The sequence below is a fragment of the Dermochelys coriacea genome, chromosome 2 (genome assembly GCF_009764565.3).
Source record: "Dermochelys coriacea isolate rDerCor1 chromosome 2, rDerCor1.pri.v4, whole genome shotgun sequence".
Taxonomy (NCBI): Eukaryota; Metazoa; Chordata; order Testudines; family Dermochelyidae; genus Dermochelys; species Dermochelys coriacea.
This window is the reverse complement of record NC_050069.1, coordinates 130,021,580-130,093,668: the sequence shown is the minus strand read 5'-3', so window position 1 is coordinate 130,093,668 and position 72,089 is coordinate 130,021,580. Positions and strand designations below refer to the sequence as shown.

Genomic DNA, 72,089 nt, shown 5'->3' with positions numbered 1-72,089 from the left:
TCCCAAGACTAAACATGCTCAGATATTTTTTTAACCTTTCCTCATAGATCAGGTTTTCTAAACCTTTTACTATTTTTGTAGCTCTCATGTGGACTCTCTCCAATTTTGTCCATATCTTTCTCAAAGTGTGGCACCATGAACTGGACACAGTACTTCCGCTGATGCCGTACTAGTGCAGAGTAGAGTGTCTTACATACAGTACTTCTGTTAGTACACCCCAGATTAATATTAGCTTTTATTTTCAACTGTATCACACTTTCGATTTCTATTCAGTTTGTGATCCACTATAATATCGAGAGCCTTTGGTGCAGAATTACTGGGTAGCCAGTTATTCCCCATTTCTGTTTGTGCATTTGATGTTTTTCCTGAAGTGTAGGACTTTGCATTTGTCTTTATTGAATTGTACCTTGTTGATTTCAGACCAATTCTCCAATTTCTCAAGGTTATTTTGAATTCTAATCTTGTCCTCCAAAGTGCTGGCAATCCCTGCCATCTTGGTGTCATCCACAAATGTTATAAGCATACTCTCCATTCCATTATCCAAGTAATTAATGGAAATATTGAATAGTACCACCTCCAGGACAGACCCCTGCAGAACCCCAGTTTGACTGTGAACCATTGATAACTACTCTATGAGTACAGTCTGTCAACCAGTTTTGCACCCACCTCATAATAATTTCACCTAGACCACATTTCCCTAGTTTGTTTACGATGTAGGTAGTCTAACATTGCGTTTCAGAGTAGCAGCCGTGTTAGTCTGTATTCGCAAAAAGAAAAGCAGTACTTGTGGCTCCTTAGAGACTAACAAATTTATTAGAGCATAAGCTTTCGTGAGCTACAGCTCACTTCATCGGATGCATTTGGTGGAAAAAAACATTGCGTTGGCTCTCTTTGTAGCATTCATGAATGATGTTACTCATCATGTTTCAAGCTCTTTCTTCCTTTGTATCTAACTTGTATTGAATATGCCACATTTTGGTTACATATCTCCACACACATGCTTGTTTCTGAGACTGAAAAACATCTTCTACTACCCTTATTACCCACCATATCACATCACCCAGTGACTCACTATCTCCTCCATCATGTCAACTAACTCTCCTATTTCCATTTTATTTGGGGCCAGTCTGCGCCCTGCCCCTAGACCAATGTGCAAGAGCCTCACCAACCTTTGCACCACTACACAGAACCCAGCCCCAATGCAGTTCATGAGCTTCCCAGAGTTGCAAGGACTGCTCTTTCCAGAACCACTAGTGGGGATAGCCACTTCAAAGTAAGTGAGGCCTCATCTTTCTTTCTCTCGGCAAGTGGAGCTGAGAAGATGCTGCACCCTCTAAGATGGGGAAATCTGAGAGACATAATATGCCTCAGTGGCAGAATATGCATTTTCATGTAAGTGATGCACAAATTCTTCCCTGATAAACTACTCCAGTATCTTCCCTCAGAAAGAATTCAGTTATTGGTCTACAATTACCAGTCTCTCCTTTGCAAGCTTTTTCAAAAATTGGCACATCATCTGCTTTCCACCAATCCTCAGATATCCTGACTGTATCAAACATCACATCAAATACAGTTGCTGATGGCTTCTTAAAGAGGACCCACAAAAAGGTGCATTACTTTCTCCACCTGTATCATGGAGACAATATTTACCTACATTTCAGGCAGTCAAAGTCAAAGCTGCACATTTAACCTGCATGTCACATTCTTTAAAAAATGATTATTACAATTTGACACAGACTTGCACAGAAATATATCAGTCCATCATACTGCCTGCTCCACATGTGATTAAACACTGAATCACTAAAATGGGTTGGGGGGGAGGGATAGCTCAGTGGTTTGAGCATCGGCCTGCTAAACCTAGGGTTGTGAGTCCAATCCTTGAGGGGGCCATTTAGGGATCAGGGCAAAAATTAGGGATTGGCCCTGCTTTGAGCAGGGGGTTGGTCTAGATAATCTCCTGAGATCCCTTCCAACCTTATATTCTATGATTCTATGATGAAATCTCTCAGCTGGACCAGGAAAGAATCAATCTTAGGACCAGAGACAGACCTGGAAAGAGACATTTGAACTACTGCTACTCACTGATCCCAACCAGGAGTGGAGTTTGGTGGATGGTGAGATGATGCAGTCAAGGGACTATAATCTGGGGGGAATCCTCACGGGCAAGGGGGAAGGGAATTAGGTAGACTACTGCCAAAGTTACCTGAAAGAGGGGGTGGTGGTATTTTATTCTTTATATGCATGCACATTCTGTTGCTTTGTTTTCCCAGGTTTATAACTATTTTTCTGTTCTCCTAATTAAGATTTCCTTGGTTATACATACTTTTGGCATGGTTGTGGTTGGGGATGTTCTGCCTAATAAGGGCACCCAAGGATGGTGCATTTATTTTTCCCAGATTTCTGGGTTGAGGCTTTTGCTGATTTCATTATTTGTCGGGAGAGATCCTATAGCTATTGAACCTGGCCCTTTTTACTGCCATTAGCTAGCTGTCAGAAGGGTTACATGTTACATGTAGAAAGACAGGAGGGGTCACCTTTCTTCTCCATGGCAGTTGTGGCAGTATGTGGCAGGAGCATAGTTTCTTCCACAGATGCAGAAGTGGAAGTGCAAGAAACAGCAACCAAGTCAGTATATAGAATATAAGGAGTGGCTGGGCCTGAGCTATCTAGTCTGAGTTATCATTGCCCACAAGAAGGTTCCTTTGCATGTGCGGACTCATAGTGGCAGAAGATATGCAAAATAGCATTGTGGTAATGGGTTATGGACTGAGCAACTGCACTGTATACACAGAGGTGCAGGATGCATCTGTTTTTGCTGAGCCCTCTATCTACCATAGTCAAAGAAAGTGCACAAGTATCAATGAACAACACCACATCTGGTTTGTAGCTGAGTTCTGACCTTGTACTATGATGAGTGATGCTTCTTTGCTATGGCTTGTTGCTAGTATGTAGTGATCAACTTGTCCCCTTTGATACAGTCTTACCTTCCATGGCTGTTGTGTGCTCTTGTTATCTCTTCACCTCTTGCACTTGTTCTGATCACTGTGTTAAGGAGGATTAGCTGCACACAGCACCCCTCCTATTATTTGCACTGCAGTTGCACTCATTGTATGAGATACTGCACATCTGTATAGGAAGATACACTCAGTGGCCCCAAGAGCTTAAACTCTTAAAGAAAAATATCTCTGTGCAGATAGGGAGAGTGGAACCTTTGCAATCTGTACTCGGTTATTCTAAGGAAAAACATAAAAGATTTGGCCGTCCAGAAATGCACAGAAGAATATTAAGCCAGTGTCACAAGATTTATGTCACTATATAAGTGACTGTAAAAATAGCATTATGGAATTAACTTGGCACGTGGTAGCTCAGTGATTTCCAGATCATACTTTTTCCCTCCTCATTCTCAGCCAACTCACTTCAAACTCAAGTATAATTGGGTTCTTTTATTCTTATATCACCATAAATAATGATGGCCTGTGAACATATTGTCTTCAGATTATGTCCTCAGAGGCATCTCTGTAAACCTTTTACCTTGAGTGGATTTATACAGTGATGTCTGGAACTGAATAAACAATTCTATTGATGATGCAGAAGGAGGCCTAGAATGCAGGTCACTCTCTCTTAGCTGTGTCAGCTCTGAAGGTCTAAGGGATTAAAAATAATAAGAGTTTATTTTTGTTACTAAAGCCAGAAAATACAGCTCTGAATACACACACAGAGCAGGTCTTTTGATTGAGACAGTGCCGTTTTTATAGTCATTTTACAAAATAGAAATAGCATTTTAAATCACAGTGGGTCAAAGAAAATAAAACGTACCGGCATGGCTTAAAGGTCAAAATATTAGTCTAAAGTGAGCATCCTGCCTCTTCATTATTTTTTGTCACAACATGAACGTTCTCCTAAATGTAATTTAAACATTTACGTGTTTTATTTATTTAAATATTTTGTGTTGGCTGATAAAATATGCATCATTTTACCTGAGAAGAGAGAACAACTCTATACATTTTGAGGCAGCTTTTTAAAAGCAGTGTACCCTAGGAAAAGAATAGTTCAGAAAAAAGCTATTATATTGTGTGACTTAAATACATACATATGTGACTATATATATTTAGTCACCCATTTAAGCAGTTCCTTCTCAAACCTTTCAATTCTCATATTAATGATATATTCAATACAATGATCTATTCAATTCAATTATATATTCAATTCTCGTATTAATGACACAATAATATAATTTCACAGCTTATATGAAATTATTCTTATGTACAAAATTTTAACCCTTCATTTTGTTAATCTGATAAAGTTTTACAGTATTGTTCACACCTCTATCATTACTTCTCTTTGTATTCCCATATACCTTTTCTATACTGATCCTGGGCTAGATGCTACCAAGAAGTGGGTGAATAGCTTTACTTACATGAGTAGCTTCACTGAGTTTGGTGGGACTACTCAGTGCAGTAATAATTGTTTGCAATATTGGGTCTTCAGAATGCTGTACTGGTCAATGAGCTGCACTTCATTGGGCAATCCGCTGCCTACTACTATCTGCCTGTGTTTCAGTAAGGCATTTGAAACAGCTCCACATAAGAAATTATTATTCTAATTGGAGAAGGTGGGGATTTATATGAGAATTGAAAGGTGGAGAAGGAACTACTTAAATGGGTGACTGCAACAGGTCATGCTGAATGATGAACTGCCAGGCTGGAGAGAGGTTACTAGTGGAGTTCCTCAGGGATCAGCCTTGTGACCAGTCTTATTTAACATTTTCATTAATTTCCTTGGTACAAAATGTGCGAATGTGCTAATAAAATTTGCGGATGACATAAAATTGGGAGGTTTTGCCCGTACAGAGGAGGACTAGAATATCATATAAGAAAATTTGGGTGACTTTCAAAACTGGAGTTATTGAAATGGGATGAAATTTAATAGAGCAAAATGCAAGATCATGCACTTAGGGACTAAAAAGTTAATCTTTTTTGCGATAAACTGGAGATGTATCAGTTGGAACTGACAGAGGAGGAAAAAGACCTGTGTGTATTGTTCAATCACAAGATGACTATGAGCTGCCCATGTGATGTGGCTGTGAAAAAGTCTAATACGATCCTAGGATGCATCAAGAGAGGTATTTCCAGAAGAGATATGAAAGTGTTATTACCATTATGTAAAAGCAGTCTTGAAACCTTAACTGCAACACTGTGTGCAATTCTTGTCTCCCATATTTAAGGAAGATGATTTCAAACTGGAACATGTGCAGAGAAGGGCTACTAGGATGATCAGAGGAATGGAAAACCTGCCTTATTACAATGGACTTATGGAGCTTGGCTTGTTTAGCTTCAAATAATGAAGGCTGAGAGGAGATAGACTACTCTCTATAAATACATACTAGGAATAAATACCAGGGAATGAGAGGAGTTATTTAAGTTAGGGACCACTTTTTGCATAAGAACAAATGGATATAAACTGGTCATCAGCAAGTTTAGGCTTGAAATTTGATGAGTTTCTAACCATCAGAGGAGTGAAGTCCTGGAGCAGTCTTCCAAGAGGAGCAACAGGGGCAAAAACTTAACTTGTTTCAAGACTCTGATAAATTTATGGAGGGGATGGTATGTTGAGATTGCCTACAATGTCATATGACTCCTCTGTGACCTCTACTAGCAAATAACTTCAATGACCAGAGATGGGAATCTGAAAGGGGAGGGCTCTGAGTTACTACAGATAATTCTTTCTCAGGTGTCTAGCTGGTGGGTCTCACCCACATGCTCAGGGTCCAGCAGATTGCCATATCTGGGGACAGGAAGGCATTTTCCTCCAGGTCAGATTGGCAGAGATCCCATGAAGAGTGGGGGTTGCCTTCCTGTGCAGCATGGGGCACTGATTACTCATTGGTTTAAACTAGGGGAAATTGTGGATTCTCTGTATGGTGAAGTCTTTAAATCAAGATTTGAAGACTTCAGAGGTTAGGGGTCTATTACAGGTGTGGGTCAGTGAGGTTCTGTGGCCTACAATGTGTATGAGGTCAGACTAGATGATCGTGATGATCATTCTGGCCTTAAAATCTATGAGTCTATATGATGACTTGAAATTCTGGGAAATTTCCCCATACCAGAAGTATCAGCATAGATTGTTTTCATGTATTACTTAAAAATAATATGTATTACAAGGAAAAACTCTCCAATACCTGTGAGAAAACCAACCAATTTTGATTTCATGAGAGCTGGTTGAATTATAAAGGGACGCATATAGTCAGTGAATTTCTCAATATTTTTCAAATACATTGACATTTTAACAGTATTTGCTAAAAATTAGTTTATCTTTAAAAAATGGAAGGGAATTTTAAATCCATCCAAGACGTTGTAAGCTTTTAATGCCTATGATCAGGGCACATAAACCATAAGTGAATGTGGTATGTTGACAAAGGCCTAAATCCTGAGGTCCACTGAAGTCACTGGATGATATTAGCAATTCAGAATATATTTGAAAAATATATATATCGAAGGGCACAGAGTTTGCACTAGCTGATACTAGTGCAGCATGTGGATTTCGACCCTGTTCTATGTTTCCATTTACCTTAAATATATGCTAATCAAGCTATTTTTTGTCCATGTAGGATTCACTGTAATCTGGGTCATGTATAATTTTATGAGTTATTAAAAGTAAATATCAAAGATTAATGTCTTTCATCCCAGGATCCCAAAGGATCTCTGGAGTCTGCTCTTGCAATTTAAGTGAAAGGTTGAAGGGACAGGTGAAACTTTGGCTAAGGAAAATGGGGCAGACACCTACTTTTACAAAAACTGCTTTTTGTTGTTAAAAAAAACTTGTGAATACTCATGAATATACCAGTATTTCACATTTATCAAATATTATATTCACATATTTTGTTACTTGTCCAGACGACCCAGTTTTAACAGAGTATCAATGAAGTTCTTCCTTGAATGAAATCCAAGCAAAAAAGGAAAAACAACTTAAGAAGTGCAAAAGTCGCTCCCACTACTAAGAATGTGTTGAGAATTGATTAGATGGGAAAGGGAAACAGGTCAAGTTCCTTTATTAAAAACATGTAGATTTTTATATATGATATAACAATAGTTGGCAATCTTTGGAACACAGCCCATCAGGATAATCTGCTGGCAGGCCACGAGACATTTTGTTTACGTTGACCGTCCGCAGGCATGGCCCTCCGCATCTCCCAGTGGCTGCGGTTCACCATCCCTGGCCAATGAGAACTGTGGGAAGCGGCACGGGCCGCAGGGACGTACTGGCCACCACTTCCCAGGTGAATGTGAGAAACTGAAGTGCCAAGTTGAGAAGGATAGTGCATGATGTGAGTATTAGTGTAGAATGTTAATGTCCTGGCTGGGGGTTTTGGAAGTGACAGAATTGTTGTACTAGAACTGCTTATAGGTGTGAGTACTGTATGCACAATGTGGAAGCAGCCAGGAGAACGAGATTTTAAAAGAATCTTATGGAAAGCCTGACAAGTATGTTTTGTTCTTGGTGAAAGGATTATTTTTTATGGAAAATTACAACTCCTCCCAAAAGCTTCTCCAGCTTTTCCCAGGAATATTAAAGAAGTTGGGTATATTCCAAGATGCAGAGTTTTGGACATGATTGAAGTGAGTAATAATATGAAAGCCCAAGTTAATACTTCAAGATACAACTAATGAACTTACAATTACTAAATTTAAGAAAAGCATTTGATTCCTTCGGTTTAGTGTCATGTGTGGTTAACTTTAAATTTGGTATTTTGGGGTGCAGTCGCCATGACTTTGAGGACAATAGTAGTCAGTTGACTAACAGGACCAACTGCCACAGCAAGCAAAATTACTAAGCAAAAGCAACTCAAAATGAGAACCAAGTGTCACTTCAGCTTTACTCAAGGTTCTTCATTCTTCCCTTTCCTTTCTTCCTTTATGTTTCTTTCCCTCAGTAGCCTTAAGGCACATGGAGTACTACAACAACTTATTTGAGTAGCTATTTGTACTAATATTCTATTAACATAAATGTGCCACAGTTACAAGGTCTCCCTGATGAGTTGCAGAGCAGAATATGATGAAATGGAGCTGAAAACAGCCAAGCACTTCTTTCAGCTATGCTCAGGAGCAATACAGGTTTCTCCCTACCCCCTTAGACTTGTTTTTTCCCCCCTTCTCCCATTCTAGTTCCTTGTAACTTTATTTAATATACAGTACAGATAGAGAGAATCAGCTACAATGATTTCAGATAGAATGTTTGTCATTTATGATTGAATAATAGAACTCATTTGTATAGAGATTAAGAAATTAGACAATGAAAAATGCTATTATCTATGCATTAGAAAAACTTTGCACATTATATAATTTAGAAATTAGCTACTTGATTTAATTACCATAAAGTATTGTTTTATTGAGTCTCTACTTTATGAAGCTTTAAATGTCTAGAAAAAGAACAATCAGATAGTATTTATGCCTTTAAATCTGGCTTTTTTCCCAGTCTATTACTTGTAAATACATATTTTTTTTAAATCTTGCATTTCTCTATTATAGGATTCATATAGTTTTAAAGCCAATGTTAATTTGCACATTACACTTGATGTCTACTGAACTGACAATACTGTATGTTTATCTCCTGAGTAAACAGATTAATTAGCTTCCAATGGGGTCTATTTAGCAGTGACTGTCTACATGGTCTGTTTTATCTTTTGCACTGAAGAAAGCCATGGAAGGTAGGGATTTTCACATTTCTCTCAATGTTTTTAACTTTGTTTACTGGCATCTTTGAAAATAATAATTCATAGTATTCAAATAGTACTTTCAATATCCAAAGCACTTTGCAAATATTAAGTAAAAACTCCCCAGTGATATAGGTCAGTAAATATCCACATTTTTTACAAGACACTCTGGAACAGAGGCTCCAACTTAGGGTTTGGTCTCATCTCCTTATGTCTCGATTCAAATCAATCACCTCTGCCTCTGAATCAATTTTAAATTTAGCAATATTGTGGGTCTTGAAATTAGTTGCTGTTTGCTGCAGGTCCCAGGAAATGGGCAACATTCATCCTTGCTTGGGCTAGCTCCCTGCTTAGTTTGCTTTGGCAGACATACTCCCAGGGTCCTTTTAACTTACATTTCTATTGGCTTGACAGACTTTATCTGTTTGGAGTGTTCTTCCTTGCCACACTTGTCACATTATTTTTTGCCCTGGGTACTCAGCCCTCTTGAGGCATTTTAATTTTTTAATGAAGCTTTTTTTTTCTTTTACCTGGCAAATAGTTTTGCTTCTAACTCTTGCACTGTGCTTCAACTTTCTTGATGTGTCCCTTGCATTTTTGTTAGCTCAATCTGCCTTGCCATTTGCACACTCTTTACCATAGTTATCTCGGACATGAGCTGTAATCTTTTTTCTGAAAGTTATTTGTTTAAAATCCTGACAGCTAGACAATATTGTTGCCGGCACAGAGTGCCCAAGGCAAGCAACAGCTGGATTCGTTGCCCGGTGTGCGTTGCCCAATAACCACAACGGGGTGGAGAAGTAGAAAAGTTTATTTGAAGCTTCAAGCGGTACAGGGAGACAACAATCTCAAATCCTGCACACCAGTGCAAGCAGTTACACATATTTTTATACATTCTTTCTTTATCATACTTATCCAATAGCAAGCTGCCCTGGGTACCCATATAGCCAATCCGGTATACCAGCCAGGTCCCCTTTTCTCTCTTATCATCTATTTCACCATATATGGAGTTGTTTTTTCAGCATTAGCTAACATTTCTGTCCTGTTGGGCCTATTCTTGCTTCAGCCAGTTTGCACCTGCAACAAATTGTTGCAGACTCCTCAGCATGACTGCTGTGAGTATCTCCAGGCAGAAAAGGGAAGGGGGGGTCACCTGGGCCTAGAGCGAGGGGGCTTCATCGACACTCGTGGTCTTCCATCCCCTTGACTTATGTAGTGGCCATGCCCGGTGTCCCCAACAATATCATGTCTGTCTTTTCTGTCACAATTACCTGCTTGATCGTCTACAGCTCTTTTTTTTTTTTTAAAGGCTTCTGTGCATTCTCTAGGCCTCTGAACTTGATAAAAGCACATGCACATTCATGTGTTACATTTCTCTTTAAATGAATATTTGGCTACTGAATGAATTGCCGTATACTGGAGCTACATTTGACCAATCACTTTCCCTTATTGTAGAAGACAATTTAATTTTGTTTACATTTGAAATAGTTTAGTGTAGACAGAGCTATATCAGCCAGTATCCTTACTGGGCTATTTTAGACACACAAATGAGGTAGATATTACAGCCAATTTAAATAAATTATTCACCCCACTGTCTACAAGGTAATATGGGAGAATGATGTAAGAAATTATTAAATATATTTATTTCCCAGGAAAGGATAAAGAAACTCAGGGTCAGGCACAGAACAGGTAAAAAATGGAAATTGGTGTTACTGAAAATTGGCAGTATAACTAGGGATATTGTTTCCAGGAACCCTGAAAGAAGCGGCAAAGAAATGAGGGATTAAACTGGAATAGGGATTAAACTGGAAACACTTTTTAGAAGCAGGATAAAGGAATACTTTAGGAGACACGGTTATCAAGATATCAGTAACATGCATTTACAAAAGGAAAAATATGGCCAAGGGTGAATTTTGTCTGAGTTACCGTGTGTAAAAGATCCAATCTAGGATGATGGTGGTTGTGTGGTGTATGTGGGCAAGGAGATAACTCTGGCATAAATTACAAGGAGTCAGAGAAAATGTCCTTTTTTATTATTTTATCTTTATACACAACAGAATAGCATTATTGATCGTGCTAAGGTCTACGTCTCCATCACAATGGATTCTTTAGCCTGCTTGCAGCTTGAGGCAGAACCTGACCTGTCATCATTAGCAGCTGGGGATGCTGTGCCTCTTGAAGTTTCCTCCAGTTTTCTCTGCCTCCCTGGTGGCCTTAGGCTCAGCCAAGCCTCCCTGTTGTAGAGTTTATCTGAGGGGAAACTCCAAACTTAATTTCTAATGTTTAGATTAATTCAGCTCAATAACATGTCTGTCTAATTCCCAGCCATGTCCCAGGACTGCTTTTGATTCAGGAGGAGAATGACCCTGCAGCTCTACTTCCTGTTTGGAGGCATTGCCACAGCTGGTGCACATGCAGACTTCAGAAACAGAGCCAGACCATGAAAAGTCAGAGGCAAAAGAGAAGGATCTATGTCACCTGCTGCACCGCTTAGAGAGTGTTTTATAGGGGGAGCTGTATTGAGCCCAATAACTTGTATATTTGACTAAAGTATAACTTATGTTTGGCTAAAGAATATCTTCCAGAAAAGCGATTTGACTGGCTTCAGCTTCCAGCCGTGGGTTCTTGAACACTTTAGTACCAGGTATTTTCTCGCTCTGAAGGTACTTATAGGTTGTAATCAGTCACCTCTCAATCTTCTTTTTGATAAACTTAATAGATTGAGATCTTGATCTTTCTTAATATGAGACTTTTTTGCAGGCCTTGAATAATTTTTGTGACTCTTTTCTACACTCTGTACATTTTTAACATCCTTGTTAAAATCTTGACACCAGAACTGTACTCAATGTCATTGTCATCAATGCTGTATACAGAGATAAAACTACCTCCCTACTCCTACTCATTGCTCCTTTACTATACATCCAAGGATTCCATTGACCCTCTTTGCTAGAGCTGAATGAATACGTGCTTTTTTTGGGTGGTGAGGGGTTTGCTGGCCAAATTGAAAATAAAAAAATATTTTTGGACTGACTTAAAACAAAAACATCTTGGTTTTCTATGTGAAACAAAAATCTGAAAAAAATGGTTTTGGATCAAATGAAAACACTTTGACCCCCAATGAATTATTTCATTTTGATTTCAGGTGTTCTTGAATATTAAATTAAATAGTCACTGGGTCAGAAAGGGTATGCAAATATATCTATATGCTGGTGATTAGGGGCTCTCACATGTAATGTGGGACACCCAAATTCAAATCCCTTCTCCACATCAGGCAGAGTGGGAACTTGACCCTGCATCTCCTACATTCCCGATTAAAATTTCAGTCATGTGGATTGTCCTACCAGCCACATGATTGCCATCTCATTTTTCTGAAGAATGAAAATTTCAAATTCCTCTTGTTTATTACCCAGACTCCTAGCATTGGTATATAAGCAATTGAAAATATTCTTCACTTCACATCATTGCCAATATCAGTTCAATTTGTTTGTGACATAATGATTTTGAATTTATGCTGCATTTGCCTGCTTAGCACACTCCTCTTGCGCTGTTAGCTTAATTCCCTCCTGGCTCCTCCAGCTAGTCTCCAACCCACAAGATTAGCACTCCTTCACCTATGAGATACAGGTCATCCTGTTCATACGGACCCCTCTTCCATTTCAGTGTGGTTCAATGTGGCACAGAACTTTCAGCTTCAAACCAGTTATAAACACAACAGTTCACCTCCATTATTTTCTGCCTTCTTGTACTTGAAGGATTGGAAGGATCTCCAAGAAGAACACTTGGATTTTCTTCTTCTTCAGTTTCTTTCAAAGATCCTTGACATTTTCTATAATCTGTATAATTCCACATGATGCAATGTCGTTGGAACTAATGTGTATCATCACCAGTAGAGACTTCCCAGAAAACTTGATATTTCCATCCATCATGTATTTTTGTTGCAGGGACACTGTCCTGTTGTGAAGGAAGAGAGACAAAAAGCCCTGCCTCTTTCAGGACAGAGAAATCAGTAGCCACTTGAAATATTTTTGGAGCTTCAAATTTAGCAAAAACTAGATTTCTGGAGGTTAATATGAAAGGTGGAGTCTCCAAACAGCAAACTGGTAAAAAAATGAACAAACAGCACTCTCCTCCTCACAAGCAGGTGGGAGCAGAGAACTGGACTTCTCACCAGCTGTGGGCTCTAAATCTCACTGGTAGGAGCTCCCCACTTTTCAGTTTTGTATCTACCTAGGGCTAATAAGTGTCTAGTGAATATTCAGGTCTTGTAGAGGTAGAACACATCTCTTCCACAGTCCCCTTTTCCTCCAAGAAAGGAGGAAGAAAATAAATGATCATACTTTCTTGATAAGTAAAGACTAAATCAATAAAGAACAACCTGGAAATAATTGTTAATCAAATGTATGATGAGTTGTAGCTGTATTGGTCCCAGGATATTAGAGAGACCTGGTGGGTAAGGTACTATCTTTTATTGAACCAATTTCTGTTGGTGAGAGAGACAAGCTTTTGCACTTACACTGAGCTCTTCCTCAGGACCTGGTTCAATAAAAGATATTACTTCATCCACCTTATCTCTCAAATGTATGATGATGCATTTATTCCTAGAACTTACTCCTATTTATAGATAGTGGGAGTTTTGACTTGAGCTTCTGTGAGAGCAGGATCACGGTCTTATTCTAATTTTCAAGAGGCAAATTATGAATCATCCAAAGATTCTAATTCATAGTACATAAGGAGTTTAACTTATTTCCCTGTATCTCAATGTAATTAAACAGTTTGGGTCCTCACGATTCACTTACATTGGCACTGTAAAATTTATAAATAGTTCTATCTTCATATGACTGGGAATTTTACGGTACCCTGAAAGAAGTCTGCAAAACACTAGAAGAAATATTTGGCCATAAAAATCACACTAGGCCCTGTGGCATTTTTTATAGTTCCCTAAAAAAAGAATTTTGAAAATGCATAGGAAATGGTTCACAACTGCTTCTTTCATAGCAAAACAGAAAGTTTGCAGGCATTAGAAATACAGAAACACCCTGCTATAAAAAATGAGTCACTACTATGACAGATACTATAATTTATGAAAATCTATAGGCATTGAAGAAATCCAAATATTTTGAAAAGATTTTCAAATCTTGGACCTGATTGTAAGTTATACTGCGGTGGCTTAAAATGGCCTTAACTTGGGCAGAAATGTCCCCCTGAGAATACGCATGGCACAGAGAACCTCCTTGAGATATTGAGCTGTCATAAAGGCCATGCATTAGTCCTGTTCCCAGGAGTCATGAGAAGGAATGCATAAATTAGATTTTCACCAAAGGCTGGGCACCTTTCCCCAGCCTCTTTCAAGTGGAGGAACAGATTAATTGAGAATGAGGTCCCTTTTCTTGATTGCTAATTCAGAGATAGACTGTCCACTCTTTGCCTAGATTTGTGAGGATTTATTCACCCAAATATTTCCAAAATAATTTCCTGTAGCTTTCCCTTGTTCTTTCCCCCAGCATCTTCATCTTATGTTATACTGATAATCATCTGTTTCTCACTGTGAAAAATCTCTTTGCTTGCACAAATTAACAATTCCCATAAATTGTCTCTGCTGGTGCCTGACAGGCTCCTGGGGCTGTGACTGTATGCTGCTCTTTCTCTGATCTGAAGCCATTTCTGGGATGTGGTAGTATCCTGTCCCATTTAATGCTTAGGGGGATCAAATAGGGTATATTGCCATGGAAAAGCTGCCAGTTCTATCTGGAAGCTGGGATATGTGAGGAGGTAAGCTTGTGTCACAGTTCTCGAGTTAGTTGCAGCCCTGACCCCCTCTGGTCCTCAAGGACATTCTATGTAGACCTCAGGTCTGTAACCATTATTTTTCCAGGACAGATTCCTGCTAATCTTTCTCTCTGGGCCTTAGGCTGCAGAATCCTGTAATTTATGGTTAATATCTCAGCGGGTCTGACTTTAGTTAGCAACTGCAGTCTTGTTCTTTCAAGGACAATGATAGGGTTATTCTGTGACCAGTCAGCACTCATAAAACAGTGTACTATCTATTCAGAACAAAAATATTTCAAAGAAAACATATCTTAAAAACAACAAGCAGCTTACACACATGGCTGGTTCATCAAGTAGCTACTGATCTTCCACATGGGCTTCACAAATTAGTCTATGCTGTTCCCCTGGAGGCAAAACTTCAAAACACTTCTTACCTGCATTGCTCCAGTAATGGGGATTTGAATTCATTAGTTCCCAGTGACTTTAGTTACTGAAGGAACCATCCTTTAGCTCACCCATTGAGCAAGGAATACAATCACTAGCAAGCGTACAAAATACATATAACAATAATCTTTCCATATTCCAGCTTTCCAAAAAACTGCATCAGTCACTCTTGCCTTGAAGTAGTTTTGAACATGGTCATGTCTCACGCCTGATACAGTCAGTTATGTGTTTTTGAATAAGGAAAGAATAAGTCTGGTTAGAAATGTTATGGCAAATGGTGGGGTTTTTTTCAATGAGATATCGGGTATTTAACAAAAAACATTTTTTATTTTTTTTTTGTTGGAGAACCGAAACTCAAAAATTAGGGTCTTTTGTTTGTTTTTGATGAAAATTTGGCATTTTTTTCAGGAAAAACAAATCCCTCTATCTTTAGAAAAAAGGATTATAAAAATATAGGAAATTACTGATATATATTAAGAGATAATGTAAAGAGCAGCAATATCAATTTCCCGAAAGGTATTTATTCTGGGAAGAGGCAACAGATACCATGACCCCATTTATCTTAAAAGAGTCAGACACTTCAGGAAAGTGCCTTTGAAGTGGCTTATGCACGATACAAATAAAGTACTTTATTCAGTTTTCAGAGTAGCAGCCGTGTTAATCTGTATTCGCAAAAAGAAAAGGAGTACCGGTGGCACCTTAGAGACTAACAAATTTATTAGAGCATAAGCTTTCGTGAGCTACAGCTCACTTCATCGGATGCATTTGGTGGAAAAAACAGAGGAGAGATTTATATACACACACACAGAGAACATGAAACAATGGGTTTATCATACACACTGTAAGGAGAGTGATCACTTAAGATAAGCCATCACCAGCAGCAGGGGGTGGAAAGGAGGAAAAACTTTCATGGTGACAAGCAAGGTAGGCTAATTCCAGCAGTTAACAAGAATATCAGAGGAACAGTGGGGGGTGGGGTGGGAGGGAGAGGGAGACTCTCTGGTCACTCGATCAGAGATCTTAGAGTGGCTATCCTTCAACAAAAAAGCTTCAAAAACAGACTCCAAGGAGAGACTGCTGAATTGGAATTAATTTGCAAACTGGATACAATTAACTTAGGCTTGAATAGAGACTGGGAATGGATGAGTCATTACACAAAGTAAAACTATTTCCCCATGGTATTTCTCCCTCCCACCCCACCCCCCACTGTTCCTCTGATATTCTTGTTAACTGCTGGAATTAGCCTACCTTGCTTGTCACCATGAAAAGTTTTCCTCCTTTCCACCCCCTGCTGCTGGTGATGGCTTATCTTAAGTGATCACTCTCCTTACAGTGTGTATGATAAACCCATTGTTTCATGTTCTCTGTGTGTGTGTATATAAATCTCTCCTCTGTTTTTTCCACCAAATGCATCCGATGAAGTGAGCTGTAGCTCACGAAAGCTTATGCTCTAATAAATTTGTTAGTCTCTAAGGTGCCACCGGTACTCCTTTTCTTTTTACTTTATTCAGTGACACTCATAGAACATGAAATGACATTACAAGGGAGGTTCTTTCTTCTGGAATCATTGTTTGGAAACTGTCCTGAAAATAATGTAACAAATCTTGAAGTCCTTATTCAAATAAAATTCAAATTGCCTTCATATAGAGATTTTGTCAGACTAAGGACTTTAGGATTTAGCCTACTAAACAATAACCTATTAATTTATATATAGGTTCCAGTTACAGGCCACTTATTGACACTGTCTTCAGTTAATAAATGCAAGCAATTTTGATATGCTATTTGCTGCATAAGCTACCATTTTAGTGGAGAACTCAATGCTGGGGACACATAAGTGGACTTAAAAGTAAGTTTGACAGCTACTGAATGGCACTGATCAGGAATGACACCAGTAGTACCTTGCCCCGAGTAAATGTCAAAAAGAGATCAATGATGGATGTGATAAGAGAATGATGGAGAGATAAGGTATGTATTCTGACTTTTCCAGAAATGACAGTGTATTGCATGCATGTATTACATGCACAGGCATATCCCTAAAATACCTATAGACATTTAAACTTGTTTTTTTTCTCCATATTATTTTATAGAACATGCACACACAAAGCAATCACACAGGTTTGCAGACAGGCAATACACATTGGCTGGTGTGATGAATTGGGGAATATGTCCATGTTCACCTTATGAATTCTGGTTAATTTCATGAAATTGCTGTTATTATTGAATGTGTCAATGAGTAGTGACACCTTAATGACTGTGCTCTGGCAGGGCAACAGCAATGCTAGATGCCTGAACTGGAAAAAAAAATAGTTTGACCAAGGGGATGGGGGAATGGAAAGTGAATAATCCCTAAACAGGAAAACAGAGGTGGCATGTTAGTGCCAGCCTTTGAAAACCACAGAGGCTGACTGAGAGAGGAACAAAGGCAGACCTTTGGAGGGTCAGGGGACTACTTTGACTGAGTGATCAGCCAAGGTCCAAGGCATCTGACTGGAGAGCGGAGAGGGAAGACTCTGTGGTCCAGAGCAGGAAGTGGTGAAGAGAGAGGTCCAAAGGATTGCTAACTGTTTCAATTTTATTGTCTCTCTAATGATTTTTGAGGTGGATTTTTAGCTGTCTCATGAAAACATGCTGACTGGTGTTAATTCACAATTTTTCTCTTGTTCATAATGTTCACCATCTCCTATGACTGTCAATGGGGATGAAGCCATCAAGATGGCTGCCATTTCCCTATAGATTATCTGCATGTGGGAGTGAGGCTGCCCTTTGTAAAGTTGGCTGCCACCTCCCACTGTTGGCAAGGAGATTGAAGTCAGCCCATGAGTAAAATGGCTTATGGCTGCCACTCTGTGGTTCAGGGGTTGGACAGGAAACAGGAACTGTGAGGAGTAGTAGAAACAAAACACTGTGAAAGGTGAATGGGGAGGCAAAGGAGAACAGGAGATAGATTTAGGAGGATATGGAGGCTGAAGGGAGGCTGAGGGGGAAATAGAGGACAGTGATGGAGGTGGGGGGGATCAGATGGCAAATTTCCCAGCCTGGAGGTAGTGGTGGGTAAGGGGAGTCCCCTCCAAGCAGCCAGGGGAATGCAGTGTTGCCAACGCTCATCGATTAATAGTGAGTCACAGGATTTTGGCACCTACTTCTCCTCCGATCCTCTGATTTTCAGGGCTGGGCACATAGAAAGAACTCTGAGAGCCTTTTGGCTGAGGAACAGACCTGCCCTGCCACTGAGTCCTGACTCAATGTATGGGTCTATTGCAGAGGGAGAATCCTGGGACAGTGGGAGGCAGGGAAGGGGGAGTTGGGGAAGTGGTGCTGCTAGGTCCCAGGTAGAGGAGTCCCCTGGGGTAGCAGGAGATAAAGAAGTGTTGCTGCTAGTTCAAGACAGTAATAGAGAATGGATGGTGGTTCCCCTATATCAGATGTGAGGAGCGGGTAAGTGGAGTCACCCTCTGAGCAGCCAGGGAGAGGTGTGTATTTTTTTGTGCATTAGAGGTTGACTTTTCAAACTGAAATTATCACACACACATTGGCAGAGGGGTCAAGGGCAGTAAAACATTTAAAAGACAGACTGAAAAATATGATGTGATTGAAAAAAAATCTCATGATTGTTGGGGGTCTGACTTATTATTGGCAATACTGGGTCCAGAAACAGAGACTTGGAATCCTGCAGGGACACTCTCCCAAATCCCAAAGAATGCTCAAGAGAGGTGAGGAAACTGAGGCAGAGAGTAGCATACAGGTGTTTCATTGTTTTGCCTAGATCTGTATAAATCTTCTGCTATCTTAAGGCAAAGAGTGATTGACTATGTAACCTTTGAAAAGTCTGTGTTATATGTGTCAAGTATCACATGCCCCTGGAGAAATGGGCTGTAAATCAGAGTTCCCTCAAGGTTGGAATTCTGGGAAAAGGTGTGATAAGCAACTGGGGAGTTTGAAGTAGTTAGTACTTGTCCGGAGGGCCTAAGGCTGCTGGACCATGAGGTCACACTTCCTTGAAGGGGTAACACAGTCTGTGCCTGGGAAGTGTGCTACAGAGGCCAAAGACCCCCATTTTTCCAGGCATAGATCAAAAGCCATATGAAAATATGTAATTCTTTGTGGCTAAAGTAACCACTTCCCCCCCCCCCCCCATAGAGCTACTAATTATACTTTACTTTTTGGTGTGAACTGAAGTAACTGCAACAGTGAAAAATGCATATCTACAGCAGCTTTAATAGTTACAGCTTTAAGAAATGGTGGCAGGAATAACTAAATTATGTGGCTTCAAAATGTGGTGACAAGCATTAGCAGTGCCTGTGACACCCCTCTGAGACTGGTGAGTAGTACTTCCCTACACCCAAGCTGGAGAAACCGAGGTTTAGTGTAACCTTCTCAAGGCAAAAAGAAAAGGAGTACTTGTGGCACCTTAGAGACTAACAAATTTATTAGAGCATAAGCTTTCGTGAGCTACAGCTCACTTCATCGGATACATTTGGTGGAAAATACAGAGGGGAGATTTATATACACACACAGAAAACATGAAACAATGGATTTTATCATACACACTGTAAGGAGAGTGATCACTTAAGATGAGCCATCACCAGCGCGGGGGGGGGGGGAGGAAGGAGGAAAACCTTTCATGGTGACAAGCAAGGTAGGCTATTTCCAGCAGTTAACAAGAACAATTGAAAAGGAGTACTTGTGGCACCTTAGAGACCAACAAATCCACCAGAGCACAAGCTTATAAGCTTTCGTGAGCTACAGCTCAGAAGTGAGCTGTAGCTCACGAAAGCCTACGCTCTAACAAATCTGCTAGTCTCCAAGGCACCACAAGCACTCCCCCTCTCCCCGCGAATACAGACCAACACGGCCACTACTCTGAAAAAAGAACAATTGAGGAACAGTGGGGGGTGGGGTGGGGGGGAGAAATTACATGGGGAAAGTTTTACTGTGTGTAAGTTTCAGAGTAGCAGCCGTGCCAGTCTGCACTCGCAAAAAGAAAAGGAGCACCTGTGGCACCCCAGAGACCAACAAATCCACCAAAGCATAAGCTTTCGTGAGCTACAGCTCACTTCATCGGATGCATTTGGTGGAAAAAACAGAGGAGAGATTTATATACACACACACAGAGAACATGAAACAATGGGTTTATCATACACACTGTGAGGAGAGTGATCACTTAAGATAAGCCATCACCAGCAGCAGGGGGGGAAAGGAGGAAAACCCTTCATAGTGACAAGCAGGGTAGGCTAATTCCAGCAGTTAACAAGAATATCAGAGGAACAGTGGGGGGTGGGGTGGGAGGGAGAAATACCATGGGGAAATAGTTTTACTTTGTGTAATGACTCATCCATTCCCAGTATCTATTCAAGCCTAAGTTAATTGTATCCAGTTTGCAAATTAATTCCAATTCAGCAGTGTCTCGTTGGAGTCTGTTTTTGAAGCTTTTTTGTTGAAGTATAGCCACTCTTAGGTCTGTGATCGAGTGACCAGAGAGATTGAAGTGTTCTCCAACTGGTTTTTGAACCAACCTTCCACACAAACTTCCTCGTGGCTGGACTTTACAAAAACTAGACAAGCCATTTACAAAACACACTTTGCTTCTCTACAAAAGAAAAAGGACACTAAGCTATCTAAACTATTATATGCCACAAGGGGCCACAACAATGGTTCCCGTAACCCACCCAGCAATATTGTTAATCTATCCAACTATACTCTTAGCCCAGCAGAAGAATCTGTCCTATCTCGGGGCCTCTCCTTTTGCCCCTCCACCCCCACGAACATGATACAGTTCTGTGGTGACCTAGAATCCTATTTTCGACGTCTCAGACTCAAGGAATATTTCCAACACACCTCTGACCAACATATTAACGCACAGAGACCTTCCTGCCAACACTACAAAAAGAAGGATTCTGGGTGGACTCCTCCTGAAGGTCGAAACAGCAGCCTGGATTTCTACATAGACTGCTTCCGCCAACGTGCACGAGCTGAAATTGTGGAAAAGCAGCATCGCTTACCCCATAACCTCAGCCATGCAGAACACAGTGCCATCCACAGCCTCAGAAACAACTCTGACATCATAATCAAAAAGGCTGACAAAGGAGGTGCTGTCGTCATCATGAATAGGTCGGAGTATGGACAAGAGGCTACTAGGCAGCTCTCCAACACCACTTTCTACAAGCCATTACCCTCTGATCCCACTGAGAGTTACCAAAAGAAACTACAGCATTTGCTCAAGAAACTCCCTGAAAAAACACAAGAACAAATCCGCACAGACACACCCCTGGAGCCCCGACCTAGGGTATTCTATCTGCTACCCAAGATCCATCAACCTGGAAATCCTGGATGCCCCATCATCTCAGGCATTGGCACCCTGACAGCAGGATTGTCTGGCTATGTAGACTCCCTCCTCAGGCCCTTCGTTACCAGCACTCCCAGCTATCTTCGAGACACCACTGACTTCCTGAGGAAACTACAGTCCATTGGTGATCTACCTAAAAACACCATCCTGGCCACTATGGATGTAGAAGCCCTCTACACCAACATTCCACACAAAGATGGACTACAAGCTGTCAGGAACAGTATCCCCGATACTGTCACAGCTAACCTGGTGGCTGAACTTTGTGACTTTGTCCTGACCCATAACTATTTCACATTTGGTGACAATGTATACCTTCAAATCAGCGGCACTGCGATGGGTACCCGCATGGCCCCACAGTATGCCAACATTTTTATGGCTGACTTAGAACAACGCTTCCTCAGCTCTCGTCCCCTAATGCCCCTACTCTACTTGCGCTACATTGATGACATCTTCATCATCTGGACCCATGGAAAAGAAGCTCTTGAGGAATTCCACCATGATTTCAACAATTTACATCCCACCATCAACCTCAGCCTGGACCAGTCCACACAAGAGATCCACTTCCTGGACACTATGGTGCTAATAAGCGATGGTCACATAAACACCACCCTATATCGGAAACCTACTGACCGCTATTCCTACCTACATGCCTCTAGCTTTCATCCAGATCATACCACTCGATCCATTGTCTACAGCCAAGCGCTACGATATAACCGCATTTGCTCCAACCCCTCAGACAGAGAGAAACACCTACAAGATCTCTATCATGCATTCCTACAATTAGAATACCCACCTGCTGAAGTGAAGAAACAGACTGACAGAGCCAGAAGAGTACCCAGAAGTCACCTACTACAGGACAGGCCCAACAAAGAAAACAACAGAACGCCACTAGCCATCACCTTCAGCCCCCAACTAAAACCTCTCCAACGCATCATCAAGGATCTACAACCTATCCTGAAGGACGACCCATCACTCTCACAGATCTTGGGAGACAGACCAGTCCTTGCTTACAGACAGCCCCCCAATCTGAAGCAAATACTCACCAGCAACCACACACCACACAACAGAACCACTAACCCAGGAATCTATCCTTGCAGCAAAGCCCGTTGCCAACTCTGTCCACATATCTATTCAAGGGATACCATCATAGGGCCTAATCACATCAGCCACACTATCAGAGGCTCGTTCACCTGCGCATCTACCAATGTGATATATGCCATCATGTGCCAGCAATGCCCCTCTGCCATGTACATTGGCCAAACTGGACTGTCTCTACGTAAAAGAATGAATGGACACAAATCAGACGTCAAGAATTATAACATTCAAAAACCAGTTGGAGAACACTTCAATCTCTCTGGTCACTCGATCACAGACCTAAGAGTGGCTATACTTCAACAAAAAAGCTTCAAAAACAGACTCCAAGGAGAGACTGCTGAATTGGAATTAATTTGCAAATTGGATACAATTAACTTAGGCTTGAATAGAGACTGGGAATGGATGAGTCATTACACAAAGTAAAACTATTTCCCCATGGTATTTCTCCCTCCCACCCCACCCCCCACTGTTCCTCTGATATTCTTGTTAACTGCTGGAATTAGCCTACCTTGCTTGTCACCATGAAAGGTTTTCCTCCTTTCCCCCCCTGCTGCTGGTGATGGCTTATCTTAAGTGATCACTCTCCTTACAGTGTGTATGATAAACCCATTGTTTCATGTTCTCTGTGTGTGTGTATATAAATCTCTCCTCTGTTTTTTCCACCAAATGCATCCGATGAAGTGAGCTGTAGCTCACGAAAGCTTATGCTCTGGTGGATTTGTTGGTCTCTGGGGTGCCACAGGTACTCCTTTTCTTTTTGCAAGTGCGGACTGGCACGGCTGCTACTCTGAAACCTACACAAAGTAAAACTTTTCCCATGTAATTTCTCCCCCCCACGCCACCCCCCACTGTTCCTCAATTGTTCTTTTTTCAGAGTAGCCGCCATGTTGGTCTGTATTCGCGGGGAGAGGGGGAGTGCTTGTGGTGCCTTGGAGACTAGCAGATTTGTTAGAGCATAGGCTTTCGTGAGCTACAGCTCACTTCTGAGCTGTAGCTCACGAAAGCTTATAAGCTTGTGCTCTGGTGGATTTGTTGGTCTCTAAGGTGAAAAGTACTCCTTTTCAATTGTTCTTGTTAACTGCTGGAAATAGCCTACCTTGCTTGTCACCATGAAAGGTTTTCCTCCTTTCCCCCCCCCCCCGCTGCTGGTGATGGCTCATCTTAAGTGATCACTCTCCTTACAGTGTGTATGATAAAATTCATTGTTTCATGTTTTCTGTGTGTGTATATAAATCTCCCCTCTGTATTTTCCACCAAATGCATCCGATGAAGTGAGCTGTAGCTCACGAAAGCTTATGCTCTAATAAATTTGTTAGTCTCTAAGGTGCCACAAGTACTCCTTTTCTTTTTGCGAATACAGACTAACACGGCTGCTACTCTGAAACTTCTCAAGGCACTCATTGCGATCTTTGAATATCAGTATTTAGGCCTCTATACCATCCAGTTCATTAAAACAGACCAATGTAGAGATGAACATTACGATGGGGCTGTAGTACAGAGAAAAAAACAAAACCATTGAACAGAGTTAACAAGTAGATGTTGTTGAGTTTCTCGTCACTTTACAGCAACTAGCTCTGTATGTCATACCGGAAGATTCAAATTAGCTGAGTTTCTCTAAACAAACCTTGTGTTCAAAGGAATAACAGCTGAAATTTACCAAAGGTCACTGCTACTCACTTTTAGCCATCTTGATATGTGAGTGAAAAAGTGCCATCAAATGCTAATCAAAACTGCTGTCAACTGAAACCATGAATGCCAGGGGAAAACACACTTAGCTTTTACTTTAGCATAATATGCCTGTGGATTCTGTAAGTAACAAATATAGACAGTTAGTAGTAATGGGAATTCTGATGACATTAGTAACTGCCATTAGTATAAAACTTCAGGTAATTAGAGGTTGTGGGTGGCCCCACAGCAGCCAAATTTCACTTAATAAAAGTGTTGGTATTGTAGTTGAGCTGTGGAATACAGAGGAGGAAAGTGCACTTGCCTCTGGTGTCCTAGAGGTTGTTCATCATTTAGATTACTCAAGAGGTTGGTTAAACTCATTATTTGCCCTCTGAAATTCTTCAAAAAGCTATTGGCTCATGGAGAATTCAACACCACCACCCCAACTCCTTGTTGATAACAAAATCATTCAGAATGCAAAGCTTCAAGATTTAAAATTTGATATTTACCAAGAAAATTTTATGGATGAAGTAGACTTTAATAAAGCCTCCTAAACATTCTCACAGGTGGCTATAATCAACTTTCTTTTATGATGGCCTTGGGAGAAAATACTTCATTAATGAAAAGCTATGATCTGTGTGTTTTACATTGCTTTAAGGATGTGCTGTTAAGATTGGTTGTCTTCCACGTAAAGAGTTTGGTATCAGGTTCCTGATTTATGGAGACAATATATTAGTGCTGGTCTGGTGTCCAGAGACTTTCTTGCATTTTGTTGGAACTGCCTTATGTACCTCTTCACTTCTCTGGGCTTTATCATGAATTTTTAAGAGCCTTACTAAACTTCTTCACAAAAATGGTATGTTTGTGAGTGAAAGGGAAAGAGTAGAGGGGAGAGGGTTGCAGTAAGGTAGCTTCCTATCTTTATGATAATAATTTACCACAATTAAAATATTTTAACATATATTTTTCATCCAACTTAATGCCTTCTGTTAGGATTCATTGAGAATTTCAAATTTGTGGTATTTTTTTCATATAGCAATTTATTCTTTCCCATAATGTTCTGCTTTAATGACCTTGTGGGAAGGATCTTCTGTTGAACCACACTGTTACCAGGTATTAGAACACTGCATAAAGTTGCTGAAGTTCTACTGACTCTTGAGGAAGATGCAGCTCGTTAAGTCCACCCTGGATAATATGTGAGGTGAGAGTGGCTCTCTAAAAAGTAGGAACTAGGACAGATGAGGCTGTGGAGGGCAACTCTAGGGACACCCAGGCTCAAGGAGTAAGATTAAATTGAGGTTTCTGTTAAATGGCTGTTTTGAGGTATAAGCAAAAAAACATTATAGAGTGTGCATTAATAAGTCATTTCTTCACATTTTGCATTCTGAGGTTCAAAGATAAAAATAATCCAGGTTTTTTTTTAAACAATAAAAACAACTTTCTAGAAGGGGGTGGTTGTGCAAAGTATCTTTTCATTAGAGAAACTCATTCCTGGTAGAAGAATAAAAAATAATATATAAGGAGCTATAAACATCTCTTTATTATTTTAAATATAATTGTTACAGGAACTTAAAAATGTATCCCCACTTTTTTTTAAAAAAAGAGATTCCATTGGGTTAGATACTCATTCTCTTTTCTCCTGTAGCCAGTGCTACCAAATACCTTTCAGGAGCAGTTTGTGACCCTATTGGGAGGGAAGGGCCACAAACTTTGCAGCAAGATCAGGCAAGTTCATGGTGAACAGGAGAATCGTCTTCAAGGGGTAGCTTAAAATTTTTCCTTGTTTAATAAAATCTCCTCCTCCTTTCTTTTGTCTTCTGCTACCTTCCATTTTCCATGCCCCTCTACTGCCCTGCCCCCTCCACCTCCACTCTCCAGCCTCTCCTTCTCCTAAATGCTTAAAAAAAAATGATATGGAATCCTTAAACTTAAGCTGATCCAATTTATGATCTAGTGGGCCTCCAAAGCACCACAACAGATGGAGGGATTTATCTTTTCTTTGGTGCATGAGGTCTCAGATGTGTTTTACAGATAGTAGGTATATAGTTGTGATATCATCACAGGGGCCCAGTCCTTCAGTCAGAACACAGTCTTTGACAATGAGTGACTCCAGCCAGAGTTAAAAGTATTTATTTAACCATGACCAATAAAGAGATGCTGCAATTTGGGCACAAATCCTACCTCAGCAGTGTCTATTAATCCAGAGGACCCTGCAGGAGTTGTTGTTGTGAAAGAGGGAAAAGTCAAGCTCTAAAATGAGAAGAAAGTAGAACCAGCTCAGACAAGGGTGTGGCTTGAAGATAGGATGATATGGATAAGGATAGATATTTTGGTGAGGGGCAAAAGAGGCAGAGTGTGGGAAAAGGGCATTTCAAAACTATGTAGAAGATATTCTCCTTTCACTTTGTGTTGAGGGCTCTATATGAATTTTGTCATATCTCTGAGTTCTATATAAGTTCCTTTATCAGATTTGGGGGGTTTGGTTTATAACATCAAATAGAGTTCACAGTGCAAATAATAGTGCAGAACACTCTATAAGTTTTTGTTTTTGTTTTTAAATCCCACACTAAATTCAGTTATACAGAAAATAACAACTTACCTTATTGTAAAGGATAACTTTTAAAAAGTTCAGAAGTTTGGTTTTGAAAAGCTATAGGTAATCAGAATAGTATCTGAATACTCTGCATGTGATACTTTCCTTCCTGCTATCCCCACCTCCCAGGTCTTATCAAAGATATAATGGGTTGATATGAGCCCCTACTAATCTTCCTGAGACCTCCAAATACTTTATCAGTTCACTTGGGGTCCTGAAAAAGTATTCCAGACCCATTCTTTCCTCTCTTCACCCTCAGCTCCTGTATGTTTGCAGGATTCAGAATTTGTTGAGGTCCAGACTGATGTTGCATGTAGGCTTTTTCTAGGATCTTGTCTGTGAAAACTGTCTGACCATAGATGCTTCAGAGCAAGCCAGATATTAAATCAGCAAGAGCAGACTAAGTTCCCAGAAGAAATATTGCTGAATCCTTTTAATTTGGTCCCACTAGGATCTTCAAAGTGAGCCGAACCTGAGATGAATTACAAAGGAGGAGGGGTGTTAAGAGCTGAGGGAACTTGTCAGTTGTAGCAACCTGTTATGCAGACCTATTTGAAAAAAATGTCATGAAAATATATTTCAAAACTATGATGGATTAGTGTATGTCTGCATATGTTTATATCAGTTTACAAACTCATTATGTTTTCTGAACACCATTTTGATTGTAAATTGCACTTTGCCCTTCATCTTTGTCTTTAGCCTCCATATTAGACTGGGATATTCAGGAAAATGACTCTTGCTCTGCATTAACCGTATGCTAGTGGGCACACAGAGGGCTAATCTATACAAGGAGTGCTAGAACAGCACATCTGCACTGGGGAGAAGTTCTCCCACCAGCATAGCACTGTCCACACTACTACTTCTGTTGGTATAACTTTTGTGGCTCAGAGGTGTGAATAAGCTGTCCATACTGGTCCTTAGGTCAGTGTAACTTACACTGCTCAGGGGGATGGCTTATTCACACCTCTGAGCAACATAACTTATACCGACTTAAGCTGTAGTGTGTACATAGCCTAAGCCGATAGGAGAGCTTTCTCTCACTGGCATACAGTGTCTTCACATGCTACAGCTAGCTAAATGTGTATGTTTGTACATAGCCTATGCGCTCTATTGCTTCTAGTGTAGACTAGCCCTTGGTATGCCCATTAGCAGAGGGTTCATGCAGAACAAGAGTTATTTTCCTGGAAGGTCTTCCATTCAAATGGAAGCACTCTAAAACAATAAGTTGGCTGCAGCCTAGGAGAGCCATTTCCCTCCCTACCTCCCCTGGATTGTAGGTGGGCTGTAATTATGCAATTAACCACCTGACAGTGAACTTGAAGTCACTGCGTGGGAAGGAGGGATTTACCTGACAGAGGGGGCTGTGACTCCATAAAAGGACAAGGTCTGCTCTTACTCTTTCTCATGACCAGGACAAGAATGCAAAGGCTTGGCGGAGGAGAGGAGGGTCTTGGAACCCTGAAAGGACTGCTCAGAACCCAAAGGGCTCTCAGGGTCATGAGGTCACTGGAGGAAGGAGTGTTTAGTGTTCAGGTAACTGTTATTTTCCATAGATCTGTATATCTCTTGTGCTTTGCTATTCTTTGCCTATTCTGTGCTCAAGAAACTCCTTTGCAATGTCTCTGTGATACTTGCTTTAGCTGAACCAATAATCCAGAGGTTCCACAGCTTTGAAGGAACTCTGAGGAACACATCATTGCTAATGGGAGGCTTAGGAGGGCCAACACCAGATTTAGGACTTACTCTGCAATCCAGCTATGTCCCATATCTCAGGAAAGTGTGCTAGACAGAATTGCATCTTGAGACAGTGCCTAAGAACCCAGGGCTTGAGACAGTGACTGGACTCTGGCCAGACCCCAGCCAGCCTAAGAGCACATGAGGTCTAAGCTTTGGCTCTATTTTAGCATCCTGGTGAGTGTACACAAGGGGAAGCTCAGGAGGTGTTCTAACAAAAGCATTCTTGACATTTATCATCAACATTTTAAAAAAATATATTTGTACCAGATCTACAATTATGATGTTAGTGCAAAGGGAATGAAACATTTGTTGCTGAAGTAAGAGAACCTACAAGGGGGTGTGTCAAAAAGGAGGAGTTTTTGGTAGAGAAAAGCCAAGAGGGTGTTGGCGGCTGCAGAAAAGGAAGATGGCTTCTGTAGGGTGGGAGAAATAGAGCTAAAAGTGGTTGTGGACATAAAATAGGTTTCATAGATAAGGTTGAGCTTCAGGACTGTTCTTATTTTTGTTAATCATTTCCACTGGGGTATTCAGGGTTATAGCATGAATACATTGCTCAGATAATTTGGTAAGGTGATATTTTTACTCTCTACTCAGAATAAACCAAGACCTGCAGTTGCAATAATAGAAGATAATACTTTATCTTTCCCCATCTTTATCTGTCTTCCAGTTTCACAATTTATAGCAACAAATACCTCAAAATGGTGTGAGATTGTATAGTAAAAACATATTCTATGTATAGAACTCAATCTTCTTGATACTGAGCATGAAACTCAATACAAGTGGTAACTATCCAAAATGCTTCTGCCAACCTTTACTCTCACATTCACATTTGGATCCTTTCCATCAGCTGAAATGTCTGAAGTTTTTATTATACAATTTTTCAGTGAGAAAAGCATGTCTCAGAGGAATTTAACCCATGGGCTTTGCAAAACTATACATTCTTCTAAGAATACTAAAATCAAAGATATTGACTTTCTGGCACATATAATATCAAAGGGAATGAATTCCTCTACAGTAGCATCACAGGCTTTGACCTTAATCTTAGTTATCCTGTCTGTGAGAAATCAAAGAGCATACCTCTTGGTTACTAGAATTAGTTCCTTCTGTGACACAGAGCTTTACCTACTGTCACTGTCAGTTATGGTAGCCCACTGGCAAACAGCTCCACAAAGATTGTGCTGCATGTGTGCTGTTTTATATAATTAGCAGGCAAGGTGAAGAATTCAGATGGAAATTAGATTCTACCTAAAAACATATTTTATAGGCTTTTTCTGTGGCACTCATTGCCATATCATGAAAATGCTTCACAAACATCAATGGATTTTTTTTTTTTTGCAACACCCTTTGAGGTAGGGGAATATTAACATTCCCACTTTATAGATGAGATGAAAAAAATGGATTACCTAAATTCACACAGGAACTATGTGGCAAAGTTAGGAATGGTCTCATGTATTCAGCATGCATAACATTAGAAAAGGAGTACTTGTGGCACCTTAGAGACTAACAAATTTATTAGAGCATAAGCTTTCGTGAGCTACAGCTCACTTCATCGGATGCATTTGGTGGTTCTCTGTGTGTGTGTATATAAATCTCTCCTCTGTTTTTTCCACCAAATGCATCCGATGAAGTGAGCTGTAGCTCACGAAAGCTTATGCTCTAATAAATTTGTTAGTCTCTAAGGTGCCACAAGTACTCCTTTTCTTTTTGCGAATACAGACTAACACGGCTGCTACTCTGAAACCTGTCATAACATTAGAGTTACACATGCACACATTTCTTATTGGAATATATAGGGAGGACTAAGTTTTTTTAGACAGTTTATCATTTTTGGTTTAGACTCTATCTTGCAGCCACTATTCTGCAGTGGTGCCAAATTACACCAGAGAAAGTTCTGGGTGTGCCTCAAGGTAGTACAGTTGGTCCTAGAGCTCCTGTTGTACCATGCTTTAACACAATGCATTATACTCCTTTCTCTTCAGTCAGCCTGTTCTGGTTAGTGAAACTCCTTGGCAAATGGTCCCCTATCCTTTTCAAAGAACTCTCACCTCAGATCTAACAAATACACTATACCGAACACATCTTACAGGATATTTACCCATGAAGAGTAAGATGTACGGCATCTACAGACAACTCGTAACGTGTCAAGATTCATAATCTTTGTGAAATGTATGTATGGGAAATATTTAAGGAATAATGTATTTATACTGAAAGTATGATTTATGGACTTGGCTTAAAAATTATTCATTAAGGGTAATGTGTTTTGGGGATAATCCATTCAAGCAAGAGGGAGTTCTCACCCCTCCCTAGTCATCCAACAAAGTAAAGCAAAGTTCTATTGTCTACTCTTGGCCCATCCCAGAACAGCCAATGGGAAACCATCAAAGACAATTGCAAATGGCAAAAACCATTTGAAGGTGAAAAAGAACATTTAGCAAACAGATCACTCTGGCTCTGAATAAAAACAAAAGACTGTTTCAGTATAACAGAGTGTAGAGAAAGGGACTCTCAATCCATTCACTGAGGAAACTCCTTAAGAAGCAGAGGGCTTTTATTAATGTTTTACTTCTGGTTCTTGTGAAACCAGTCAACTCTGTAATGGACTGAACTTTGGGGCGGAGCCACTTTATTAGATAGAAAGGATAACAATAAATATGTTTAGATTTTGTTTTGTGCTGTAACCAGTTGTTTCTGACACTCTTTCACACTTCTAGTTAAATATTTATTCTTTCCTAAATAAACCTAATTTTGCTTTATTATAAGTGCTCATAAGTGCTGTGTCATTTACAGGAATAGTGCTTTAAGGTAAAACTGGGTACACTGCTCCTTTGGGGAAAGAAGATCTGGGATTTCTGTGAGTAGCCAGTGTCAAGTGCTGTCTATCAGAAAGGAGATATTCAAAGGGACTAGGGGACTGGGGTGCACCTATTGTTAACTTGTGTTTGAGTGGCTGAAAGGCTGTTGGTGTCAGGGAGGTAACATCCAGCTACCAAAAGAAAGACTCCCGCTTGCTGAAGCGGGGGGGGGGGAGAACGGTGGGGGGGGCTGAGGCAGGTAACAAAGTGATCAACAGTACTGGGTGCCCCGACAACTGTCACACTAGTGCAGGGGGCACATCATCCTTCCCCTCCACTTTGCATGGCTAGACTCCTAGGGAGTACTATGAAGAAAGAGGTCTGTGTGCCCAGTAGAGCTCAAGTAGTGTATTTGTGCCTGGTGCTTATTCAGCATTCACAAGAAGAAGAGAAATTCCTTATGTTCCCCCCAGTTTGTGCAAGCATAAGGAGCAGGCACTTACTGGTCCTTTATTCTACTTTAGGGGTGATTCATGAGTCTAATACAAGAAGGGAAACAAATTCCCTTTAGATTTATGAATATATAACTATATTTCTCTTTGTCTTGATGATAAATGGTTGTTGTGATGACCTTAATTTCCTTTCATTTTACTTTGTTCTTCTACATTTCAGCCTCCTCTTTGTATTCAGGAAAGGGATTCCCGAGATCTAAGGTGCAGGACTTAAGAAACAGATTTCCATTACATGTACTAGAGCTGAGCAAATAATTCATAGTGAATAATTCATTTGATGTATTTCACCTTTTGATAAAGAGGAGTCTATGATACATTGTCATCTCCAGTGATACACTTGTTTGGAGCATAATAACTAAAAGAAGAAAAACAGGACCAAATGGCTTTTGTTCAATAATCTCCTGTCAAACTGTAAAAGGGTGATTGCAGGTTATGCTTAACAACTTTGACAATGTTACTTTTTGTCTGATGAAATCTTAAGGCATAGTTAACTCTTTTGCTAATTTTTTTTCATGAATACCTTGGTAGCAGAACTACTGTCCCAATAGCAGATATAAATAAAAGAACAATTTTGCAAAGATTGCTTCTAAATCCATTAATACGATTGAAAAAGCATATTTTGTCTGTCCTCATTCATGGGAGCATTGGCTAGAAATGGGGGAAAGGCTAATATATCTATAAGAGGATTGATCCTTTTTTCCCAAACATATGTGTTACTCCTACTGAAATCTATCCAATTATAATTACAATTCAAGCAGAACTTCATCTTGGACATTAGTAAATATCAGACATCTTTGGAGACTTCCAGTTTCACAAAGCAACCCCAGTGAAAGTTCTTTAAAGGAACAAAATCTTCAAAATAAAGTTCAAACAAGTGACACTTTGATCCATAAATCATCAGAGAAAATGAAACGTGGCAAGCCTAGTTTATAGTTCACCATAGACTCTGATCTGAAGTATCAGGGTTAAGGGTTAAACTGAGAGAGTTCCATTGCCTTTCAGGATATGGCCCACTGAAATTTGCATTTCTGCATATGAACAAAGATTTACAAAAACAATGTTAATAAAATATTAAGCAATTATAAATAATTGAGAATAATGTCTTCATGTATTAAAAATATCCTAGCTTTTACATTCCAGGATGAATCAAATTATATATAATTTCAAGCCAAATAAAAAAACCCTAATTTTTAAAACTTGTAGTATAGTAAGTAACTAGTGTTCACCTTTGATGAGATAGTTTTGTGCCAGATTGTGATCCATACTGTTCCTGGGTGCAAGGCAGAAGAGAAAGAGTTCCTTATGCCCTTTATCCCTTATGCCACTGTGACATGCCACTGTTTCCTGCATAGACGAGGATCAGAGCTGCTCCTGCTGCTTCCTCCCCACTCTAGTTCTCGTGCAGATGGATGAGAGGGGCTACAAAGTGATCAATACCGTGACTCTGCCCTCCAGTTCAGTTGTGCTGCCATGTTGGGAAGTGTATGCTTCAACTGGTCACAATTTACTCCCTCTCTGGAGCAACATCAGGGTAGCTCAACAACACACTACCATTTCCTATAGCTTGATCACAATCTGAGAATCCAGCTGTTAAGCATAATTACCACTTGTTCAATCAAAATAATGTGTTCCAACTTCAGATGTGCCATTTAGTATGGTAGCATACAGGAAATAGCTCCCACAGTTGATGAAGATGTAAATGAAGATGTTTCCCATCTTGTGATCCATACCTACTTATCCTGAACCTGTTCTCCTCTATTTCCCAGCAGTGATATCCTCTGGATATAATCAAACATTATGCAGACATTAAGTCTCATGAGAATTTAGTTCACAAGAGAATATGCATCTGAACAGTTTACAAAGTCATAAAGCCCATTAAAGCTTTCTTGAAGTAGTCCCACTGAGAACACAGCTTGTATTTGGGGTTTTCTACTAAAAATAATCCATTTCATAGTGGGTAGCTGAGAGAACTATTGATGTGTCTCAGATGAATTACAGTCTTACATATACATTTTTTTCCAAAATCTAGTGTCTTCAAGTTCATTTTAACTACATTTTTTCTTTAAATGGTGCAATATGACAAGAGAAAGTGAGGGATTGTGGCAGAAGACTGAAAAAGAAGCTAATTGCTTCATTATAGGGTGGAATTATAGCTGAGTTTCTTTTTGTTTAATAATGGTGTTCATGAGATTGGCAGGCTAATGAAAATCAGAAATAATATTCTTGTTAATTTTGTTGAATTCCACTACATCCTTTCCAAAACCCCAATTTTTTAATTGTCTGCATGTTTTAAAGTTTAGGGAGAAGAAGATGTCCACCACAAAATAAAAAAAAAATAATAATAATAATTCAAAGGCATAGGAATAATAAGTGTACTGTTTATTGGTTATTATGTCACAAGAGGCAATGATGTAGAAAATCCAGTCAATCATCATTCCATTTCCCTGATCATTCAGGTCTAAGTGTAAAAGTTGACTAGTGCTGTACATAAATTGACTAGTGCTCTCCATCTCACATAGGACTTTATTGAGCTTTCTCTTAGTTTCATTGAGAACCCCTGAGTTTCAGGATCAAGCACACCAACCACTTCAGAGCACATCTCAGCTGAAAGTACAAAGTCTCAAATAGTTTTGAGTTAAAGATAAAACATCCCCTCACTATCTGTCAGATGTGGGAAAGAGAGGAATTCACATGAATCTTGGCTGAAGAAATTCATCACACCTGTGATGAGTTTCAGGTTTTGTTATAAACATTTCAGCTAGCCCTAATTAATGTGAGATTAAAAAAAATCAAAGTTAAGCACCTAGATGAGGTTCTAGTGAAATCAATGGTAGAATCAAGTTCTGAAACTGACACCCTGTGAATGTCAAATCCCATGGATCAATCTGAACTCCAAGAATACCCAAGAGGAGTACTGAATATACACTTATTAAATAATTATAATTATAAAAATGCATTATTAATACATTCTTAACTGGTACCATTTCAAGTTAAATCCTGGATAAATTGTTTCTAGTTACTACTGCTGTCAATTTTAGAAAATTGTGTTTTGTGGAAACTGCAGCAGCATCAACAACCACAATTTGTATTGTTATGGCAGATGGCACAATTACCATAGTCTTCTAAATTCTTTTTCGTGGCGTGGATAAACAAATGTTCAATTTTAAGAAGACTTTTTCTGTGGTGGTGATTTGTTATGCAAGATTCTGTGTAGAGGGAGATGTGAAAGCAGTAAGAGAGTTTTTCTGCCTTACTCTCTTGTTAAAATGATCTCTTGAGGTAGACTTGCTCACTGGAAACTGGACATACATGTGTGGCCTGAGATTTCTGAAAGAAGGAATTACCCTATATGCTGTTTATGACCACCTCTGTTCCAAGACTGGTGTATGTGCATAGATAAACAAGTTACATTTAGAATCACTGAATTAGCTTCTTTGTATCACTGATGTCTCATCTACTGGAAAGCTGACCTACAAGGCCCTGAATATCTGCTACCATTTGGTAGAAGGTCTGCAGTGGTGTCAGAACAGAGTGCTGTCATCAGAAGAAAGAAATAAGAATCATAGAATATTAGGGTTGGAAGAGACCTCAGAAGGTCCGCTTGTCCAATTGATTTTGTTCCCCTGCTACTTTGACTTCTTTTCTGTAATTATGACTAATTGTGTGTTCCGGGATCCTAGAACCATGTCTAACTCTGCTGACTTGTGTGTACGGAGACCCTGATACCATCTTTTTCTGTTTCATAAGCTCTCTCTAGCCCATTGAGCAATTCTAGTGACATTTTCAGTGCTTTTGCTTCCCATTTAAGTCATAAGTAAGGGAGAGAAGCAATGGGGAGGAGACAGATTTTAATTGAATCCTCTGTTGGTGCACACATGTAGAGAACAGGGCAAATGAGTTAGAAGAGCCCAGAAACATCCAGAAGTAGGGTGTGACAGTTACTAGACATGGTCAGTAGCTGTTTCTGAAGCTGCACACCTGGTTCCCATTGAGGGGAAATCAGTTTTGCAGATTCCACATATTCCCTTTCTGAAAGCTGAGCCAATCACAGCTGAAGGAGGGGAAAGGTTGTCCATATAAGAGTTGAAGACCACCCTGTATACTGAGCATCTGATCAGCATAGGACCAAGTGGTATGCCTGCTGTGAAGGTTGAGTCCCAATATCTGTATCACTTTGGAATATAGGCTACAGATTCCCAAATTTCATTGGAAAACTGAGGAGACAGAGAGGTATTGGATCAATGATCTGAAACTGCTGCTGGTTATGAGGCTTCTCAGTAGTTGCTTACTGAGAAGATTTTGGAGGGGCCTGAGAAGCTGTCAATCTCCTCAGGGTCAAATAATCCCATGTCATGACTCTCTCTCACATACACATGCACGTTTTGGGGCCCCACTATGGAGACCGAGAAACCATCCCTATGAGATCAGAGGGGAATGTGTTGGTATGTGTATACCAAAGGATAAAAGTTTGTTTTGTACAGCCCTCACACTGAATCATAGGGAAGTAGTAAAGCTGGGAAATCTGAAAAAGAACACAAAAAAAGTGTATTGCTTAACAGTTTAAGAAAGTTATTCAAAAGTATTCCTAATGCTGTTTGCAAATGTTAAATTTGTATTAAATGTATTATACACAAAGAAACTGTATGGTTCTTTATCTTGGAGGTTGACTGGCAACTTTTATTACCACCTATATTCAAAGTTTTGCATACCGTAGTTCTGACCTTTTAAATCTGTGTAATACCTTCTTCTTTCTTTTTCTTTCTCTTCTGGAATATCCTGGAAGGATAGAACTCTGGCTGGCACTTTAGCCAAGTGGTAAGCTGTGCTGCAGGAAAGAGGGGAGTGAAATAGTTATATACAAAATTACCTCAGCACCTCCCCACCCTTTTACAAGGGAAGCACAGGTGCCAAGATTTGATCCAGCCCTTCAGAGGGGTGCAATACTGAAGTGGAAATGGCTCTTTGGGCACCAGTGTGGTGCTAGGTGCAATCTAGATTACCGTGTGTGTATCATAATATCTTAGTAAAAACAATGCTGAATATATTCATATATCCTGTTAAATATTTGGGAACTTGTGGGGGACCATGAGCTGGAACTGTAAGAAAGCAGATATTTGTAGCAATTGATATTTTCTTTTTTGGATGGATGTAAATTACACTGATTTAAGTGGTAGGCTCTTCTGTTTTAAGTGTTACTTTCCATGCTTCATCAAGCCTAGGATCAAGGGGTTAGAATATCTGAATCAGAGAGGATCAAAAACTCAAATTTTATGGCTTTTTGAAAAAAAACACTTCAAATCCAAACAGTGCTTAACATAGCTGCGAACCAGCAAGAATTGCCTTCAAAGAAAAAGATATTTTGGGCTGGCTTAGTGCTCCCATTGATTTTATTATAATCAAATTACAAATGTATTTTTTTAAATACCCAAACAAATCAAATTCTTTTAGTATTTGCCATTGATAATTATTGTACCTTTCCTTCATTGTAATAACAAATATTGAGAGTGGAATAGTCACAAACAACCATCGGCTGAAATTGGTTTGCTTAAATCATTTTAATATTTATCACTGAATACATTTGCAAAAATCAAATTCTCTGTGCAAACAACTCACAACAAGGAATAAAGGAGCTACCTTCCACAGATTTTTATTCGCAAAAAATCTTTACTCTTTCTATAGTGATGACCTTCTGATTAGTAATAATGTGGACCTTCTGGAGTAATAGTTTCTTTCTTTTTCTTTTTCATCCTCAAGGCTTGCATGTAATTTTGACCAATGGGAGAAGAGAATAAAGTTTTGGCTCTTTCACAACAATTAACTCATGATGCACAGCAGTCTTTTTTTTTAATGCCATTATATAATTGTAGGAAATGTGTTGGTTTTGTTTAATGTGTTGTTTTTTTTCTAAAATAATCAGACATATTCTGATTAATTATTGAGAATTTCAACTTCTCAGTTTTGTGCAAGACTTTTCAAACATCTGGACTTATTTACATTACAGAGCTGTTTGATTTCTGAAAGTGCTGATTTTGTTAGTATTTGACTGTTCCAGTTCCCATTGATCTGATCTTTTTTTTAGCAATTCCAGAAATATTGTTGAGTGGTGTTAACGGCTACCTGTAGTGAAAAGCTTCTTGCTTTGAGACTACGAAATTAAAAATAGAAAGCATCTAGATGAGACATCTTATTACATAGCTTTTCTTTTTTATGAAACAAAACTGTAGTGTTAGTAAATTGTTTCATAGTTGTTGGAAACTGGTTTTAACCACTTTGAGATTATGTGAAGTACAGGCATTGAATCACGCTTAATAAATCATTCCCAGAAAGGACAAGGCAGGATCTGTGGGCAGAATTTAGTGCTATAAGAATAGGCCACAGTCCAAGTTTCACCTCCCTAGGGCAAGCAACCAATTCCTCCCCTGCAATCCACAGTACAGAAATACATTAAAGTATGATTCTTCTCTGAAAAGTATCTATGTAAAAATGTCCCCTTCTTACTCAACCTTGTGCATTCAGAATAATATCAACAGACTTTAGTGACTAACTTCAGCTTTTATTGCTGTTAATCCTGTTAGCCCTTCAGAGCCAACGAATACCCAATTTAGAGTGAAGAAGCTCGATTTTATTCCTTTTTATGTATCAACAGAATTGTTTACTATGTTGTTTTGATGAAAGTTGAAATTCCCCCCCACCCCCCCAACCACAGGCAGATTTGGCACACACTCAAAAAAATGGGTTAGTCAAAAGTTTAAATTTCCATTGAAAAGAAGTTTTGATTGACACAATTTTGACCAGGCCTAGAAATAGCTCATTTTTTTACTTGTAAACCAATTGTGTTTGGTGTGGAAATCATTGAGAGAGAACACACATGAAACCTCACAATGTCACATATACAAATCCCTTTTAAAGGCAGAGCCACATTTTAAATACTGCTCCTTTTCGTTGTGGGTTGTGTTAGGTACAACTGTGTGAGAACTCGCTGAAATCAGAAATAGAATTTTTTCTTTCTGGTTTTGGGGACTTATTTAATGCACTCTCACTGTGGGGGTGATGCACAAGTTTGTTTCCTGGGAATATTTATACTGATCTGCCAGGGAGTTTTATTGCCCTGATAAGTAACAGAATGCATGACCTTAAACTGTGTCTGTCACCAAATTATTTTTATGCTATTGTTAATTATGTAAAACCTGTTCGGTAAAGATAAAGTTAATATTTCCCCTTCAGTTTGTTCCCTCTCAGTTTGTTCTGACCCATGTCCAGATTGCTTCTGTAAGATTGGGTCCAGAGGGGGCAGAATCAAAATGGTAATCAGAAGGATGGGACTATATGGTGTGAGATCTCACGAACAAACACTTCATCTCTCCTCCCCCCCCCACCTCCACACACACACTGTTATAAATCATAGGAAAGCTTTCCTGACCATGTGTATTAAAATGCTTTCTGTCACTGGTATGTCAAGACAAGTAGTGTGAATAGAAGCAGTTTATTATGCACAACAGAACTTTTTGTGGCAGACCAATGGACATATTCCACTTTAACCTGAGATGAACTTGATTCCTTGTACAGAAACTGACAATTTTATGGGAGTTATTTAAGGTTGGAAAGGAAAGCTGACAGGTGCTGAGAACCACCCTGGTTGGACAAAGATGTCAATAATACAAAATTACTGCTGTATTCAATAAAGAATAGGGCAGTATACAGCTACACTGAGAAAGGGATTGGTTGAGACCAAAGATATGTTCTGGAAAAGCAAAAGCATTACAAAAATAGATATATGACCAAACCCCAAATCTCTTTATATCATTATATACTGGGGTGAAAATCAAAGGCAAAAATAGCTGAGCTAGAATTATAGCAATAGAACAGAAACTTGACATAATAGGGATTCTTGAAGTATGGTGGCATACCAAATATCAACATGATACTATAATACTTGGCTATAGACAGACTAGGTCATCTAGGTATGGGAGTAGCAGTATACCTGGAAGATTCCACAGAAGCAAAGACTAAGGTACGAAATTAGAAAATTAGAGAACAGTAAATCACTAGGAATTAAAGTTATTCATGCAAGATTGAATGTACCCACTGAGATGCTGACAAAAACTATGCAATCTCTCATTAAAATCAGCTATGTTGGAGAAGTGATGGGTAGCAAATGTTGTGGAGACTGTTTATACTAAAACCAATTTACTTAACCAGTAATTCCTTATAATCCTTTTGCCACTATTTCTCATACTTTAAATATGCACTTTCCACTTCATAGCCAAGCTTTTTACCTGTGCTTTTTAGCAGTGAAGTCCTAAATCCTATGTTTGTGATATTATAGTCAATTGCCATGAAAATTATTGTGATATCTCAAATTAACCAGTAAATCTTTGCTTCAAATAAATTAATGTAGAGGAACAAGCCCAGTGCCTAAATGAAAATATGGTAATAGAAATGAAAATGGATGTAAAACATAAATGAAGACTATTACATTTGAAAACTTCCCAAGCACAAAATAATTTATTTCTATTTCTTTGTGTGGGATTGCAGCTCTTCTCCATACATTCAGCTTTTTGTTGTTTTGCTAGTTGTTTAAAGCTGAATATGTGCACCACAGAATGAAGAACTTGATAACTGTCAGTTGTAATATTTAAGAGTTTAAGAGCTAATAAGCAAAATACCATTCTTGCTTGTCTCATGAGGACTTGTGTTTTCTTAGTGTATTTATAATCATAATATTGGTATAGTACTGCTATTTTTTTATATTGGTCTCTTATTATGATAACCTTTATTGACAATGGTTATAAAAGCACTCCTACCATGATCCATCTTGTTTAGACTGACATTCTCATTCATTAACTTACTGTACCTGTAAATTATTACAAAGACACATTGCTATACTAAAAAGGTCACCGACAATATCTAGGATTGCATTTTCCTCATGGTTTCTGTTTCTGTTGACCCATACATGCACTGCCTTTTCATGTTTAATGTGGAGGCTAAGGTTTATTTGACATATTTTGTGTACACATTACAGGTTCAATTCTGCTGTTGAGTGCACAGGTGTAATTGACAGCTGAAATTGGTCTTGTATATTTAAGTACCATAAGCGGACCAATCTAAGCATTCCCATTATAGTTTGGGTGGATTCTGTGTTTAATATGGTTGGCATTCTAATTGGACTGACTTTATGAAAGGCAAACTTTGTGGTAAACAAGTTCAGCATCCTTTTTTCCTTAGTTTTGTTTCTATGCCACATTGCTGTTATAATTATTATTCACCAAGATACAGGAAATATATTGGTTGTGGTTTATTATTTGAATGGTTGATCAATCTATCTGTGCACCTTTCGCCATTGTCTCTATAACTGTCTGACTGAAGTTCATTTAATCAGTGGATTTTCACTCTATTCCCATAATAATAACTGAAAGTGAAGGACACTGTCACGGTGCCTGGAGTGGCTCACAGCTAAGAGTGCCAAACTCAGGTCTCAGAGTAGCAGCCGTGTTAGTCTGTATTCGCAAAAAGAAAAGGAGTACTTGTGGCACCTTAGAGACTAACAAATTTATTAGACCATAAGCTTTCGTGAGCTACAGCTCACTTCATCGGATGCATTTGGTGGAAAAAACAGAGGGGAGATTGAAACTCAGGTCTGACTGTCAGAGATCAGGGCAGACACACTGGTGGTATTATCATCATCATTAGATTTCACCAGACCGGTAAAAAAAGTGTATTTCTGGATCACTATATTAGTTCTACCATGGAGTCACAGACAGTTCCCTTCAGTTCTCTATGTCTCTCTATCACTAAGACAAGATGGACTTTGTGATGAAAGGTTATTAGAATAAAAAATCACATACATTAAGTTCTTCCAACTCCAAAAGGATCAGTCACTCACCCTAGGTCACTGAATACTTCTGGATCTTGCACCAAAGACATGAAATTTATTTATTAAACTAAAGATGTATTAGAAAATAAAAGAGTTATTAAAAGGTTAAAACAAATATAATATATTACAGATTATGTAGTTTGTAAGTCCAAAATGATAGCAGAGATATAGTAATCTGCCAGTCTCTTAAAGTCTTTTAAAAGTTCCTCAGGGCTTCCCAAATTGGCTTTTGAGGTCCTTCGTCCAATTGCTTAAAGTTCCCCCTGTCAGAATGCAAGCAATCCAGAGATGTAGGATTGTTCCCAGAGTACCTCTTTATAACTGAAAACTGTTTGGCAAACATTCCTAGCACAAGGGATCTGTAGACTTTCCATTGTTAACACACAACAACCCACTCTTAGAAGTTAATATTCTACTTATTATGCATACACAAGTAATCCAGTTACAGTGCTATACATAATGTAATTGCCAGACATTTATTACAATCTGGATGGCTAAGTGAGAACAATACAAGCATTCTTCATTAGTTTTCCACATCAAGTAAACTCACATTTAAGCACTAATTTTTTAATGTTAGTTAAGTAGAGTCACATACATAATGTAAAGGTTTCAGAGTAGCAGCCGTGTTAGTCTGTATTCGCAAAAAGAAAAGGAGTACTTGTGGCACCTTAGAGACTAACAAATTTATTAGAGCATAAGCTTTCGTGAGCTACAGCTCACTTCATCGGATGCATCGAAAGCTCACGAAAGCTTATGCTCTAATAAATTTGTTAGTCTCTAAGGTGTCACAAGTACTCCTTTTCTTTTTATAATGTAAAGGTAATTACAGAGTTATAGGACATGACAATTGCTATAGCAACAACAGGTTAATTTAGGCAGACTAGTATACATCAAACAGGATGTAGCTAGATGAAGGTAAATACAATCAACATATATTAACTTAACATTTCCTTTTAATCTGTTCTAACAATTGAATTGTCTACATACACAATAGTACCTTTTAACATTTCTTTGAAGTTCACCTGCCAATGAATTGGCCAAGGGCTCTGATCTTAGCTGATCTGTCAGCATCACAGATACATTGACCAAGCTTGGAAAATGCAGTTGGGTATGCGAGACCTGTGATGCCCAGTTTAATGAGAAGATTGCTGGGGAGGACCTATGGCACAATACTAGCCTGGGTTTTGTCTTTAAAACAAAATAGGTAAAATAGGTACATGAGGAACAAAGTGCTGAGCCCCAACCTCATTCACCTGGAAGTCCCTGCAGAGTCCCATTGCCCCTGCACCTGGAACTCCTACAATAAGCCTCTGTATATCCAGATCCCCCTACACCTAAACGCCTCAACTGAGCTGCCTGCACCCAGATTGTCCAACATAGAATCCTGTCACCCAACACCTGGATCCCCCTATACTGAGCCCCTCCACACTTGGATCTTGCCTGTTTGAGTCTCCCTGCTCCATACCTGGTGAGCCTGGCACAGAGGGGCAGGGCCCCAGGATGTTTCTGGGGCAGATCCAGGCCTTGTGCTGTGTCAGGGTTGGGTGCAGCCTCACCACTGAGTCCATGTCCTGGGCGTGGAGAGGCTGCAGCGTGATCTCCCACCTTCATGCAGCCAGTGGCCTGTGCTCCCCATTGCCATGCTGGGCCTCTGAATTTATTTATTTACAAATAAAACTTGCAGAATTTTAAAATATTGTGTGCAGAATTATTTTTGGCTCAGAATTTTTAATTTTTTGGTGCAGAATGCCCTCAGGAGTATTAACTAGTGTATGTACACTGAATTCTTAAAAAAAGCTTTGTTTACTATGGGTTTACTCCCTAATAGACTAGTGCCCAGCCATATCTGAATAAATCAGGTTTAAAAGGGGTGAGTGAAGGATTGTAATAGGTTTTTACTGTTTGAAGTGATAATCACTGAACAGGGAGAAGAATAGTAAGGCTCTGACTAAAATTGTGGTTTCCCAGTCTTTCCCATAACTTACCTATTCAGGAATGCTCAGCAAGAGAATGGAAAGGAAATTGTCATCTCTAGGAAGTAACTGAGGTAAGAGAGGTGGAAAAAAACAGGACATTGCAACAGATTTAAGTGATCTGCACTCTGATTTTCCTGGCTACGTGTTAACAAAGCCCTGCTAGGGCTTTAAAACCTGCACATGGACAGCCTGAAGGAGAAGGCTGGGGGGCACGGCTGGAGTGAGAAGCAGAGCAGAGCTCTGTCTTTCTTAGGTATGGGTGCATGACTTCTGTCACCATGGTATATGAGTGCCTCATATTCTTCACTGTGTGCATTCTTGCAATGTCTCTGTGAGGTAAGGAAGTGCTATCTTCCACATTTTGCAGATAGGGAATTGAGGCTCAGGGTGATGAAGTAATTTGCCCAACAACTTGCAGGAAGTCTGCAGCAATAAAGGGAATTGAACATAGGTCTCCCAAGTCCCAAGCTAGTCCGCTAACAACTTGGACTATCCTTCTTCTCTCTGGTAGTTAGAACTGGATTTTACCTGTGAGAAGGTATGAGCCAGACACAAAGAAAAGGTAATTAGGAGCCCAAGGAAGTCTGGGTGACTTACATTTGCATATGCTTCTTTTTTTAAAAAAATTGACCTTTAAGTCAAAGTACAGGTATTTTCCACTGATTGGAGCTCTGTGTGTAAAGAAATTGCATATTATTCAGGCTGAGCTAGAAAGTAGACCTTTTGTTCTAGAGATATGACTAATACAGACACAATTGTTTGTATTTTATCTTACCTAGGCTCCAGCCGGTTCCTTCTGTCACTCCTGATGCTTCACTGAAATCCCCAGCTTTATGGGGGAAAAAACAGCCAAGTTGCAGCAATCTGTACTTAAAAAACAGATGTCAGGTGAAAACTCTTCACTGTGCTCACAGCTTTCTAGCTGTGAAATTCATGGGAAAAAACCCAAACATATGCACCTTCTGACTACAATTCACCAGTCCACAGTAGCAGACCCTGTCCAAGGTCAAAAGGTCCGGATCTAGGGGCCACAGTTTGTTCTTGGCTTCAGTTCTGAGACTGCTGTAGCCTTGTGGTGCCACATCTTAATGTTAGTATGGCATACGTGGAGATAATGTTTAAATCAAATAGTTACACCCAGAACCTCAACACATTTGTCACATTCAAAGCTACAGCAGCATCTGGTTCTTTGAATTCTTAAAATTCCAGAGCAGGAAAATTTTACTATTTTACTACTTGAAAGTGAACATGTTCTTACAAATGAAAGAACATTTGTTGTTTGAAGAATTTTTGCGAAACTCTTCCCACAGCTAAAAGAAATGATATAGCCCAGAAAAGATATAGAGAATGGGGCCGAAATCAAGGGCCTTCAATGGTGCAGGATTGGGCTGAGGTGACTAAAAAACAAGCTATGAAGGAGGATCAGGATACTATTTACAGTGCCCATCACAATCTTGTCATGCCACAGCAAAGGGCTTTATGAAACATCACATCTGTCAAATATGGTGGTGGGGAGGACCTTTGCTAATGTTCATTTCAGCTTGTGTGTGTGTTTAAAAAAAAAACAAAGAGCCTGAGAGGCTGTGTAGTCCAGTGGGTAGGGCACTTGCCTGGGGGTCAGGAGACCTGCATTCCCAAGGTTGTCACTGATTTGTCCATGTGGCCCTGAGTGAGTCACTTAATTTCTCTGTCTCAGTTTTCCTGTGTGTAAAGTGAAGGAATTTATGTTGTCAAACTTCTGTGAGATCCTTGCATGAAAAATGCTACATAAATGCTAAGAATTAATAATTTTTCAGGCACCACTGATTTGGGCAGTCTTGCCTGTGTTCAGTGGGACTCTACAGTGAATAGCTTTGCAGGACTGGGTTGTTATACTGCAGCATTAGAATGATACTTGAATGCATATGGACCTCTTCATTTTTACAAATTATAAATCTGCAAGGCTTGTGTCATTAAGTAGAATCATTTGGAAGATTTTATTAATATGTAGAGCACTATAAACACATTTTAAATTAATATTGAATTTCTATTATAGCCAGCTTTTATGTCACCTGTGTCTAGGGTGACCATATTTTCCAGAGGGAAAAGGGGACACTGCGTGGGACTGGCCCTTCCCCACCCCAGCATGGGTTTGGCCCGACTCCCCCCTACACGGCTGGGGTTGCTGGTCACTGGAACCCTGCTTGCCCCCCACAAGAGGCTGTCACTGGTTGTTAGAACTGCCTTCCCACTGCATGAGTCCTGCCTCCCCTCTTCCCCCCCCCCGTGCGGGGCTGGCATTACCGCTTGCCCCCCCTGCATGTTCCTCCACACCCCACTTTTTTGACAAAAGTGGGTACTTCTCCCAACTGATCAAGTTGGCAAGAGCAAACGAGACAAGTGCCCACTTTTGTCAAAAAAGTTGGGATGGATGGGACAGGGCTTAAAAAAGGAACTGTCCCAGCCAAAATGGACCATATGGTCACACTTCCTGATTCTTTTTAACAATATTTATCATTATTTTTTTCTTATCTGCTGTATTTTCCTGTGTTGCTTTTATAGTGTGCCAGAATCATAACTATCAATTTTAAATGGAAAAAAAATACTGGAACCACCCAACTGGCTATTATCTTAAACTGTTAGCTTTTAGTTACTTTTTACCTTAATTTTACTTAACTAGTAAATTGCAGCTTCCAGCTAGTTTGCTAAGTTTATTTAAAGGTGAACTATATATAGATGGTGATAATTCCTCTATATACACTACATTTTACCAAATAGATCTAACATTCTTAGAGGGAAGATTGAAAAAATTGGGTTTGTTCATTCTGGAAAAGAGAAGATTGAGAGGGAACATGATAACAGTTTTCAAGTACCTAAAAGGTTTGTTATAAGGAGGAGGGAGAAGAATTTTTTTTTTTTTCCCCTAGGATGATTGGAAAAGAAGCAATGGTCTTCAATTGCAGCAAGGGATGTTTGGACAAGGGATGTTTGGACATTAGTAAAACTTCCTAATTGTCAGGGTGGTTAAGCACTGGAATAAATTGCCTAGGGAGGTTGTGGAATCTCCATTATTGAAGTTTTTTAAGAGCAGGTTAGACAAATACCTGTCAGGAATTGTCTCAATAATACTTAGTGCTGCCATGAGTGCAGGGGTCTGGACTAGATGAGCTCTCAAGCTCCCTTCCATGTTCATTTAGTCTGACCTTCTGCTCATTGCAGGCCACAGAACTTGCCTACCCAGTCCTGTAATAGTCCCATAACCTCTAGCTGAGTCATTAAAAATCCTTGTTAATGGCCTTGCAATTTCATGTGCTAGTTTCTTTAATGTTCTTGGATGGAAATTATTCAAGCCCCCTAGTTAGGTCCCATTAAGATGTTTCAGTTTAATTTCCACCTCAGACATGTGAATTTCTACTTCCATATCCTCATTTCCATTAGCCACCCTGCCACTATCCCTAAGATCCTTATTACCCTTATTAAAAACTGAGGCAAAGTATTTGGTTAGGTGTCGGGCCCTACCTAGATTATCTTTAATCTGCACTGCTTGCTCAGTGTTTAGCAGTCCCACTTCTTCTTTTCTTGGTTTGTTTGTTTGATTGATTGATGGATTGATTGATTTATGCGGCCATAGGACCTTTACTGTTGGTTTTAATCTCCTTTGCAAGGTCCAGGGAACCTTTGATAGCTTTCTTCCCCAAAGTCATTTTGACTCAAACAGACTCTGTTTTATCCATTCCATCACTTCTGATTTCTTTAAAGTCTACATCATAATTAATATAAAATGCTTTTCCACCACCTTTGCCTTTATTTCTGCACATGCCATTCAGTTTCTATATTCCAGGCATGATTACTATTATACCATGATTCTGTTATCCCTATAGTATCTGGTTTCACTTCCTGCACCAGTACTTTTACTTCCTCCATTTTGTTACCCAGGCTCCTTGCATTGGTGTACAAACATCTTAGCTGTTCCTGCTTGGCATCACCCAGATTCCCTACCCAGTTGGGTGTAATCATTCTACTACCATTAGCCTACCTGACTGCTAGCTTCATTAGTATTGGCACAATCTTATCTCTTAATGTCCATTCTTCTACCCACTGCCATTCTTTTCTCCATTGCTTTATTCTCTCTTTTTCATTTTTCTCACAAGCAATATTAGAATCAGGGGTGGAGATTACATGAGCATCTCTGAAACATCTCCTCTGAGTTCCTATTTTAAATCTATTTTAATGAGTTGTGCCAACCTCCATCCCAGAAGTATATTTCCCTCCCTACTCAGGTGGAGTCCATCCCTTGAGAACAGTCCTCTGTCTGTGAATGCCTCCCAGTGGTCTAACATCCCAAAGCCTTCCTTATAGCACCATTGCCTGAGCCATCTGTTGATCGTCATAATTTTGTCTCACCTTTGTTCTCCTCCTGTAGGGACAGGTAGAATCCTACTGAAGATCACCTGAACCTCCATTCCTTTCCCAGCCTGGGATAGTCTCCCTGGATATGTTCCAGTGAGAATCTAACTGTATCATTTGTTCCCACATGAAGGACAACTAGTGGATTTTTTTCCTGCTCCCATTAGGATCTTCTTCAGCTTCAAGTCAACATCCCAAATCTTAGCTCCCGGCAGACAGCACACACTTCTGTTCTCCGGATCAGCTCTAGTGACAGGCCTGTCTCTCTTTCTGTAATAGGGAGTCACTAATCATGTAGACCTGCCTCTTCCTGGTGTTGGTGGGATTCTCCAGCCTACCTCATATTTTTTTCTGCCTGCAAGTCTTCTTGTATTTTGTTTTCCATTGTAATCTTCTGCTAGTTATTCTGGGGCTCTGAACTCTGGTTATCTCCACTGGCTCTTCCCTTCTTCTTATAGGACTTGCTGTAGTTCTCTTTTTCCTTGCCCTCCCATCTTCCATTTGTGCCTTCTGTGCCCCTTCTTCATTTTTCAACTTAGCAAACCTGTTCCTGAGCTCTATTTCTCCTTCACTAGTTGGTGTTTTCCTGTGATTGGTTCTCATAGTCATAGAGCGGGGAAAGACTAAATTACCTTGCAAACTTCTGACCATGTGAATGTCCTTTTTTAAATTAAATTCTCTCCCCTCCTTCTCCCAATACTGCAGAGATGCAGGAGCTGTCAATCTGTTGCTGATATCCTCAGCATTTTTGTGTCTAGTTCTCAGCTTTGCATGAGTCTTACATTTACCAAGATTCTTCATGATACGATCATGATAAATTGCATTTTTCTGGCCTTTCGTATTTTATCTGCTGCACATTTTCTTTATCCACTTTTATCTTTCATTCTTTATCCTTTCTTTCTCTAACTAATTCTCAGTAATATTTTCCTACATAGTCACTTATTCTTCACTTTAAATAACCTTTCAATTGCATCATGGCAGGCCTGTTGAGATGCATCCTTTTCAATTATGAGGGGTTTTTTTTTTGTAGAGATATAGCTGTCCCTCTCAGGCAAAATGTAGAAAAGATGCTAATATAATATGATATACATTTTAATTTGTCTTTGCACTCAGTAGGGCCCTTACTCAGCACTCTTTATGTAAAAAGAAGTGGTGCGAGACAATTTATTTGGTTAAAAAAATGATAACCTGGGCTGCATACTTATGTCAAGCTAGGCTGTGCAGAGTTTCTAAGCAGAGAGAAAGCTGGAAAGCCCAAGTTAAGCAGTTCAGTTCAGTTCTTTGCCTTCCCCACCTTCAGGTGCTGATCCTGATATCTCAGAGCTTGGGGCCTGAACCGTATAGCTGTTACTCACTTGAGCAGTCCCCATCACTTCACTGGGATTACTGCATTCAAAGGAATTGGAGCTGCTTGATGGAGATGCCATATCCTGTTGTTAGGATTCTGCAAGTATATGTCGCACAAAAAGCACTGATCACCATTTTGTTGCTGCTGAGATTTCTTTTGCAGTAAGAATGTGATGAACCACTTTATTTTGGTGATCAAAAAAAATACCAGATTCAGGAGAGGTAAAGTTGCTTTTGTAGTGAGCCAGCCACCCCCAGTCCCTATTCGAGCCCAAATTAATGGTGTTAAATTTGCAAATGAATTTTAGTTCTGCAGTTTCTATTTTAAGTCTGTTTCTGAAGTTTCTTTGTTCAAGTATGGCTACTTTTAAATCTGTTATAGAATGTCCAGGAAGATTGAAGTGTTCTCCTACTGGCTTTTGTATGTTATTATTCCTGATGTCCAATTTGTGTCCATTTATTCTTTTACGTAGAGACTGTCCAGTTTGGCCAATATACAAGGCAGAGGGGCATTTCTGGTACACGATGACATATATCACATTAGTATATGTGCAGGTGAAAGGGTCCCTGATGGTGTGGCTGATGTGGTTGGGTCCTCTGATGTTGTCACTAGAGTAGATATGGGGACAGAGTTGCCAACAAGGTTTGATTCCTGGGTTAGTGTTTCTGTGGTGTGGTGTGTAGTTGCTGGTGAGTATTTGCTTCAGGTTGAGGAGCTGTCTGTTTACTTTGCTCTTCCCTTGTGTGGCTGTCCCAGTGTCACAAACTCTCAGGATTTTGTCACAGGTCTTGTGATGTCCAATGTTTTACTTAAAGCCTCTGCTTCTGAAGATAAGGAATTAGGTGAGAATCTCCACTTTCATTTGAAAAAGCAAAGTCAATTTCTATCCCTCATCGGTACAGAGAAGTTTGAAAGTGTGACCTGAGAGCACCCTAAAGGCTCAAGAAAGAAAGAAAGAAAGAAAGAAAGAGAAACCTAACACTTATTATTTTTTAAAGTCTTGTGATTTTTTTTAAGCAACTATGATGACTTTGCTTTTGGAATCTGTCTCATGATTTTTGGATGTTTGTGGTTGGCAATACTGCTGTCCATCAGGAATATATAGACGGGAATAAGCAAAATAAACCTTTATTGCCCCCTCTAATTATAAAATCACCAAGAATTTCACCATAAATATGCCTGCCCAAGACCACTGATGTGGTCTGCTCCACACCTTTCACAAATAGAGAGGGGCATGTGCCAGAAGAGCTGCAGCTCACTCCTGAATGGCGGTGAGAGAAGTTTGGATCAATGATTAAAAAAAAATCCAGACTGGAATAAAAGACTTTGGGTTGTTTTGTGCAAACTTTGGAAACAAATAATAGAATAAAATTTGGGGTATAAAACTTGTAATTCATATATAACTTGCATTATTGCCTACCCCAAGAGATCAAAAATCACAAGATATTAAAAGTATTTTTTTGATTCTTTCTATTTGTCTTCTGGTTTTCGAACCATCAAGGTTCACATTTTCAAGCTTCTCCATAATCATTCAGGCTAGGAACTTTTTTAAAAAATATTTATTTGTAAATGAAACTTGAGATTCTTATTCCTTAACCTGAGCCAAGGAGCAGGAGCTTTATGAAAAGCACCAAACATTGTGAGATTCAGAGTGAAATTGGGGGGGGGTTAGCAACACAGTACTTGGTACTTTGGGTACAATTTTGTACTGATTATATTAGAGGCTTTACTTTGGTATAAAAGTAAGGAAGGGATGCAACTTGGATTATATATGCACAAATTCCATATTGATTGTGTAATTTATGGCTGGTAAAATACACTTTAAAAATCTCTAATCAAATGTCTTATTGTGTTTTAAACTCTTTCTCCATTTGGTCAAGTGAAAATACTTGATTCGAGTACAAAAAAATGTATCTCAATTCTCTCTTTGTACGTGGAACACAGTCCACACTATACTGTGTTAAATATTTACATCTGTGAATTTTCCAGGCAGTGACATCAGACTAAAAGATTTAAGTTGCTACACTAAAAATGATGATATCAAAATTAAAAATGGTTGCATATAATTAAACCAAATTAAACATAATACAAAGAGATTATAATTATTATTATTTATATTAGCATAGCATAAAGAAGCCCTAGTCAGGGACCCCAGTATGTTAAGTGCTGTTTGAACACAGACCAAAAAGATGGTATGACTTGTTAAACAGAAATGATCTCTTTAACACAGTTATATTATTTTTCTATTGTATGCAGTTTAAGTGCCCTTCTCCTTAGTATCTTGTAGTACATTACATAGCTTAGATTAAAACATAAAGAGCATCCCCTCCAACCTCATGTTACAATGAACTAAATAACTTCAGGGGACAAAGACGGGGAATCTAGCCAATAGGCTTCATGCCAGGAGATTCCAGAACCAGCAGTTAGAAAAAGCCCTGACACAAAATATATAGTCAGGCATGGGCTCAGATGGAGGAGGACTGCTATTGGAAAACCACTGCCATGGTTCATGCGTGATTTCCTCTGCAACTGAATTCCTACTGCTTTTTGACTAGTGGCACTAGCCTTGTTGTAACCATAATGTAGAAATTGGAGGGAAATAGAGTCTGCTCTCACTGTAGTATTGCTGATTTTTTTTTCTGCTGTCTTGCTGCTGGCCTTGTACTTGCCCCTATATGTTACAAATGTATTGAGACAGAAGTTAAACCTGTTGTCATTTATTTTATCAGTCTACGGTTTGCAATTGTTAGTTTAGTAACATATCTATCTGAGAAATGTATTGGTTCACCTCGATTTCTTTTTGAGACAGAGACCACCAAATGTTAGGTCAGCTAAAAAAAAAACAGTGCAGCAAATCAGTGAGATACATTTGTTTGGGGGATTGTTGAGAACATATTATTTCAAAGGTTTTCTGCTGCCTCTCCACAAATCCAATTTCTCTGGGGTAATTGGTCCCAGTATTGATGATACTTATCTCCTTTGTAAAGCGCTTTGATGTTTACTGATGAAAAACACTATGTAAGAGCTAAGCTATTTTTGACGCAGAAGGAGTGATAGATAACATTTGATAATATTATTACTGTTCTGATAAAATTATTGCCTATCTGCTGAGATATAGCAGGTGTTCATGGCCTTGCAGGTCAGCTTCTTACTAGAGGAGAAATCAGTGATGCAGGGTCTGGGTATATTCTATGAATAATTTGTTTTGTTTACGCACATATACCAGTCCTGGAACAGAGATGGTCAAAGAACATTCAGGCAATCCCCTTTCAGGAATCTCAGCCCAACACCAGTTCTCAGGGAGTAAGTCTTCGTCAGAATTTATTCCAACCAGAAACCAATGCAGAGAACACACTCTCCTGCCGTTTGTACTGCTCCAGAACCTTGCATAACAACACTAACATACAGCATGTCTTCCTAAGAATGAATATTTGACCGCACAATAAGAAAAAGATATAGGAAGATTAAGTGTCACATAACAATATGTTCAAAAATATTTATTACGTTTTTCTCCTGTCTTTTGAAGAACAAGATCAAATGGGAACAGATTTTTAACAGATGAAAAAGTCCCTTGATTACATTTCTTAAAAATAGTATTAGTTTAAGACAAGACGCAGGGCCTCCTGACTGAAAGAGAGTTTTGTGTGGGGTTATATACCACATTGCATCATTATCTAAGTTATAAGGTTTGATTTTCTGAAAAATAGGGCCCTCTGATAAGTATTTTAGAAGATTTTCTTTGCCTCTCTCCCATATGGAAAAGAGTATATTTGGGGAAAGAATATAAAAAGACATCTAAAGCTTTGCTTAGTCAAACATGTTAAGAAGAACACTGAGTGAATGAGACAGAATGTATTGATCATCTCAGCCTTAGCTTGGGAAACCCAAGCTTGCAAGTCATCTCTGGTCTTAAGAATTTACAAGTTTTTATTTTTCCAGCCACACTGAGGAATACGTTACAAAGATTTTTTGTTCATTATGACGTAGCATTTTTTTTTTGCCATCAACTTTTTCTGGGCCATAATTATTTGAAGATGACATTGACACTTATGATTTAGATACCAAGGCCAAGATTTTCAAAAGTGACTAGTGATTTTGGATGCCTTTACTTGAACATCAAAATACTGAGACATCCTCAGGAGTCTGAATTTCAGAGGGCAGGGTCTCATTGTTTTCTCACAATCTGAGCCCTTCATGGAATCTCCAATTGGGCACTCAAAAATCTCTAGTAACTTCTGAAATACTTGGCCTGAATTTTATTTTACTAACGATTCATATCTTCCAACTTTTTGAATGTGGTTCTGAACAGTGGGAATGAATTAATTCCAGGAACACAGTTTATTTTGTTTTAAGTGGGGTAACATACCTATGATGGAATTAGGTCAGTTTCTATTGTAATATTAGAATTTTAATATGTCACAGTTGGCTATTTTTAAAATTTTTTAGCCATGTACAAGAAAACAAACTCTGAGACTTGGATACGTTTGAATTTCACCTGGATGTGACCAGACACGTAAAGCAAAGATGGATCACTGGAGGAATATGCAAGGGCTTCCAGTCTTACAGGCTTACTAGTTTCAAACTTCACTTATAAAAGAGAAACATACTGCAAAACTAATCAGAGAGGGGAACAATGTTCTAAAAGCAAGGATTAGGCCCAAGTGGGAGAGAGAAGAGTACTATTTTTTGGCAACAGGATTTAAATCAGTGGTACCTTTGCCGGGATTTCTGCAAGTAGAATTTTCTATGTGCAATTTTAGCCTCCTGTGTTCAAGGTAACCACAACCTGTTTACATTTTATAAATAAATTACATGGAAAAACTTACTAAATGTGTGTCACTAACTTCTCTCCCAATGGGAAACTGACAAACTGCAAAATCCCAAAGACACTACTGTATAGCAAAGAGGATAATATCTGTTTTCAGTCCACATAAATTACTAATTACCAGTTTTTAATCAAAACTATTTTGCAAATGACCTGCAAGGAAAAATGCTATTTTTTTTAATTCTTTATTGTGTATAAAGTAGGCTTGAAAGGTATTTTTTATATAAAGTGATCCTCTTTGTTTATTATGTTTAAGTCTTATTCACCCTGTTTTTTTCTCTATAAAGATTCTATGTATGACTGGAGAGCTAATTGGTTTATAACATCAAAATAAAAGCAAGCAAAATGAAAACTGATTAATTTTGATGAAAAGTGATTATTTTTATTCAAAATGCTTAAAACTTTGTTTATTTTCATTAACATCTATTTGACTTAAACATCCCAGAACTACTTGAGAAAAAAACCTCAGTGTTAAACATTCAGTATGCCATCTGTAGGTTGATGAACCAGTTCACCAGCCTGGGACAAAGAAACTGCCACACCCGGTGTAGTTTGTAGCCCATTTTAAAGGGCTCTGTTTATTTTTCAACACTTAACAAAAAGGAAATGAGGAGTAATAACAAAAAAGCAATAGGCCTGTTCTCAACTGAAACTGTAGGCCCTCTGACCTTGGTAGTAAAAGGTTTGAGATATTTACTAGCCTGTGAGGGTCCATTAAGTCTGCTTGCCTTCTCACAGTCTTCTGCAGGTAGGGTTGGCAGGCGTCTGTTTTTTGATTGGAATGCCTGGTCGAAAAGGGATCCTGGTGGCTCTGGTCAGCGGTGCAGCGGGGTTAAAGCAGGTTCCCTGCAGCTCCTGGAGGTGGCTGGCATATTCCTGCAGCCCTTAGACTCTGGGATAGCCAGGGAGCCTCCGTACGTTGCCCCCACCCCAAACAGCAGGTCCGCACCTCCCATTGGATGGGAACTGCAGGCAACGGCAGCAGGTGAAGCTCCCTGGCCCCTCAGCCTAGGAGCAAGACATGCTGACCACTTCTAGGAGCTACCCGAGGTAAGCGCCACCTAGAGCCCACACCCCGTCCTGCACCCCAACCCCCTGCCCAGCCCTGATCCTCCCTTCCACACCTAAATTCCTTTCCAGAGCCTGCACCCCACACCCCCTCCTGCACCCCAACCCCCAGCCCTGAGCCCCAAACCCCTCATCCCCAGCCCCACCCCAGAGCCCGCACCCCCAGCCAGAGCCCTCACACCCTGCCCCAGCCTAGAGCCCCCTTCCACCCTCCAATCCCTTTGGTCACACATCCCAGCCCAGAGCCCCCTCCCACACCCCAATCCCCTGACCCAGCCCAGTAAAAATGAGCGAGTGAGCGAGGGTGGGAGAAAGCAAGCGCCGGAGGGAGGGGGGATGGAATGAGTGGGGTTGGGGCCTCAGAGAACAGGCTGGACCCTGGAGAAGGGGATGAGCTGGAGTCAGAACCAGGGTGTTCAGTTTTCTGCAATCAGAAAGTTGGCAACCCTATCTGCAGGGGCCCCAGGAGAGTGTACTCTCAGCCTTCTCCTGGTCCCAGGTTCCATTATGGAGCTGGAGACATCATTTATATCCAGGGGCACTGGAAATTTTTTTGTAATGGGGTGTGCTGACAGCTATTGAATAAAGCTGTAAACCATATGCATTCAGTTGCTGTTGTTACTTCAAGCCAGGGATGCTGCCAACCCCTAAGTTCCAGCATCCATGTTTATTTTTCTTCACCTGGGAATCAGACTCAATCCTGCTGTCCAGCTGGGTCAGCTGATCCCCAGTACCTGCATGCTAGGCTTCTATCCAGAACAGAATTGGCTGCTCCCTGGCCCCGTGGCCCTGTTTTATGATCCCTTCAAATAAAGGCTGAGAAAGCCCCCAATCTCCTCTCTGGAGTTTTCCAAGCAAAATCCCAGAGGGAAAGGGAACAGGAAGGTAAATCTTAACATTCCTTATAAATTACATTTGTAAAGTTTTTTTTTAAAAAAAGGCAGAAAATATATATATATTTAAAATGTTTCAGATTTCCTTTAGATCAGTGCTTCTCAAAGCCGGTCCACCGCTTGTTCAGGGAAAGCCCCTGGTGGGCTGGGCCAGTTTGTTTACCTGCCGCATCCGCAGGTTCAGCCGATCGTGGCTCCCACTGGACGTGGTTGGCCACTCCAGGCCAATGGGGGCTGCGGGAAGTGGCGCGGGCCAAGGGATGTTCTGGCTGCCCTTCCTGCAGCCCTCATTGGCCTGGAGCAGCAAACCGCGGCCAGTGGGAGCCGTGATCAGCTGAACCTGTGGACACAGCGGGTAAACAAACTGGCCCGGCCCACCAGGGGCTTTCCCTGAACAAGCGGCGGACCATCTTTGAAAACCACTGCTTTAGATAGTACATCATAAAGAAGCAAAAAGGGAAAAAACCCAATTTTATTTTCCTTTGCAGTTCACCTTTAAGATAGCATTAGGTTTAAAAATAAGTGATTGAAACTAAGTGAATGTGAGGCAGCATTAACTGTTGTCTTTATAGTTTTTAAAATTGAATTAATTCACACTACTTGTAAGAAAATGTATACCAATTTAGCATGTAACCATATGGCATTGTAGATGCAATTTGAATCAATTTAATCAATCTTTCAAGATAACAATTCTGCTTAAAAATCAGTTTCAGTGGCGAAGGTCATTAATGAGGTGAGCCTCATCACTATTCATTAGAATGTGATTCACCACATTCTATAAGAACCTCTCTTAACATTAAATGGGCAATTAGACTCCAATAGAAGATATTACCTCCAGAAGAGTCATTATGATTCATTTCTTTCCTATATGGTCATTACACCTTCTGTCCACTAATATATCTAAGAGGCTACTTTTCTTATTAATTCCTTTTCCATTGTACAGTGCATACAGAACATTAGAATGAACACTATTCCAAAGCAGTGGAAAAGTAATAAAAGCTTTCACTCCCCATTAGCCTGACTAAAAAAATGCTTTGTTCACATGTCACAAGCCTAATGACACATTTAATGTTAATGGACGTGATTCACTGATAACCTTAATAACCTTCTTGATTATAGTATCGTGAAAGAGATTTTTAGGCACAATGAACCTTTTTTCCAGTTATCTTTTTAGTCATTGTAATGCTTAATATGGGTCTCATGCCCCATTACTTTCAAGTCCATCAAGGAATATTGTAATCCTTCCATGTCCTAAAGGCATCACCTGCTCCATCAGATAGGAGAAAATACACTGTATGGTGAAAGAAGTGAGATATGTGTTTACTAAAACCTCCCTGTGTTTGCATAGAAAGCCAAGGATACAGTGAATCAATTTTTAAGTGACCTATAAACTTCTTTAGAGCTGTGGGCTTATTTTTGTGATGGATAATAAACATAACATGTTGAGGAATATCAGCCTGCCAGGAATGGTGTATATAAATAACAAAATTTGCTGTTGCTACAGTTTTTATAATATAATTGAGACATTTTGGAGAGAATGACATCTTAGGTTTCTGGTAACCCAAAAATGTCCCCAAAGAGTCAGTTCATCACAAACACTAGATGAAATGATGGCAGCAAAACCCAAATATGATCCAGTTCATTCCCCTTGTCGACGCTTGGAATGAGAAAATTGCTTAGATGATGTGTGTTACCCTCTTTAATAGTGGTGTGCAGACCATTCTAGGAATTAATAGTGGCTCTTGACCCTTAGCATGATATTCCATCATGGACTTTATTTTACAAAGGCGTCAGGAAATGATGAAAATGAGTGTTGTGAAATGTAAATGGAGGTAAAAGGTCAAGTTCACATGGTGACAGATGAGTGAGCCAGTGGTCCTGGTTTTTAATATAATGTTCACTCTCTAACTTTTGAGGACCCTTTTATCAAACTGCACCAGTAAATACTATGTTTTGCAGCTGGGGAGGAGGGTGGTGGTGGTTCAGAATTATTTTAGAGACTTTAAGGCCTGATTCTCCACTGCCTTGCACCTTGTGTAGTCAAGTTTGTGCTGAGTCAATACAAAGGCCTAAAATTCTACTAAAACAGGATGGTATTACTTTACACTCACATTGTACAGGTGTAAATAACTAACTATATATGATACAAGCACAGGTATATAATCGGGGCTGTAATGTTATTGGGCTGCATGCTACTCTGTTACACTCTGGTGTAAATCCAGGGACACTCTATTGATTTTGATAGATCTTCTTTAGAATTATACCATTGTGTGAAGATCAGAATTCTGGTCCATCATATCCCAACGCCTGTCCCTCTCTGTCACTGGATCTTTCTTAAGAGGAATAAATTTACATTGATAAGGTCAAGCAGAACTGTACTTATGAATATGGTTTCTGGGAAAAAAAATGTGAGTAACCTGGGGGCTGACTGAGAGTTGTTTACATCAAAGCACTGAGACATGCTAAGGAAACCTAACTTTGGGAGTCACATCCCCATACTGCTCATTGCTGCCATGTGTGAACAAGCCCTTATTAGACTTCTAAGTTACTTCAGTGCTTTAGAAAATTGTACCCCATATCTGCTCTGCATAAGTAGTGACACAGCACTGACAGTACTTCCAAAATCTAATCCCAGAAGGAATTGGATATGTCATAATCACTGGAACTGGAATCAGAGGGCCAGTGTTCCTTGGAGATACTGTTACTGATGGAACACAATTGCAACAGGGAATGTGGGGAGTTAGGCTGGAAGCAACTCAGCCATACGGACAGAGCAGTTCACAGGATTTAATAAAGTTTCACTTGTTCAACTTAAACTGCATTTAACTTCTCTCTATGTGAAAGAAACATGATGGCAGTGTCTGAGCTGTGAGTTCTCTGCAGTGCAGCAACTGGTAGTATAAGCCGTGGAACTTGGTCTTCAGCCCCCAGGATCCTTCGATTTTGCAGACACAAACCTAGCTGTACAATGGCCCCAGTGGAAGGAGGAGTTCAAACTGTGCACCGACCCAGTCATGCAGGAGGATAACAGCAGCAGGAAAGTAAAAGTGTTATTGGCAGCAGCAGGAAAAAGGCCAAAATCTGCACCACTCTAAAGCTCACCACTGCCTCAATCCTAACAGCAATCCTAAAACCCCTGGGGAGCAATTGCTCCCCAAAGCACAATAAAAGTGTGCAGCTACACAAGTTTTTCATTAGAGAGACCAATCTGAACAGGAGGGGATTGGCCCCCATGTTACTGCCTTATTTACTCTGACTACTGCATGCAATTTTGTGAACTTGACTGACTCCCCGATTTGGGACAGGATAGTCTACTGCACTGAGGATCACCACATGCGGGAACAGCTACCCAAAAGGGAATCTCATATTAGGCAGATGCTTAGACATAGGATGTGCTGCAGAAGATTCAAGAGAAAGGATGAAAACCCTAAGAGGCACATCACCCCCAGAAGTGACTGCAGTGAGACAACATCAAAGAAGAGCAGATGGCCAGGGCTCCATACTCCAAGTGAGATTCATTTACTGTGGGAAACAGCATGAGCAGGTAAAGGAGAAGTGCTCTGCATTGCAAGGAAGTGAAAAATGGAACCACTTTAACAGTGTGTACAAGAGCAGAGGAAGGTCCCAGAAAGATTTGTCTGTCATGTACAAAAAAGGAAGGGCAAATGAGACAGCAGTGATGACATCTTGACTTTCTCCTTGATTCCAGGACCATATCAGGTTCAGGCTGCTGGGACAGGAAAGCAACAAGGGACAATACCAGGTTCCCTGCATGCACTAATGTCAATAAAGAAATACCATGTGCAATTTTGGCGGGATAGTGTGGCTTCCTGCTGTGTGATTCCTTATGGTCAATTGAACTGAAATATACAAACAGTAGGCACAATCCATTACAAACAGTAGGCACAATCTATTAAAACAGTTCATAGGAAAATGTGACCTCCTTAGTAGTTAATCCAAAAAATAACAGATGGCACCAACTGAAGTGTGTGGTGGTGGTGCATGGTAAGGATCACAGACCCCTTTTGGGAAATACAGTCACACAATCCATGATTCTGGTGTGGGTGCAGCATCAGAATTTTATAGCTGCAGTGCAAGAAGCAAAAGTGGGAGTGTCATGGACAAAGGAGACAATTTTAAAAGTGTTTAGGGATGTTTTCAAAGGCAATGAGTGCCTTGAAGGAAAGCTATAACTGGAAATAGACCCCACAGTAGACCCTGTGTGGTTACCACAATGGAAAATTCCAGTGGCACTACATAATCCAGTATCCAGTGAGCTTGAAAGTATGAAGAGCCTGGGTAAAGCCTGAAGAGATATGTACAACTTGGATAAGCAATGTGGTGGTTGTGCTGGTCATGGTAGTAAAGAAGTTATCAGACAAATTATGCATCTGCATAGACCCAAACTCATTGAACTGAGTCTTGAAAAGATGCCATTATCTACTGCCTATAATTTATGACATCTTGCCAGTATTTTACAAAGCCAGACATTTTATGGTGTGTGTGATGTGATGAATGGATTTTGACATAGAGACTGGATAAAGAGTCCAGTAGGCTGTCAACTTTTGCAACACCATTTGGTTACTACAGGTGGCTGCAGAAAGGGCATAAGGTCCGCACCCAGGTATTCCAGAGAAGACTCAAGCAATGGAAGGACTGCCTGGGGTCTAAATAACTGGAGATGATATCATCATTGCTCTCTTCATCTACAATGATACAGAATCTGAATGAGACCATGACAGAAAACTACAAGCTTTTCTATGGTGAAGCATGGCCAAAAGCATAAATTTAACTTAGAAAAAATGTGACACAGTGTGAGGTGACATACATTGGACATCTGCTCACAGCAGAGGAACTGAAAGCAGATCCCAACACCATCAAGGTAGTCAGAGGCATGCCACCTACAGTGGATGTGTAAAGGTTACAGCACTTCAGAGGAATGATTAATTTTCTATCCATTCTTGGCTGCGGTAGTGGAACCCCATATGTCAACTCACACGGCAAGATGTTGAATGGAACTGGGCAGGTCCCCAACAGCAAGCATTTGACACGCTGAAATAAATTATAGTGGATGCCCATGTTGTGAAGTACTACTAGCCAGGAAAGCCAGGGATACTCCAGTGTGATGGATCAGAGAAAGGATTGAAAAATTGCAGAATTGGTTTAAAATAAAGAAGATGAAAATAAAGACAAATGCAAAGTATTTCACTTAGAAAGAAAAAATGAAATGCATGACTACAAAATAGGGAATAACTGGCTAGCTGATAGTACTGCTGAAAAGGATCTGAAGGTTATAGTAGAGCACAAATCGAACATGAGTCAACAATGTGATGCAGTTACAGAGAAGGCTAATATCATTCTCGGGTGTATTCACAGGAGTGTCATATGTAAAACCTGGGAGGTAATGGTCCCACAGTACTTGGCATTGGTCAGGGGTCAGCTGGAGTACTGTGTCCAGTTTTTGGTGCCACACTTTTAGACTGATGTACACAAATTGGAGATAATCCAGGTGAGAGTTACAAAAATGATAAAAAGGTTTAGATGCCCTGACCTTTGAAGAAATTAAAAAAAAAAGAGCATGATTAATCTTGAGAAAGGATGGATGAGCTGGGCCCTGATAAGTTTTCAAATATATTAATGACTGTTATAAAGACATTAGTGATCAATTATTCCCCATGTCCACTGAAGGTAGAACAAGAAGTAATGGGCTTAATGTGCAGCAAGGGAAATTTAGGTTAGATATTTGGAAAAACTTTCTAACTATAAGAATAGTTAAGCTCTGGAACAGGTTACCAATGCAGGTAGTCCCAGTCACTGGAGATTTTTTTAAGAACTTGTTGGACAAACACCTCTCAGGGATGGTCTAGGTTTACTTGGTCCTGCCTCAGCACAGGGGACTGGACTAGATAACCTGCTGAAGTCCCTTCAACCCCTACATTTCTATGATTAGATGCAGCTGTTTTGAAGAAGCAGCAAGCCACTTATGCCAGAAGATCCCTTTTAGAGATTGAATAGGGATACATCCAAATAGAAAAGACCTTCTGGTTATGATATTTGTAGTGGACTGGTTCTATCAGTACATCTATGGGAAGCCAGTAATAGTGTAATCAGACAACAACCTCCTAGAGATAACCATGGCAAAATTCTTTCTTAGTACTTCAAAGAGATTGCAGTGCATATTGATGTGATGCCGGGGCCACCACCTAGAGATCAGATATTGTCCAGGACAACTACTATTGTTAGCTGACATCCTGAGCAGGATATATATACTCAGTGAGTTGGGGATTGAATCTGTTAACATGCTGCACTGTCTCCCAGTTTCAGTGTCAAAGCTGTGGGAAACCAAAGAGGCTACTGAAAATGATATCCAACTACAGGTAGTCAAGATAGTGAGACTAGCTGGAGAAGAAAACAAAAGCAATGTATCAGCTGGAGAAGAACCATATTTTAAAATTAAAGATGAACTGAGTGTGCAGGCTGGAATCATATTTAGAGGACAGACTGCTGCTGTCTCCTGGCCAGGAACAAATACTCAACTCTACTTCTTCATTGAAGGATGTGATACCTGCTGATTGTGTGATAAGTGCCATCAGAAAGAGACAGTTACCACATGAACTGCCTACCTGACTATGGGAAAAGGTGGGGGTGGACTTATTTACCTTTAATGAAAAGCAGTACTTGATTACAATGGGCTACTATTCAAATGTTTGGGAGGTTGGTACCCTGCCTGATACAAGAAGTAAGTCAGTGATTGGTAAACTGAAGGCCTGCTATGTGACATATGGCATTCCATGAATTGTATTCACCAATAACAGACCCCAGTTTGCCTCAGAAGAATTCAAAGAATTTGCACACAAATGAGAGTGTGACCACCAGACCTCCTCCCCAGCATAGCCACACAGTAATGATAAGGTGGATTCAGCTGTGAAAGCAGCTGCGAGATATTACACAAGATTTTTTTTTTCTTTCAGATCACTGGTTAGCATTTTGGCACACAGAAATACCCCTTCACAGGGATGCAAAACATTCCAGTGTGGGCATTCATGGGATGAAGAAGCAAAACCCTACTATCAGTGAGGGGAGACCTATGGCAGTCAGATTGATGGAGATAGTGTTGAAAGGAGATGGCCAACAATCGGAGAAAGCAGATACTAGAGTACAACAGTCAACGAAGGACCTACTGGTTCTGGAGACAGGCACATCTGTGAGTATCCAGCCATTAAAGAGAGACCAGAGGGAGTGGATTAAAGGAGTCATGAGGAGTACAGTGGTGCCCAGGTCATATGAGGTATCTACGAAAGAGGGACAAGTGATCTGAAGGAACAGGAGGTGAGCAGACACAACACCATGAGAGTACCTACTAAGATACAGAGGTCATCACAGAACAGAGAATTATTTGGAAGCCAATTCCACAGGGAGGGAGGAGATGTAGTTTGCTAGACTTAGAGACAGAAAGAGGTCCCTCTTTATGTGGTTACCTGCTGAGGAGACCAAACTATCTCAAAGACTATGCAACCAACTGAGTCTGTGGTGAAGATGAGACTCCATGTGACTATGTGGTAGCAATCTCTGACTGAAAGGGGTAGGGGAGTCTGGTCATCAATTACTTGTTTTTTTAATGTTTATATTTAAAATACTTGTAAAATAGGGAAGATATATCATCATCATCACTGAACTGGAGGTAGAGGTCCAATGTTCCCTGGCAGGACTGATATTGATGGGACACTAGTGTAACAGGGAATGTGGGAGTTAGGCTGGAAACAACTCTCTCACATGGACACAGCAGTCCACAGGGTTAATAAAGTTTCATTTGTTCAGTTTACATTGCATTCAGCTTCACTCTTTGTGAAAGAAACTTGGGAATCAGTGTAAATCTAGAAATAATTCTCCTCTTTGTTTGAAAGCCTGGGTCAGGAATATAGAGGAGAGAGAAATTTCCATTTTAGAACATGGAAACATATTTCAGACAACTCCAAGTTCAGAAAACTACTCTGTTGGAATAATATTAGCCTGGTATACATGTAAGTCACTGATGTAAAGCTAGTCCAGGGGCCTGAGTTTGCAGATTCTGGTCACAGTTATGTTGGTGTAAAGCCAGAGTAATGCCTCTGACTTCAATGTCACTACTCTGGATTTACACCAACATAGTTGAGATCAGAATCAGCCCCCTGTTGGTAGTGACTGAAATTTTTTACCATCTGTTCCTGTTCAGTAGCTCATATGAAATGTATTGGTTGTTTCAGTCCAGTTCTTAGTAAACAGCTACCTGTATCATGGTGCTATTATGTCAATTATCACTCTTGTTGAGTATCTTGGCAGAGAGGAGGTGTGTTGAATGGCACTGAAACTAAAGTAATTCCTCATCTCTTTTAGACAACAGCAGAGCAAGCTTCTCATGCTGTATCTATTTTATGGGTAAATATGACTTCAGTGATGAAAATAGTGAAAGTATCACCTTTCACAAGGATTAAATTAATAAATTATAGTAAAAATACACTCAAACAGGACAAATGGAATGGAACTTCTGGGTACTTCAGCCAATTGCTGAATAACTGAGAGGTCCTCTGAATGCTGCAGCATCAAACATATTATCAAAAAGCAACCTTAACAAGTCATGTTTCTTTTGTAAAAGCACTGTTCAGTACATATAAGAAACACTTTACTTATACAGTAGTACCACAGACTGAGAACATGCTGCTTTATTCAACTATGTAATTAAGCTCTGAAGGATTAGATTTTGATTGGTAAACATAAATTTCACCGTGCACACATAAATCAATGAAAAATATTTCAATTGATGATAATCACAATGTACATACAGGCAAAGTAAGAAAAAGTCTTCCTGAGAACTTAGTAGAATTTGATTTAAGGATATTTACTTTGGATATTCTACCATGTGATATTAACAATATGTGTTTTCATGGTTAGAAAGCTTTACATTTTTTGAATCTCAGTGTCTACTATCATTAAATAATTTTTGACACCCCCATAATTTTGTGAAAACTTAAATCAATAAAAATTGAAAAAGCTTAAAATCTATAATTCTGAACAACTCTTAAATTTTAAACAAATAACAAAACATGCTTAAATGAACATTGATATTATCTGTCAAAATGATAAAAAAATGAATTCTGCCAACGCTATGCATAGCACACACTGACTAAACGGGAAGTGTAGAGAAGTGAAGCATGGTTCCAACCCATAATATTCTTAGTAACCCAGTCAACCCTTTTATTACAGTTTCCTTGTTGGAGTTTCCCCTTTTTCTGTGTTGAATTGCTGAATGAAGGAATGAAAGCAATTCACAAATTTATCATGTTTATTTTTGCCACCACATACTTTCCCATCAATGTTGTTGCTGTTCTGCCACCTAATGGGTTGCTTGTTAGTGATTTGGCTGCTAGGTGCTATGGGAATACCGACCAATATTTTTAATAATAATGACTGGTAGACTACTGGGTCAACAGGTCACTAGTGGGGTGGTCCCACCATCCTTCGGCTTAATGTGATTATGTGTACTGTATTGCTCTCTAAGAGCAAAGTGTACATTCCTTTTTATGTTTCCATAGCCAGAATAAATACCACCATGATGGAAGTGGTGGCTGGTGACATTTTTGACAAGTGAGGTACAGATCACAAAGTAGTTATTTCCACTTCTGCCCAATGTATATCTTAATAGCTATTAAAAACATACATTATTTATGAAGAAGAAGCAGGCAGACCAGCTGTTGCTAGCTGGATGGCACAGTGGGTGGAGCAAAAGGTGGGCCTGGAGATCAATGGTGGCTCCTCCTGCACACACGTGGGACCTGCCCTGTGGAGGAGGGAGCCCAAGATGCACAGGTCACAGGCCCCATTCCTGGACCCTGAACTTAACTGCTACCAGGGCTGTCCCAAGGGGTGTGCGGGGCCTAAGACAAATCAGCCCCCCTTGGTGGTGCATGGGGCTGGCAGCTGGGAGCCTGGGCATGCGGGGTCAGCAGCCAGAAGGCCGGGTGTGCGAGGCCTGCAGCCGGGAGCCTGGCACTGCTACACCACCTCCCGCAGCTCTAATTCCTGCACCTGTGTCTTCCAGGTCCAACCGCACGAGCCAATCACACCGGTCTGTGGGGTCCCCCATTTTGCCCTATCCAAAGGACAGCTCTGACTTCTACAGTTGTGCCGTGCCACATCAAGTAGTGGTTACTACAGAAAGGCCCTTATAAAGTGACTCCTGGATGTGGTAAATTGCCATGGTGTCAAGGCAGCTTCAGCAGGCAATATTGGCAATGCCTTAGGCAGCAGTACAGAACTTTCTGGCATTGCGTTTCACTACTGGAGAGAGAGTTCTCATATTTAGATCGAATCACAATTTGTCCTTAAATCCATATATATTTATCAACTACATAAAAAAAAGAATATTCAAAAAATATTTGTAGGGGACTGCGGAAGACTTTGTTACGGCCTAGCTAGGGAATTTCCGCTTTCTTGAGCCAAGAGGTTACTGTAGGACATAGATAGTTACTGAAGGACATAGCTGCTTTGCTACTGTAGGACATAGATAGTTACTGAAGGACATGGCTGCTTTGCATGGCCCTTTGCCAGGTAGTGGAAAGCCCCCTTTGGGAAGTACCTAATTCTATATTTATGAGCTGTTTCTGTGTAGTGCTTATTAATGCTGACTATCTGCCCCTCCTTTGGACTCCATAGAATCATAGAATCATAGAATCATAGAATATCAGGGTTGGAAGGGACCCCAGAAGGTCATCTAGTCCAACCCCCTGCTCAAAGCAGGACCAAGTCCCAGTTAAATCATCCTAGCCAGGGCTTTGTCAAGCCTGACCTTAAAAACCTCTAAGGAAGGAGATTCTACCACCTCCCTAGGTAACGCATTCCAGTGTTTCACCACCCTCTTAGTGAAAAAGTTTTTCCTAATATCCAATCTAAACCTCCCCCATTGCAACTTGAGACCATTACTCCTCGTTCTGTCATCTGCTACCATTGAGAACAGTCTAGAGCCATCCTCTTTGAAACCCCCTTTCAGGTAGTTGAAAGCAGCTATCAAATCCCCCCTCATTCTTCTCTTCTGCAGACTAAACAATCCCAGCTCCCTCAGCCTCTCCTCGTAAGTCATGTGCTCTAGACCCCTAATCATTTTTGTTGCCCTTCGCTGTACTCTTTCCAATTTATCCACATCCTTCTTGTAGTGTGGGGCCCAAAACTGGACACAGTACTCCAGATGAGGCCTCACCAGTGTCGAATAGAGGGGAACGATCACGTCCCTCGATCTGCTCGCTATGCCCCTACTTATACATCCCAAAATGCCATTGGCCTTCTTGGCAACAAGGGCACACTGCTGACTCATATCCAGCTTCTCGTCCACTGTCACCCCTAGGTCCTTTTCCGCAGAACTGCTGCCGAGCCATTCGGTCCCTAGTCTGTAGCGGTGCATTGGATTCTTCCATCCTAAGTGCAGGACCCTGCACTTATCCTTATTGAACCTCATTAGATTTCTTTTGGCCCAATCTTCCAATTTGTCTAGGTCCTTCTGTATCCTATCCCTCCCCTCCAGCGTATCTACCACTCCTCCCAGTTTAGTATCATCCGCAAATTTGCTGAGAGTGCAATCCACACCATCCTCCAGATCATTTATGAAGATATTGAACAAAACGGGCCCCAGGACCGACCCCTGGGGCACTCCACTTGACACCGGCTGCCAACTAGACATGGAGCCATTGATCACTACCCGTTGAGCCCGACAATCTAGCCAGCTTTCTACCCACCTTATAGTGCATTCATCCAGCCCATACTTCCTTAACTTGCTGACAAGAATGCTGTGGGAGACCGTGTCAAAAGCTTTGCTAAAGTCAAGAAACAATACATCCACTGCTTTCCCTTCATCCACAGAACCAGTAATCTCATCATACATCCCAGGCAGAGCTCCGGTGTGCTGGGTTCCTCGCCTTCGTGACTGCAACACTTGGAGTCCCCGTTGCGGGTGGGTCACTAACCTTCAGTAAAGCCAATAACTCACAGCTGTGTGTAAGACTTGTTTTTCTCAGAGTACTTTTGCCAGGCCTCTGGTGCTTCGAGCACTTTGGCCTAGAACAATATTGTATAGCTTTTGGGTATTCTTAGTTAGGCTATCCCTAAGTTGCTTGAGCTGACAAGCCACCTCTGCATGATGCTGTCCAAGGCATGACAAGTTTCTAGAAAATCAGCAGTAATACCAGTGGAATATGTTGTGAACACAGTGAAGGACATATATTGTTCAAGGCATATGTCAGCTTGAGACCATGACAGTACAAGAAAGGCAACATGATGACAAGTCCGCAGGTTAGAAGGTACATTGATAGAACAGAAGCAGCCTTTTTTCCCAGTGCCAAACGAGGGGGTAGAGGGAATCAGTGTTACTTTGCATGCTCAGGTCTGCTCATCTTTCCATTCTGGTGACTTAGCTGTGTGTTTTTCCTCTTCCCCTGAGAGGCAATGTAGTCTGATGGACTGAGCACAGGAGTCAGGAACTCCTTACTTCGATTCTGCCAGCCACTCTCTGGGTGGCCTTTCGTGAACTGCTTACGGACACACTTTTAAAAGCTGCCACTGATCTTGGAGTCTTAATATTTCAGAGCCAGACATGAGAAGTTCTGACCAACAGCCAATTTTTCAAAAGTTACTAGTGATTTTTGGGTGGCCCGGTTTTTGGGTGCCCAACTGGCGACTCTGTAAAAGGGCCTGATTTTCAAAAAGTGCTGAGCACCCATCTTCTGAAAACCAAATTAGGCCAATCTCAGCTTTGATATAGACAAATAGTGTTGCTGTTGACTTTACTGTAGTTGTATCTGCCTACAATAAGGCTAAGTCTGTAGCTTCTGAGTTTCTTCTTTTAACATCTCCAGTTAGCAGTAGGTGGAAGTGTTTTAATGTCCTCAATCTAGATATACATATAGGAAACACATGTATTTGAAGCTACAACTTTAATTTAGAGCTACTTCCTATTACATGTAGTGCACATAAAAATAATAAATAGCAGCATGATGGATTATAGTGGTTAGCAAGATAGCCTTTTCTTTATCTGCACACAAAGGTGAAGTGCAAAAGTGTGTTTTCAGTGGTCTTTGTTGTATTTTAGGTCTGTCTTCCGAAGCACCATAGCAAAGAAACATACTGTATAGCTGGAACAGAATTTAAAATATCTTAAATACTAATTGAGCTGGAAAATATATCAAATTGTGCATGTGTATATTCAAATAAAATGTACAAGTTGCTGTGAAAATAAGGTACCTCCCTCTGCAACCATTCACACAAATATTGGGAGAAGAGGAAATCAGTAGTTCAGAACCTTTGACATACCTAAAATGTTTAATTCATTAAAATCAGTTGTATGCAGTATTCTTTTATTCACTGAATATATCTTAATGTGTGGTTTCCTTTAAGAGACACTCAAAGTTTGTGCTTGTCCTTCACTTGAAATCCTAGCATACAATCATCCCACAAAAGATTGTTTAGGGTTGCTTAGCAAAGGATGCATTGTGCTGTCAGCTCTTCATCACAGAACAAATGATCTTGTCTGTCTTCACACGTAGACTGTGAAAACTATAATCTTCCTAGCTTAGTGTATCAAAATTCTCCCATTCTGTTTCTATATGAAAAGTGCCCTTATCCAAAGAAACCTTTAAAATATTGAAATAAAACACCTGGTTTAATTATAATAACTGGCTTGTAGTAGTAGAGTTAGAATTAGATCTAGCAAAACTATTTGTGGTAAACAATTTATTCAACAAATGTTCTCTTTCTGGTATGCAAGTTGTTTGCAAACAGGCTTTAATTTTTATAAAGTTGAGTATTTAAAATATTTATACTTAATTGTGAGCACACATCAACTTATTCGTTGTTTACTGCCTATGTATGTATGTCAGTGACATGGATTTTTTTTTTTTTACTGATTGGATGAATGTAATTTCAGGAATCATAATCAAGTCACGGAGCTCTTGAATCATTCAGGGGGAGAGAATGGGAGAAATTTGTCAAGTCAGAAAGAGCTAAACTGGATTACAGATTTTGGGGGGGGCTATTTTTAATTTTATATTTCCTGGGCCAGTTGAGCATCAGACAAAATCTGAGACATCACAGACGGTAAAGTATATGCTATAGATATAACATATACAGGAATATAAGGAGGAGTCAGATTTTAAATTAACTTTGTTCGGATGCAATAATAGTGTATTATGTGTGCAGGCTCAGTCTTGACCGCAAAGGGTGTTACCATATCTATATCTTGTTTTACTTACCTTTTGAACCAGGGGGTGTCCAAAGGGGGACATGACTTTGTCCATCTCATTTAACTGCGTTGATGCCTTGGAGTCAAGAGAATGCAGGTTATGGCCAGATGTACTGTGGTAGTATTAAGCATTGTACAGCAATATTTCTATGTCTACCAAGTGTATTTATTAGTTTTCTACCTTTGAATTTTGTTACCTATCACTATTCATCACAGTGACTGTCAGACACAAATTGCCAACTGTGATACGGGTGTGCGTACAAAGTCCTAGTTATGAAGTCTGTGATCTGATACCCGGTATAGCCTTAATGAAAGCTACAGCCAGGTGTCTGGAAAGCTATGGTCCCTAGGAGGCTGTCTTGTTAAGAAATGAGCTCTCTTTCATATGTAATGTCCTAATGCTATCTTTCTGATTCACTGGATTCCAGTTTTCTGTCACATATCACGATTCATCACAGTCCTTAACACAAAGTAATTGCCAAGTTCATGTAAAAGCACAGTCCTAAATGGGAAAGGTGCATTCAATTCAAGAACTCTGGTCAGTCATTTGGGGAACATTTCAATAGGTCTGTCCCTCTGTTATGTTAATCAAGCACTGTCATCCATCCAAAAATATTAAACAGAGAGGTAGCAGTGGAGGGAGAAAGGCATGTTTAGGTCTTGTGTAGATGCTGGGTGCCTAACTACCCAGCCTCACTACCATAGCTTAATTGTCACAATCTGGTACTTCTGCAAGAGGCAGACTATGTCAATCTGCTGTAAAGAAACATCAGTCTTTATTGGGCAACAAGAAAGAGTCTTCTGTTTGTCTTTCCGTCTGTATTGAATGTTGTGTAATATAGAAATGATTGACTGCAGACTGAACAAAACGTTTTTTGCACAAATGTGAAAAATGCGTGAACATGGTTAATTCAAGGTTGATTGGATCTTTAGATAGAAGATAGGTAAGACGATGACTGGTTCACAATTAAGACCTGTATAAACATCTAATACTGTTTCGGAGGAAGAGGATGGACTGAAAACAGGGCGGGGCTCAAATCCAAGATTTTGCTTTGGGCTGAACTCTGTTATTTTATACATACAGATACAGAAAGCTGATTGCAGGCAGATTTTGGCATGTTTTTTGTAGGTAACTTTATATCAATTGTCTATAGGTATAGCATTGCTCTAAAAGTTTTACCTGAAGAAATCATAGTGAAACAACAGTTTATTTCTGTAGCCTTATGTTTAGCCAATGTTCAATGACCTTCATAGTTTCTCAGTTATTTTGTCTGGAAGCATTCTGTTGTAGGTGCTAATGTCAAACCATCTGTGACCACATATTCTATTGACTTTGCTGTCTCCTTCTTATGTTTAAGGTCACTTTGGGTCCATAATTTTAAAAGAGTTTCCCTTGCCTTCAGGAACAGGATTTTTTTTCAGTTTCCTAACCAGAGGCCTATTTTTTCCCCCTCGTACTCAAAATATGTGAGTCAAAGATCTAAAGGGATTTAATTTCATTATTTCATATATTGCCTCTCCCTACTTTACAATCTCCTTCCAAAATATGTACACTTTGATATTTCTCCAGTGTTTCAAGGAGAGGAGGTTTCTCACTTCTATAATTCAGAAATTCATCTGAGACTATTCTATGGATATAATTTCAGAAGGACAAGAAACACACACAATCTGTAGAGTGAGCATATAAAGACTGTGGTTCCCCTGTTTGGGGAAGGGAGAGAGGTTATATCTTTTAATGCTTCTGCCCACAGCTTAAGTTCAATATCTTCCTATAGACAGTCACTTCCATTCTGATGTTT

General features: G+C 39.9%; 1 long non-coding RNA gene across 1 annotated transcript; it reads left to right on the top strand.

Moving 5' to 3' along the window:
• Window positions 1–23,224: 23,224 nt before the first annotated feature.
• LOC122458802 lies at window positions 23,225–41,284 on the top strand. Its single transcript, XR_006279077.1, has 3 exons — window positions 23,225–23,323; window positions 35,810–35,814; window positions 41,236–41,284. It is a non-coding gene; the product is annotated as an uncharacterized LOC122458802 (long non-coding RNA).
• The last annotated feature ends 30,805 nt before the right edge of the window (window positions 41,285–72,089 follow it).